Below are 72,089 nucleotides of genomic sequence, written 5' to 3' on the forward strand. Positions count from 1 at the left end.
AATAAATCTGCATTATTCAGCAATAACATTTTAAAATTGTTGTCTAAAATAGTGTTTGCCATAACAAATCAAAATCAACAAAAATGGTCAAACTTTCCATTTCACTGCATTACACTACAGAGCAAAATAATTTAATATACAGAGTCAATCTCACTTTTTATTTCGTTTATCTAACTTTATAAATTCCATCCCTTTGTCCTTTCATTTAAAAAAAAATTCCATATGTTTATACACGTTTTGTGCCAGATTAATTAAAAAAAAAATATTTTGATTTCACCATCATTATTATTATTAAACATACTTTATTTTATATGTCACAACTGTGATATATTTATTTAGTAATTCACAATCAACATTCTCACCTACCAAAGTCTCAAGAAGAACATTGCCATGTATTTATCATTTGGCTTGAAACAATATGGAGATCTTGCATCTTATAGAGCTTTTGATGGGACATTCGAATCATCCTATTGTTCTTCAAAACAATTTGTAATTTATGTGTGTCGAAGTAGAGATGTGTGAGGAAGGGGGAAATGTAGAACAAACTTCCAAACCTTTTGCTCCTATCATAAAAAAAAATTATTATAAAAATTATTTATACATTTAAAAATCCACAATAGAAAATTATGAAACCACAGTATCATAATAAATTATAAACATCATGAAACCATTTGCTTTTACTGCAAATTATAATATAAATTATACATCCATAATTTATATAATATGGATGGATTAAAAAAAAAGGTTATATTAGATAGCTAGATTGCCAAAAGAGAGTTAGGCAAGAAATTGGGTTTTTGCAATTTTACGAAAGCACAGACTTCTTGTCTTCAATTTGAAAATTTGTTGAGTGAAATTTTGATTCTTTCATCCTCAATTTTTAAATTTGCGTTAATAGTTGCAATTTTTGCATGACAAAAATTGCAATTTTGAAATTCTTTTTCAAGCAAATATAGCTTATAAGATTTCAAAAAAATAAATAAAAATGTGTTTGTTGCAAGATTAACTTTCCATTTTTCTATTGAGTTAACTTAAAATATTCATAAAAAAGAAAATTTTAAAAACAAAAAGTAAAGGAAAATAAAAGTGCAACATTTAAGAATAACATTTTAAATTTGTAGTGTAAAAGTGTGTGTCCCAAGAGCAATGAAAATATCAAACTTTGTGCTTTGTTACATTATGTTGCTTGGACAAAGAGTTTTGTATACACAATCTCCTTATCCTTTCACTTTCAGAGAGAAGATGGTGTAGCTATATAGCAAGGCACAACATCATCAACAATAATCACAAGGAAAGCTTTGCCCTTATCACATGAGAAATTATTACTAAGATGGTTGGAATACCTCTTGTTTCATTTTAACCTTTTACACATTAATTTTATCTTTTCGTCTCATTTATTTAACTTTATAAAGCCCATCCCTCGTTCCTTTCATTAAAAAAAACCCATATACTCGTACACTATTTATCTAAGATTAATTATAAAAAAAATTAATTTTGATATTATTATTATTATTGTAATGAATTTTCTAGATATATCCCATCCATGTTGACTTGAAGATTGACGTTTCGAACTTGCAACTAAGGTTTATCATTAGGATAAAAATCAATTTTTATCGTGATGATGAACCTTAGTTTCAGGTTCGAAACATCGATCTTCAAGTCAACATGGATGGGATATATTCGGAAAATTCATTACAACGACCTACCGATCCCAGAAATCTAAAATCCGAAATTATTATTATTAAACATAATTTATTTATATGTCATGTTAATATATATTTATTTCAACATTATAGTACCACTTCGCAATTAGCATTCATAACCTTCCATAGTGATGCAAACCGGTCCAAGGGTCTGTAAATATTGACCTCCAGATGGCTCAAATATCGTGAGCTTGTGAGTTATGGGCCCATGATATTGGCTAATTCAACTTTTGTAGGAATGAAACTCATTCACCTCAAAAACCCAAAACATCACCACTATGGTACTAAGCAAAACCACATACATGAACCAACATCATCCTCTTGGTCGAATGAACCTAGGAAAAAAATCGTGAGTACCACTTTGAGGTGGGGGTTCATGCTACAGGTTTTTCCCACCATTTTTATTTCCTCCACAACTATCAACTAACTCAAGGACCGACTAAGCCAACTAGGTCCCACCCCGAAGTGGGATTGGGCTGGGCAGTTCCTTGTGATTTTTTTTTGGGTTCACTGGTTCCACCATTCTGCATTCCATCTAAGACTTGATGGTATTTTGACACTATCCCTCATTCTTTATACACCAATAGCCTCATATCCCTCACAATTGTTCTTAGCAAATCATGAAAACACTTTGGCGCGAACTTGGCACACATTTGGATGATCCATCTACTGTGACTATGGTCTCTACAAAAAATATTAATTCTCATGGTTCTTATTCCTTAAAAAAATGAATAACCTTGAACATGATAAAAATAGACACATATCCAAATGAAAACACAGGTCAAATAAATTTAAAGTGAAATTATTACACATATACCCTCGGGCTTGGGGGCTCTTGGCCTAATTTATTACAGTGGTATTGGTCGTGCCTAATTTTGTAGGATGTCCCTTTTAAAAGTAAAGAAAACAAACCCCAAAATAGAGACAATGAATCTCATCCTCTTGCCATGATAGCCTTCTAAGGGCTTCTAATATTTGTTTACATGAAAGAAAACAAGAGGAAATCATGTGTTCTTCATACACTTGCTAGATCGCTTCTTTTGGAAGCTTCTAGGAATCAAATTTGGTTTGGAGTGGGGTTTATGACCCTGCAACATACTCCCACGATAGAAAATATTCATGATCTCCTAATCATACACCTTCATTGTTGTTTTTTTCTCATAGCAATGTTAGTCTTCTTTCTCCCCATGTATCACTGAGCCTCTTCTCACACCCAACAGTGAGTTGCAACCAAGCCTCACTGACACATCACCAAGCTATGTCTTATGGCTCTATCTTTTGGTATCACAGGTTCACCTCCTATGGAATATCTCAAGCTTCCTCGGCTCCTCTCATTGTTTCATGTTGCTCACCTCTATTAATAATTATACCCACAACCATAGCTATGGAATTGTCACAAGTGTAGCTAGAATTTTTTTTCCTACATGAAATCTTTCTCTGATCTAATACCACATGATACAAACAAATGTAAGCGTCTGTAAATTTTGACTCAAGTCTCATTATTTTGGCTCAAATCTCACGAGCCTATGGGTTATGGGCGGCCCATGGTATTTGTTGTTTTAACTTCTGCAACAATGAAACTCTTTCACCTTAAAACCCAAAACCTTCACCATTTTGGTACATGACTGAACCACATACATATGTCAACAACATCCTCTTTGTCAAATGAACCTAGGCACAAGCTCGTGGGTCCCACCTTGAGTTGGAATTTATGGCACATAGTGTCTCCACCTACTAAACATTATAGGAATCTAGAACACACAATGTATCCACCCATTAAGAACTACCAGAATCGAGAGCACACAGTGTCTCCACCTATTAAAAACGACAAGAATCTAGAGCACATAGTGTCTTCACCTACCCTTTTCTTGGCTTCATTTCATGCTCCCCTATGTGCTCCCGCTCCCATGCATGTAAATCCTTCTTCCTGCTCTTTTACATTTTCCTCCGTCTGCAAAACTTAACTTTCTCTTTGTCTATCAGTCCGATTTTTCTTCCCATCTCTTATATTATGCATTTACTTCCTCAACACATTCCATTAGAATAGCGATACTATGAGATCATTTTCACTTAGGAAGTCTATACAAAAATTCATTGATTGCACTAACAGGCCATTTAATTTGTAGATATGTGATAAGATAAATTAAGTTGTTTGGGTTTAATCTCTTCCCAAGAATGCCTTGTGTTATGTACTTTGAATCTATGTCCTCTCTTATGACTTAGTCATTATTTGTATTTCCACATTATTTACATGAATTACAATTCATAGTCACATTTACAAGAGGCTAACAAAAAACATTTTCACATCCATGAGGTTAGAGCATCATCAAAAAAGGAAAAAATGCACTTAATTAGGGAATATAAATCTTATATAGCTCAAATTATATGAAAAAGTCCTCTAACCACGATGCTTGTTGAGTTTTTCACATACAAGTCGTATGCTAGACACATTGGATGATTTTGTGCATAGGAAATCGGTCTACGGGCTTTGACCATGCAAAGTCGAGGAAAAGGAGTTCTTTACTTTTAAAATAATATATTAGTAATAAAAATTTCCTTTTGAAATGTTTCTTGATGGTAAATGTTATACAAACGTTTTTTTATGTAAAAATAACATTCATGTATTTCTATGAATTTGAAAAAATAAGTTGGATTGCCTCTTTTCAAGTACATGTTACCTGAGTTGGCTACATTGTTTAGCTTTAAAGTGACAATATTGGTGGTTCAGGTTGCATAAACAAAAACATGCCAATATTTTCCTATAACCATCATTATCTCCCTTTTTTTATGAGGTTTTTAAATATGTCCCACATATTCACCATCGATGAAATTGGACACACTTTTGTAGTAGGCTCTCACTTTGTCTCTTGTGATATGTGTGTTTGTGCAAGTAATAATGAAAAAATATTGTTTTCTATTGTTTTATACATTTTATTTTTTATATATATCATAATTCTAAAATACATAGGTATTTTGTTTCCATATTACCTTTTATTCCCTCAAACATCTAGAAAATAAATTACATGGAACACAAATATAGATTGAAATATACACACTAAAAATATATTTGTTGATTATGTTAATATTCTCAAACCCACTCTTAATATTTGTTTTCATAATTTTAGAGCTCCTCTCTCTCTCTCTCTCTCTCTCGAATTCATAATATGTGTGTGTGTAAAAATAATAATAGATAAGGCTTGTTGGTTATTTTTAACTGTGGAAATTCATTTTCATTCTTAACACAACCATTTATTTTTGGGGTACAATGCACTTAGGAGTTCATCAATACCTCATTTAGGCCATTATTTAACCCTCTTCGATACATTTTTAGGGAAATATATGACCACTTATAATTCATTACTAGGTCTTCCCTACCATTTCCTATTATCACCTAATTTTGCCATTTGCTATTTTTTGTAGGTTACTTTTAGTTGGGGGTCACACCTCGGATGACATGTGGAGTGGTGGAGTGATAGATTTTGACATGTCGATGTATTGTTCATTTCCTTATCCCTAAGGTCCAATAATTTTCTTTATGAAGATAACCTACCTAACCACCTAATCCAATCACCTCCTTACCTTATCTATTGACTTTCAGTCTTATTTTGGAGTTTACATGGGTAGTTATTGCATTTAAGGGCTATTACATTAATTCTAACTTATTTTCAACACCACTTGTTTTAAATCTATCATTAGATATTTTCTAATTTAAAGTCTCTCAGTCCATTTTTTACTTATTAGCTATTCTATGAATACTAACTAGTTATTTGAGTGCATGCACCAAGGAACCCAACCTAACTAGAATAGTTGTTCTCTCTTGGATATTTTATTTATTGTATTCATGTTCAACATTGATATTATATTCTCAACGATTTTATTATTTCTTCTCTTCCTTTGTAATAGCGAGTCTAGTATGTTTTTCACACTTAAATCATGTGATTTTTCTTAAAATCTAAAATATATTTTATATTTTCAATGAAAACTAACATGCCACTATTAAAATAACATGAATTTTTTTTAATTATATAAATTTTCTATAAATAAAATATATACGTTCCACATGCTAATTTATTTCTCGTATATTATATTTTTATATAAAATTCTAATAAATTCTACATATACATAAACAAGAAAAATTATCCAACTTCTTGTAATCATTGATGATAAATTCAAACCAAATGCGAATGTCACTTTGACCTACTATATCAATATTGAAATAAACAATAACAAGAATACAAGTTGGATTAACTAATCTCTACATATTTTCCTTCAATTTCAGAAATGTGTATTAGAATTTCTAATTTATCCATAAACCCTAATTACTATGGTATAATTTGAATCTTATTAAAATAAAAATTTATATAACCATATTTTCATATTTTTTTAATTTATAATTAGAACATTTATCATAAATTAGTAATCAAACTAGCCTTCAAAATAGTCATCACTAAATGATATCTATCCATATAAATTAACTCATCACCATATCCTCTTATATCTATAAAACATATTTTTTATCACCCTATCCTCTTATATTTATAAAACATATTTTTTATTTAAATTATTATTAGTTAAGTTTACTTTATTTTTACCTTTTTAAGGAATATATTCTTGATTAACTCTCCCATATAAATAAAATAATTTACAACTCTTTTTCTAATATCCCTAACATCTATGGGATGTGTCCATCAACCTTGTGGAATTGTGAAATTAATTATATTACTATAAAGCTTTCACATATTTTTTATCACCATACTCTCTTATATCTATAAAACATATTTTTTATTTAAATTATTATTAGTTAATTTTATTTTATTTTTACTTTATAATAAATATATTCTTGATTAACTTTCCCATATAACTAAAATAATTTACAATACTCTTTTTCTGAACCATCCCTAACATCTATGCGATGTGTCCATCAACCTTCTGGAATTGTGAAATTTATTAAATTACTATAAAGCTTCCACATCAATTTAGATGATTAATTCAACCATAACATTTAAAACATGAACTCTTTGACAAGATTAATCATCGAGAACATTATCATTATTCAATGATCCTATGCAACGAGGTTTGCAAAAGACGACAACTCTCTGGCCTGCAGAAATAATTAAAATATCCTTAACCTGAGAATCGAAAGTGGCACCTTTACTGTAGACATTCTAAGCTAAAACCCGTCTTTGTTGTGGTTACCACTAACTGATAATGGATTCATAATGAAGTCAATAGTTCCTTATGAATTATGATTTGAAATCCATTGTCCTACCACTATTACATGTAGAGGGTTTTAAGATAATATTTGAGTTAATTGTCTTAATTTAAGACAAAAAGAAATTTGTGTATTGTCTTAAATATTGTCTCTAAGTCGGTGTGGAAAAATATAATGTCTCAAAAATTTGTCTCTATAAAGACAATATAGAACACATATTATTATTGTTTCTATAAATACAAGAATCATTGTCTATTAAGAGACAATTTGATTTGTCTCTCTAGACACAACTTCATTTGTGTCTCTTTAGAGACAATTACATTTTTGTCTTTTTAGAGACAATAGCTGAGATTAAAAACATATTGTCTCTATAGAGACAATATGTCCATAATTAAAACTATTGTCTCTCTAGGGACAATATAAAAAATTATTTAAAGAAAAATAAATAAAATCATAATTCAAACTATTGTCTCTCTAGAGACATTATAAAAAATTATTTAAAAATAAATAAATAAAATCATTTTGAATGTTCTTTCAAAGTAGTTTCACATTCAAAGTTCACAAATAGTACTCGTGTATGAGAGAAACCACCACAGAAATTCGTGTCTGATAGAAACCAACGCATATGGGTTATTAATATTACCTTTGTTTAGCAAGAGGGGATTCAATTCATTATTAAATTTACACCCAAGTTTTACTACTTCAAATGGGAGTCAGAAGTTTGGATTTAAGATGCTACCTTAGCTTTGATAAGCGTTCCATCTCCTAGTTTTACTATAGTTAAAGAAGAATCTATAGACTGTTGAATGGAAATAACTTTCGATTTAGACAATGCGAATCCTTATGCATAAATCAATCGAGAGCCCAATTAATGAAATGGCGATACCTTTATGTGTTCGACAGACAACATACCCACAAGAATATCCGTGCAGGCTTGATAGCCACAGTTATCAACTCTACAAGATTGTAGGAATTTCGTTGGTGGCAAGTATGGGTTAGTTTTATGCTTCAATCATGTTATCAAAAATATAGCTTCATCGCTCAATTTGACTACGCAGTATTATAGAGTGAGTATGATATCTAGAACTGGATTACACAGTATTATAGAGTGAGTATTCTTTCGCTTGAACGGTCTGTAATGGAATGTTTTTATGCCCGCCCAGTTTTTTGCTAAAGCAAGTATGGATCCTTCTATTTCATAAAACCAAAAAAAAAAATAGTGTACAATTTTACATGCAAGGAGTACAAGACCTCCAGGTCAGAACCTTATAGTTATACAAAGAAACCCGAACCCATGGAAAAACGAACAAAAATGCAATCTGGCTTCCAGAAAGCACGTGAACTAATCGGCAACACCGCTTTAGGAAAATCCCTGTTCATCTAAGCCATCCAATAAAAATCATTAAGATCGATGGTCGAGGAGGATATCACTCCGTCAAAAAGACCGAAGTATAATAGTCCTGCCCCCCAAGTTGCACGAACCACCGCAACCGTCGATCGTCATTGAATAAATCCAACGGATGATGTTGATATCGCACGGGATAAGAAGGGCCGACGTTAGTGAGCGGGGAAGAGCAGTTTTTGGAACCCTCTCCCTGCCACATGTTTGAGGGTGAGTGGCATCGCTGCGTTTTCATTAAAACCACTTTCCAACAGAAAGTTGTGCGATCATCTAGAAACCGCCTCGGGGGCGGTAAACCATGCCGAGACTCCAAAATCTTGAAGGTCCATTCGCCAGAAGAAACAGGGCTCTGTCTGCACTTGTGGATCTTCCTTGCTCGAACCTGGAACCCTGAATAGATGAGGGGTTTGTCACTGAACGAAGATCTGAGGGACTCATTTCGATCCCCACGATAAACAAAGAGCATCCTCTCGTTTGCTCTGGGAATATGAGCGACCAGACTAGGTATCTACCATGCCACAGAACTGTCTATCTGATAATGATGACACATGCAGATGTTGAAAGCAAAGGTTGAGTCAAATTGATCCCTGGTCCCAGGCTCTATCTTTAAACTCCAGCTTATCATTTTCTGCATGTTCCTAAACAACCTCCTTTAACCTGCTCTACGGTAGCTCATGCCAATTTGATGCCACTTTAATCTCTGTGTTATAACACCCTGGTTGGCAAGCAAATCAGCCACTTTGTTTGCCAACCTGCGGACATGCTTAAAGCCAACTGTATGGAGGCTTTGAAGGTGGTGTTGGATCCATTGAAATCCTTGATCATTGTTATTTTAACTTCTTTTTCAAAATATTTTTGATCATTGTTGAAAATTAATACTCTGAACAGACTCATCACAAATATTCTTTAACTGATCACTTATCAAAAGCTTATGAGGTTTCTTATGTAGCCCGTGAATTATTTTGATTTTAACTGAGGAAGACTCACTTATTACATTTGATAACAAAGGCATTAGCAATGGGTTCTACAGCAACCCACTTCCCTTTACTAAGTACTTGCAAACTGCTGACATCACCTTGCATTAGAACAGTGATGCCACCTGCGTCTGAATGGCTTCTTAAAGAAAGGGTAACATCTGGGTTTGGGCATGGTCGATAGTAATTTACAAGTAATAGCTATCTGTGTTCCCAAAAAGTATTATTCAAGTAATCAGAATGGAGTCCTAGAGCTTCGGAAATTGCAGCAAACAGCCCTAAATAGAGTGCCCTCACCTCCACAACGTACTTGCCTGCAATTTCTCTTTAACAAAAGCTTCAATATTATATTAAGAGAAATGAGTTATGGTTGCTACATTAATGGTTGACATAAGGTTTAATGGCTACCTATAGGCTGCAGGTTTTTTAGGCCAATAGTCGATGACTTCGTGTAATGGAAAACAAGGGTGTCTCAGATAGTCCCTGCAGTTAAGGTCTTCATCTTTGTGAATATTGAAGCTTGTAGCAAGCTAAGCCAGTTGCTTTGGATCCTCTGAATAGAGGCATGCACGATCTTCCATCGGCATTTTGAAGAATTCTTTGACGATTCCCATCATGTTTTTCATTACCCTCTCTGGTACCCCGTGGTTCACTATCTGATCATATCATGCAGCTTCAACCATATTAATGCTGAATTTGAATAGAATTTTTTTTAAGAATTAATGTTCATAATTGAGATTTTGGAAGTTTATTGAGAGATATTATGAGATTCAAAATTCAAATCTTCAAAACAGTTTATATCGCAATATCATGAGATTCAAAATTCAAAGCCTCATGAATCCAATCCCTTCCACAAAAAAAGTCATAACTTGGGACATTGGAGATTGAAGGTTGTACCTGGAAAAAGCCATCCTCCTGACATGCACGTTGGATTTGTTGTATGCCAGTGGTTCTGCTAGGGCCATCTAGGTGTTTAAGATCCACCACTAGAATGCTCTCGCAGAAATATACCTAAGACATGTTGGGTTGCTCTTGGGGAGGCAAAATATATTTGTTCTGCACCTCAACATTGTTTATTCCATTGCACAGTAGTTTCTCAACACCATTAGCATTGGTCTCAGTGTGAAGATACATTCTAGAGGGCATGCATCTTTCTTTCCTCTTGATGTTATTTTGAATACAATATTTTTTCCATATGGATATTGCATGACTTCTAATCGAAGTTAGAAATTGCAAGTTTGCATTGCAGAAATTGCAATATGTGGTGCCCGAATGGAAACAGAGGCTATACATAGTGTCAACCAATAGTTTTTACCATGGAAACATTGACAGTTGCAACAGAAAGTATCCCGGATGAAAACAATATTTCAAAGGGAGGATTTGGCCCGTATACAAGGTATTAGTGCTTACTTTATAATATCATTTATTCTGATAGTCTAATAGGTAAACTGTTCATTGTACAAGCTTTATGTAAACCAATTTCAGAGTTAAAATAAATCCTCAGACATAGCTATAATTTTCAGAGAAAGTTTTAACAAGCCATAATATATTACAAGCAACAATCATCGCAACTATCATTTCCCCCAATAGTACACAACGAAAGGCACTTGAGCATTCTTGAAATATTTGAAGAGTACAAAAAATTCTTGTGCAAAATGTGCAAGAGTATATAACAGAAAAAATTGTCTTAGCATATAAAAATAACTCTGTAATGGAGTTGAACTAAGATAGCTTAGCCAACTCCATCGATGAAAACATCTGCACAGTACCCAAATCACATATAGATAGATGTGATAATGTTATTCTAAGCCCCAAATACGAATCAAAATTAAATGTTGGAACTCAAGAGAAAACTCCAATTATACAAAACTAATTGAATCCACCAATCCCTAAATATGCAAAAGAATCTTAACAAAGCTATTCAAAAGCATCATCATCGTCATATGGAAGCGGTTGGGCTGTAGTTGCTACAAGTTCTGCCTCGTACCTAACAACATAAAAGATTGTAAGCCGAAGTTTCAATCTTTTAGAAATGGAACAAATTATTTCAATAAAAGTTAACAAAAAATAATAATAAAGTAGCATTCTACTTACTGCTGCTGGGTTGCAAGGTCTATCTGAACCTCGGGAGGAGCAAGAGCAGGTGACTCCACAAAATGAAGGTTTGGATCCCTATAAAAATAACCCATTATAGAATCAATGCAAATTTTTTATATAACATTCATATTAGGGAGCATCAAAAACTAGATTAAAGGCTCACCCTGAGAGCTTCTGTGCCAAGTACAGGAATGGATTCTCAAAGTTGTAGTTACTTTTTGCAGATATCTCATAATACTGAAGATTCTTCTTTCTATGAAAAGTAACTTGCTTAGCTTTCACTTGCCTATTCTTCACATCAACCTTGTTTCCACAAAGAAAAATAGGAATGTTCTCACACACCCTGAAATTCACAAAGATATTTAGCTAATTGGTTCAGGCAGTTGTGCCACCACACAATTAAGGAACCTTCATTTCTACTTAGAGATCCAACCCCTCTGCAAAAGAGATACCTGCAAAGATCTCTGTGCCACGTTGGGACATTCTTGTAAGTCAATTGTGCAGTAACATCAAACATGATAACTTCACATTGCCCATGAATACTACAACAAACAAAATCCCAATCAGTAAATAAGAAGGAAACAAATAAATAGAAGTGGAAAAACACGGAACCCTCACCAATTCAATCAGGAAAATGCCAATAGAAACAGGAAAAGCAAACCAGTATTGATCAAAACAACCAATAACAGAGTCTGTCTATAAATTCAAAATTAAACTAAATTAAAATTCAAATAAATATAAGTGGAAAAATACAGAACCCTCGCCAATTCAACGAGGAAAATGCCAACAGAAGTAGGAAAAGCAAACCATTATTGATCAAAACAACTGATAACATAGTCTGTCTATAAATTCAAAATTAAATTAAATTAAAATTCAAAATAAGGAGACATAAACGAGTAAAACAGAGTGTTGATAAAAAGGAACCAAAAAAGGGCTCATAGTTGCTCCATTTTCATTGATATTGAGGTTAAAAGGTGTTGCTACTAAGCCCACACTACATACATATCAACACGGGAAAATAGAATTGATAAGTCAAAAGTTCTCTTGGGATCGATCCAAGTTTAAATACATGTAGGACCTTTTTAAACAAAAAGTTGAAAAGGCACCCCAAAAGCTCAAATGTACAGTGCTCCAATCAGCAGGTGTCTACTACACCTGCAGAGGATGAAAAAAAACACTACTTTCATAAAGTCCGAAGAGACCTGATTTCAAGTGAAAATCAAAATCAGTCTGGCAAAATACAAAAATGGGAAAATAATCAAATTAATCATTGACATACCTTAACCACATTTTGTCATTAAACCTTACCTGACTGAGCTATAAAGTTGGGTCAGCATTTCATCCTTGGCTTTCTCAACTTGACAAAGCACCACAGCTTGCAAATCATCAAATCATCAATTCAAGTATCATGGGCTGAATAAACACTGATATTCTATATGGTTGTATTGTGTGCTCATCCACATGGATGTCTTACTTTGGGAACATTTGCAACAAGACTATTCAGAATAGCTTCCACATAACCACGGACTTCTTGAGCCATCATTCTGAGCTCCTCCTCTGGATCTACAAGCCTTCTTACCATGGTTTCCTAGATTAAAAACAAGAAAATCAAATTGAGGTTGAATATTAAGTTTGGAAATAATTTTTCTATTCTCATCGTTGTATATGGTCATGGTCTCCTAGGCTAAATGTGTATTGATTCTTAAATTATTTAATAGCAAACATTTTGATTATGTACATGTGCAACTTACGATGGAACTGTATGTGCTTCATTGCCTATATGCAAGTGTTTCAATACAAGATATAGTTGTTCACGATTATACTTTGGGTTACATAAAGTAGTCTTGGCCTCTGGCCAGCTAAATATTGCCTACCCTCTACCTTATATCTATTTAAGTTTTAACAGTGGAAATAGTTTGTCTTGAAGATCGAAGAAAAATCAAAGGATGTTAGTCCTAGCTGAAAGTAAAGACTAGCAATCTATTTTCATTTTCTGCTAAATAGTTCTCTACCAAAGAAACCAAATTTTTTGGTTACCTGTAATTATTCATAAGTTGAACAATTGTCAAGCAGCACAATGCCTACTTATCTGCAATATAATTATCCAGCAGAAAATAATGTGACTAGCATGCATTTGAATGCAATTTACCAATTTTTTAACCTTAAACAGTCATGTGAGTACTCGATAACATAAATAAAAAAATAAATATAACATGTCCTCCTACTGACACAAGATGTGAATTGATACTCTGTTTCAATTTCTGAGATGAGAGAATTACTTATGAGAATATTTAAGATATCTGCACATTTAGACTGAGGTGGAATTCATCAAATGTTTAAGTTCCCTCCCTCCCTTCAGAAAACCGAAACATCAATCATTTATCGGTCGCCCGAAGGATGAAAACATAGACCCACGGAAAAAAGAAGTAAAATATTGAACAATCTACCTGGCTAGTGGGTAGGTGAAGCAGATGATAATTACTACTGAAAACACTATAAGTCCCATCCATCTATTTGATTCCATGATCTCGATATGCCCATGCCCTATCCATTTTTTTCGGCCGGAAAAATAAATAAATAAATAAACACCTGAGAAAATAGAAAACCATTGGAATTAGATGTATGAAATCAAATATTGTTAATGATTAACATATAGCATCACAAAATAGATACGACAATGTCAGGTTTCTTGTACATTCCAATCATAAGGTGCTTTAGAATAACAATTTAACATCTGGTAGAGTAGATGAAATGAGAATACTATGAATTGAAATATCTACAAACAAGATCCATGAAACATTCTTCCTTCTCGTAGCATACCAAGAGCCATTCATGGATATGCTCATGATCCCATGATGTTTATCAACTACTATGATTCCTTCTAACATACATACCCCACTCTCAACACTTCTAATTAATGAATATGGTTGGTTAGGACTCTGTGAAATGAATCAAGACCAATTTCTCTAATTAATTTAGATGTAAGGTATCAATCTACACGTACCTGGTCATCTGGAAATAATATATTGATGTGCAAAGCAGCTCACAAATCACAACATATCTATTTCATGCCCTGTAAAAACTTTTAAACTCAACCACTGAGATAAAATAATGAAATTAAACAGCATTTTGAACTGTTAAAAATAGAAGGAACAAAGGCCAAGTACTATGTAATCCACACAGTCCACCAAGTGAAAAGGCTAGCTGGCTTTGAGCTGCATCTGTGGCTCTAGGAATATCAGTGACTATCCTGAGTGAGATCACCAATACAAAATCAAAAATTATTATTTATTCAACTTATTGACCATTATCTTAAAACAATTGTAAATAACCTAGTAGAATCCAACATAGTTCCATTTAATCTAACATAAGAATGTACAAATATATCTAATCTGTAAGAATATCAGTTCCATTTAATCTAACCTAAAGATAGTATAAATCTATCTAAACCTCGAAAATATCTATTGACACATCCTCCCCTGATGATGGACTCACTTGGTAGTCCGAAACGTTGGGTTCATAAAACTCTACAACAGGTCATTCCTCCTCTACCTAAAACTATCCTCACCTATATGGATTCATTATTTAAAAAAAATCTCGGTTCAAGAGTTTATCACCTTAGGTAAAAACAACTAAAAAAGTAAAACAATTAAAAAAACTAAAAAAGTAAAACAATTAAAAAAACTAAAAAAGTAAAACAAAACAAATTAACCTCACAAGCTAGAAGAGACTAATCTTAACTAAACCTAAAACCAAAAAAGTTTAGACCTAAAATGATTCATCTTAACTTCATGTTATCTTTAAGATGATGAAAAAAAAAAATTACTAAAACAAAAAATATTAACCTAGTAAACTAGAATACATTATTCTTCATCAAACCTATTAAAAAAGCATCTTAATATAGAAGAATATATCAACTTAAGCAAAAGACAAGAGAAAATAAATAAATAAACCATCTTAACCTAATACACTATGATATAAATTCCTTAACCATTAAAGTCCACAAAAATACATGATGTATTAAAGCCAAATGAAAATTAGAGTAGTTCCAACTGAGCTACGATCTATCCATCAACTAGCTGCAAACCTCAAAGAGATACCAAATTATAAGAAAAACTATGAATAAACTCCCATTACCAATACCAACCAGCATTATATCCATCTTTATCAATCTATTTTTAAGCTGGGTGCAAAGTTCACTGAGATACCAAATTTAAAGAACTACCAGACAAAGCATAAGAAATTGATAAATGAAAACAGCGCAGGCTAACTGGAAACATTGTAAGACATTGATCTATAAAAGCATAGCCAAATAAAAAGCAGGTACATGAGCCAGAGGTTTACTTTTTCATTTCAATCCAAAATAATAAAAACCATTTGCAAAACTGCTATGACAGAAAATAATTTTTGAACTGAATTGGACAGAAAAAACACATCTAAGGATGGCACATGCATTTTTCAGTAGATTTGCAGCAACCTCAGCTCAACCATATATTAACAACCAATTTGGACACTAAATTGGTGTCTTATCCCCCCTTGTTTGTCAGACAAGGGATCTCATCCACATAGCAATTTGACTGCTAAAGTATACCATACATGTTAGGGAACCTATCTACTTTTTGTACATTGACGAATCAACCAAATTTGAATCTGAATCTACTGAAAACTTCAAAATATGTATCATAAAAGTAGCCTAGCGTTTATTGTCCATTATCCAAAACTTCTTCAGAATCTTAATTGCTTACTTACCCGTGTTCGAGGACCAGCTCACCTCAACTCAGCCAAACCTCCAAGACCAAGAAATAATACATGTCAACTTCACTTGTCAGTTACTTATTGCACCATGGGATAGAGTTTTTTAAACTAACTGTTAGGACCAGGTAATCTACATACAACACAAATATAAGCATATCAAATTTATCATAATCAGACAAATAATAAAATTTAGGACCTACAACAGTCTTAGTGATGCCCATAATCTGTAAGTACTCATAAATCCATGAGTACCAAGCACAGGAGGCTACTTTAGCCCAGAAAGGGACTTCTTCAACTTGCACACATGGGTATCCCATCCTAACAAAGATATTATATTTGAACCCAAGCTGAAACAAAACCATGAATCACTCTTCCTGACACCTACATCTCTGACCTTGTCAAAATCCACTAAAGCATGCAGCAGCTCAAAACACTGTGCCAGTGTGCCCTTTAAGTACCTCGCATACCTCAGACCATGGAGCATATTTGCAGCAACCTCAGCTCAACCATATATTAGCAGCCAAGCTGGAGCCTAAATTTGTGTTTGAGGCCCCCTTGTTTGTGAGACAAGGGATCTCATGCACACAACAATTTGACCGCTAAATTCTACCAGACATGTTAGGGAACCTATATACTTTTTGTACGTTGACGAATCAACAAAATTTGAATCTTAATCTATTGATAACTTCAAAATATGTATCATAAAAGTAGCCTATGGTTTATTGTCCATTATCCAAAACTTCTTCAGAATCTCAATTGCTTACTTACCCCTATTCGAGGACCACCTCACCTCAACTCAGCCAAACCTCCAAGGCCAAGAAATAACACATGAGGTGTATGTCCTTCATGTCAACTTCACTTGCCAGTTTCTTCTTGCACCATGGGATAGAGTTTTTTTAACTAACTTTTAGGACCAGGTCATCTACATACAACACAAATATAAGCATATCAAATTGATCATAATCAAACAAATAATACAAGTTAGGACCTGCAACAGTCTTAGTGATGCCCATAATATGTAAGTACTCATAAAAAAAACAAAGTATCCTGAAAATTTGTTTTGTTGCACACATAATTAGTTTATGTTTGGACCCCCACAACCTAGTGGCCTCCTTAGAAGCTAAAGTGATGCACGTTCAAGTTATTAAAATTTAACACATAACAATCCTTTTTGTCCTCTTTTTGGGAGGTGCTACATTATTTGTGGGTGTGGAATGCTCATCACATTGAACACCCTCCTCATTATTTTTGTCTCCCATTCGTTGAAATTCAACAATGGTTTCCTGCCAAGGTTCAGGAATGACTATTGGATGATTTTGTGCAACAAGCAAATCATCATGTGCTTGTATCTCCTCTGCATGCTCACTCCTAGATGTTTCACCTGATTCCTAGACACAACACACTTTAACTTGTTATAATAACATTAAAACCTCCAATTGATTTATTTCATTATTAATATAATATTATAAAAAACTAACCTCAGATCCACAACCAGTAATAAATTTTTTCCCTCGATTTATCATGTGTTAGCGAAGACCTTGGGAACCATGTAATAAAGCATATTTTAGGTCTTCCTCTGAAGCTTCCTTTTGAAACTGGTGAACCTACATTAACAAAGATAATCATATCTATAAGGTAAAATAACTAATAAGATACAATTAACTCAACGTGACCATGGTTACTTTTCCTAAAATAGAAAATATAATAGATGGAAATATCACTTACCATACCACCATGAATACTATTATTCCACCGGAGCCTAATTTGTGAGATCCAATTTTTGACACCCTAGCTTGGGTTGCTTTTTTTATATCTCATAGGCATCTCTTAGCTCCTCCTTGTGCAAATGGTGTATAGTTTGGATTTCTAAGGACTTTCCTCTTAAACTTGGCATCTTTCATAAGTTCATCCCACGTCACTTGGTCTGTCATCCAAGCTGGACGTGGATACATCAAGTTTTTTGTCAACTTTGTCCTTAAATTGGACCTCTTTGAGTGCATGTATTTACTTGCAATCTGTAAAATAAGTTCCTTATCAAATCCAGGATTACCAAATGCTATTACTACATCTTTAAATAGTTCCTCTTTTTTGGCATTGGCTTGTTTCCTCCAATCCATTTGGATAGTATTTCCAAATAATTGTTCTGCACGACGAAAAACAAAGTGATAAAATTTCATCCTTGTTTCATCCTTCAAGACATTTCCTTCTGAAGTGAGCAAGATTGTAACTTCTTGCATTCCTTTTGTGGTCACTGATGATATTGTTGTAGTCTTGGGGATTGAGGAAGGTTCCCTTATAGATACATTAGGCACTGTACCTCTTACTTCCTGCATTTACATTGAAATTGTGGAACTATTAAGAACCCAACCAAAATATGAAACTATTTTTCATTTCTAAAATAATGATCCTAAACATAACAAATGAAATTATAAAAAAAATTAAATAATTTTACCTATTGATCTCTTGTAGGAGCTACACTCTCCAACAATGACATTTCCCATAACTCAATTTGTTCAATTATTTGTTGTCTGATTTGAACATTTGTAGGAATATCTGGTAGGAGCCTTAACATTCTTGTTTGTGAGTCTATAAGACTCCTCAAAGAAACTTGTTCTGGTCCTGGTGGGAGAATGCTGACTAAACCCACATTTGATGTAGAGGGCATGTTATGGGGTTCTGGTCTAGGTGTAGATGGCATAACATGACCCTCTATACCAACAGATTGTGTAAAGGGCATGTTGTGGGGTTCTGGTCAAGGTGTAGATGGCATAACATGACCCTCTATACCAACAGATTGTATACTTGTTGGAGTCACCCTAGAAACATCCTGCAAGGCATAAATATAAATAATAAGATGGAATAACAAATGAATAATGTTGAAATATGTAACTAGGTTCGGTCTTCATAATGACATATGTAATCACAATTCTATGTAATTTATGTAAAAAAAGGGAAAAGAAGATTATTTTTGTTATGACTGAGGCATGGGTTTCATGAACACATGAAGAAGCAAGTCCCATTATAGAATGACAATATCTTAGAAGACTCATTAAAATAAGGTCATGAAGGTGGCAAATGATCAATGAAATGTATAGTAAAGTTTCAAATAATCACGACAACCAAAATAATAATCAGTACAGATATGTGTCCATGAGGTATGTATAATAATATTATTTTAAAGGGTCCATCATAAGATGTAGTAGGGTTGAATTTATGGGTTTATATTTTAAAAAATACCCTAGTATCTAGAAACCTTAATCTTAAGGTATTTATTCCCTATGATTTGATTTCTAGGGCATGGGATAAACTCTAGAATGACATAAAGGGAAAAGAGTATGATCTAAGGTTTGAATTTAAGAAACCCTAAAAAGGCTTCTTGATTACATAAAAACCCTAAAAAAGTAACTTGACATCATGTTTTGGAATAATATATTGCTTGGGTTATGGATGGGGTGATCCATTTGAAGGCATGATGTAGCTCTTCGTAACACCTCATAAATCATGGAGTTGTTGTGCAAAAACTTTATTAAATATATTCCCTAGATTTCTCAACAAATAACATAATCAAACTCACATAAATAAATGGTTGAATCTTACATCTTGCATAACATTAGATATATATGGGGGCATTAATGATCCTTGCATGCCAACATTGGTTGTATTGAGGGGCATAAATGAATCCTACATGCCAACAAAATGCATGCTTAGTAAAAACACAAATATTAAAAAATATATATAGTGAAATAAGTTAACTAAATGCACAAAAATATTGATCAAGTTTTACCACTATCATTACCTTAGATGTTTTATAAGGTGTTATAGGGGTTGGAATGACTTTAGCGATTGCCTGCATTCCACAAACATAAATTAGCATAATATGATAAGGAATATAAGATAATTGAACATATAAAAGACAATATTCAAGCTTACCTCATGCATCATCATAGCAGTGTCTTGCCCTCGTGCATTTGTTAACATTTCCATAAAAGTAGTGAATATCATTGAATCCCCCATAGTAGCATCGGTAACACCCATGGGTACATTATTAAAAAAATACATAATAATATTGAAATAAGAAAACCTTGATAAAAAAAAGATAGGAAAATAGAATCAGTAACACCAAATATGTGTTGAGTGAGCATTGAAGATCTGTCCAACACTTTGAGGCAAGCTTATCAGAGTGTTCCAACAAGCGTTTAAGTAGTCACAAAAAAACTTTTGAAGTATCATTTTAAAGTTATTTCTAAAAACAAATCCAACCTCTAACTAAATCAACAACATAAATAATACAAATACCAAAAGCAACATAAATACCTAGTCTGCCATTTTGTATAGAATAATGTAATAGAAATCTACGAAGAAAAGTTTGTGGACACTAGTTAGGATCATTACGTAAATAAATGTTGAAATATATGACAACTTGTAAAACCATACAATTATTCTAAAATATGTTGGTTTAAACTTCTATGCCTGTAAGACTAATTTCATTGAGGAGTTCTCTGGATTATATTACAAAGGGTAATGCACTGTCTTAAATTGTTGTCGCATAATGCAAAGTAATCTCTGTAGAATATCTCCTTGCTGCCTATAAACATTACTTCACTATCTAATTGCAGCCACAATCAACTCCAAACCAGACCTTGCTTGCCTCAAAACCCCAGACCATACCTCAAGATGATTTTTTGCCACATAAAAACCTTAGGGGTGATTCGTTGCCACAAACAATCCCTTATAGGTGGTCCGCTGCCACAATTGATACCTCAGGGATGATCTATTGTCATCAACAGTGCCTCAGAGGTATCTTTCTATCTCAGAATTTCTTCATAGACATATTGCTACCACAGTGAAGCCTCAGATTTAATGTGCTGCTATAGATAATGCCTTAGAGATAGGCCAATCCCTAAAATAATGTCTCAGGGATGATTCGCTGCCCAGATAATACCTCAAGATAGTTTTCTACCACAGTTAGTGTCTGTTCGATCATTTATATAACAACATTCAGAAGTTGGATTCTCCTCTGAATATCTCAAAGACCCAAGCTACAAATATCATGGCTTGGTATTATACCTATGTGCAGATTTGTGGAGATTTGAGATATTCAGAGGAGAATCAATCATATTTCCATAACACCCCTCTAGAACCTATTTCATGCTAACGAATTAGAGTCTAGTGCCAAACACATGATCACATATCCAAGCAAAAGATCATCCCAGTGCATCTCCTAGAATGGTGGATATCAAGTGACTCAATGTGGCCATTTATTGCACAGAAGTTGAAAAATATAACAATGAGCCAATGGGGCATGCATTTTCATAAAAGGATGACCTCATTTCTCAAAACACACCCAAATGAAATTCCTGAGATCGCCCTTCCAGAAGACCAGCAGATAAACATCGCCCTAGCTCTGGCTGACAAAGGGTTGGTAGGACAATATATGGGATGCTGGCCCTCTAAAAAAACAACAAATGACTGGATCCAACGCAACTGGAGGCCCCAACTAGAAAATAATGTGATCTGCTATGTTGTCGGAAGAGGGTATTTCATTTTCTAGTTCACCTCCAAAGAATATCGAGACAGTTTTCAGAAACGGTTTGTATTTTATGGGAAATCAGGGTCTATATCTTAATAAGTCGACCCCCGACTTCGATCCCTCAATTGATACCCATAAAGAGGTCCTAGTCTGGGTTCGGCTTCCCAATCTTCTGATCCATTGTTGGAGCTATCACAACTTGCAGAAGATTAGAAATGGCCTAGGCCGTTTCATTGAGAAAGCAGATAACAAGGGCCAATATACCTGCGCAAGAATCTGCATGGAATTCAATCTGGAAGCTGGATTGCCCGAAGCGGTAAAACTTACAGTCAGAGAATGGCATCACTATCAAAAATTGGATTACGAGCAACTTCCTTTCAAATGCAGAACCTGTCACGAACATGGACACTTCCAACGAAATTGCCCAAAAGCTCGAACCAGGGACAAAGTGGACGAAGAAGGATGGAAAGAAATAAAAAAGGGCAAGGCAGTCCCAAAACCAACTGAGAAGAAAAATTCAGGGCCATTGGTGAAGCCCTGGCCTAAACCAAAAGCTAAAGAAGTTCCAAAAGAGGGTTCTTACTCTAAGGTAAAGACAGATGCCATTGGAACCCAAGAGGAACCAAAAGACCCTTCGAAGAAAGTGAAAGAAGCAGAGGCAAAGTCAACTCTTCCTCCATCAGAGGATGAAGAAGGGGAAAAAGAAGAAAACGAGGAGCGCATCAATCTGGGATTCGATTCTAAGGGAGATTCAGATAGATTGCATGTCACTCCTATCAAGTCGGCCAGGGGTCAAAAGTCTAAGAAGAAACAGAGAGAGGAACAAACTTATCTGGATGTTCTCTAAGGCTCTCAGAAAACTCTCAAACGAATGATGAATACTAGATCTAGGCGCAAGCATGGTCAGGCTCCAAAAGGAGCCACAACCTTCCAAGCCAGTAAATAGTGAAATACGTCTCCTGGAATTGCAGAGGGTTAGGTAGTAGGTTGAAAGAAGAAGCTCTGAAAGACATTGTAAGGATGTACTCGCCTGAAATCCTTCTCATCCAGCAGACAAAAGTGGAAGACATTCTACTCCTGCAAGAAAGCAAAGCATTTTGGCATAAAGGCCAAGGGAGATCAGTCAGTGCTAGAGGCGCCTCTAGAGGGATTGCCTCCTTTTGGGAAAGGTCCAAATATGATATGATTCATGAAGAATGTTGCCCCCATTGGCTACTCACTAAGCTCCTCCATAAAGAATCTGGCCACCAAGTAAGTATGTTCAATCTTTATGCTCCGGTTTTACCATCTGAGAAAAAAATTTGTTGGGACTCGCTCCAGTCCTATCTTTTCTTGCACAACCCAGAAAATAGTATTATTGCAAGTGATCTGAATGTTATGCTAGCTGCAGAAGAGAAAAAGGGGGGCTCCCTGGTCAGGGACCCAGCTAGAGAATGGGTTGAAGACCTCATTTTAGATTGGGAATTGGATGATATGACGCCCACATATGGGAAATTCACTTGGTCAAACAAAAGGATAGGCCCCGACCACATTGTTGCTCGTCTGGACAAATTTCTAGTCCAATCCTCCTTCTTGACTTGTGCTCTAATGGCCACCTCTAAAATTCTACCGAACTACACCTCTAACCATAAACCCATTCTTCTTGAGTTCTCCTTGAATGGAAATCTTGGCCCCATTCCCTTTAGATTCAGTTCTCTATGGATTCATCAAGAAGGATTCCAGGAGGTGGTCTCCGAGGCCTGGAACTGGCAAGTTCATGAAGGATCCCCTTTCTTTTTGTGGGAAGAAAAAATGAGGAGACTTAAAAGGGAGCTCAAGGAGTGGGCTAAAAGGTTGAAAACGCCCACCGCCAAAAGAAAGGAGATGCATGACAATTTAGCAGGCCATCAATTAACAATGGAGAATTCCGATGTAACTCAAATCCTTCTTCAAAAAGAAGTAGAGCTGCAAAAAGATCTTCATAGAGTAAGTAGGGATGAAGAAGAGTTCTGGAGACAGAAGTCCAGAAATCTTTGGTTACAGGTCGGAGACAAAAATACAAGCTACTTCCATAAGCAAGCTGAAGCATGCAAGCACTTCAAAACAGTAAATGAAATTCACTATCAAAACACTATGGTTAAAGATTTTGAAGGCATAAAGTGAGCAACCCACTTCTTCTTCAAAGATCTTTACTCTGCCTCAGAAGATCCTCCTATCGATTCTCAAACCTATTCGATTGATCTTATTCCTCACTGTGTTCAAGATTCTGACAATATTATGCTGACTGCTCCGATCAATATGAATGAGATTAAAGAAGCTTTGGATTACATGGATTCGGATAAAGCCTCGAGCCCTAATGGGTTCACTGTAAGGTTCTACCTGACTTGCTAGCCTACAATTAAAAAAGACCTTCTGAGAATGATCCATAAATCTCAGACCTGCACCAAGATTGGAGGCAGTACCAACTCAGCCTTCCTTGCCTTGATTTCGAAAGACAAAGGCACCACTGATTTCAGTAGATTCATGCCCATCTCTTTGTGTAATACAATTTATAAGCTAATTACAAAAATAATAGCCAACCATATTAAGAAAATTCTATCGGTCATCATCCCTGAAAACCAAGGAGGACTCATAAAAGGGAGAAATATTCTTGACAATATTGTGCTGGTGCAAGAAGAAATTCATTCAAGTTGTCATCGAAGAGAGAAAGGCATGGTGATTAAGCTAGATTTGACAAATGCTTTTGACAGGATGAGACATGATTTCCTATTTTCTGTGATGGAGAAATTTGGCTTCTCAAAAGTTCTCATAACTTGGGTGAAAGCTTGCATTGCCTCCCCTTGGATAGCGCCTCTGGTTAATGGTCATTCAACGGAATTTTTCCAGGCCTCGAGGGGGCTAAGACAAGGTTTCCCTTTGTCCCCACTTCTTTACGCCATTCAAGCTTCGGTGCTCAGCTTCCAGCTAGACTACTGTCAACAAATCCAAACTCTGCCAAGCCTGAGAGTGGCTCACAATGTTAAAGACATAAATCATGCCCAGTTTGATGATGATACATTATTGCTGGGAGTAGCTAGCATAAATTCTGCTAGAACGTTCAAGAAGGAGTTCGACATTTATAGGGAGGTTTCAGGGAGCAAGATTAACTATCTAAAAAGCACGATCTATGGCTGGAATTGCTCGATCAAATATTTGACAGACATAACAGGGCTATTAGAAATGGAAAAGAACCCTGACCTGGGAGTCATTTAAGTATCTTGGGATCCCAATCTTCAAATCAAATCCTAAGGTAGCTCACTGGATGCCCCTGCTAGACAAGCTAAAACTCAGAATACATGCTTGGGGAGCCTCATGGTTGAATAATTCCAGGAAGGTAATCCTTATGAAATCTGTTCTCATAAGTCTCCCAGTTTATTAGAACTCCGTTCTACTAGCCCCTAAAACCTTTATTAGTAAAGTGGATGGTCTCCTGAGAAGATTTCTACGGGAGGGAGGGAAAAATAATGAAATAAGGATCCATTTAGTTAATTGGGACATTATTAAGAAGCCATTCTTGGAAGGAGGTCTCCGAATGTGGGATCTCGCAGCCCAAAATCTTGCTCTGGGCTCCAATCTCCTTTGGAACATTGTTTCTATGAATCCTAGTTGGAGCAAGAGAGTTCTGTGGAAAAAATATTTTCATGGGAAGCATTTGAGGTGCTTGGACCAGCCTCCTCGAATTTCAAAAGGATCACCAGTTTTCAAACTCTGTCTCACAACTATGAAACTTTTTAGTCATAAGCTTTATTGGATCCCAGGTAATGGGAAAAAAAAATTTGCGAATATTTGATTCTTGGAGATCAACCCTTGAATCAGATGGCAGAACTAGAAAATATCAGAGCTTGGCTTCAGGCCAGCAATCTGAAAACCCTTTGGGACATCTCCAATTGGAAAAATGATGTAGAAATTCTATGGGATGGTTGGAATTTAGGGGAGATCCCTCATTGGTTGGATGGTGAAGCCAATTTAATGTTGGATTTTCTCCAAGGAAAATATCCCTTAAAGGCCTCTTCTAAGGACAAAAGAGGGTGGGGTTCTCTTTCAGGATCTTACTCAGTAGCAGAAGGTTACAAAAGTATGATGGCTATCCCTAGCGCCACCCTAGAGCCAACTCAATGGAAATTTATTTGGTATTTTCCTGCTCTCCCCAAAATTGACTTCTTTTGCTGCACTCTAGCACATAAAAGTATCCTCACTAGAGATAACCTGAGGAAGTGTGGAATGGAAGGTCCCTCGAGGTGCCCTCTTTGTGCATCAAATGAAGAAATAGCTAACCACCTATTCTTATTGTGCCCCTTTGCTCAAGAAGTTTGGAAGGGTGTCCTGATGTTAGGACCTGACAAGATAGAGCTTCCAGGAAATATTGAGGACCTGCGAAGAAACTGGGCCAAGTTATCCCCGTTCCGTCTCTCCAAAAAAATCCTTCTCAAGACTGGTTAGATGTGGATCCCCAAATTCACATGCTGGAAAGTGTGGTTGGAGAGCAACAACATAATATTTAGGGAGGAGATTTGTAACCCAGTCAGAATTATCACAAATATCAAAGCTCTGTTGGAGGAGGTCTGAGAAACCAAACCCACCATAAGAAACGACATGATTCTGGACAACGAGGAAGATCAATGGTTAAAAGAGCTTGTTCCAAATCATCAGAATAGATCCATTCCTCCTGCTAAAGCCCCTTCTCATTGGGAAATTTGCCTGGAAGAATAGGAATTCATCAAATGGAGATTTGCTTTGGATGATCACTGCCTATTCTTCGATGGGGCCTCTATAGGTAACCCAGGAAAGGCAGGTGGTGGGGGAGTTATCTTAAGCCTAGGTGGCTCAACTGAGTTGTTCTTTGCTTGGGGTCCGGGGCATGAAACAAACAACAGAGCAGAGGCTCTTGCTCTATGGCAGGGTCTAAATCTGGCTATCAAGAGGAATCTCCTCTCCATCTCAGTATTTGGAGACTCCAAATTAATTATACAGGCTATGAACTCTCAAAAGATCCCTTATCAGGTGCAGTTAGCCCCCATCCTCAAAAAAATCAGACTATTGTTGCCCAAGTTCCACAAAATATCCTTCTATCATGTTCTAAGGAAGTTAAACTCACAGACGGACTTGGCAGCCAACCTAGGCTCTCTCAGGAGCAGGAGATCTCTGTTAGTAAATGATGTTGAATCAAACTGCAACATTCCTTAATTTTGGAGTTGTTTGGGCCTCTGTTCCTTTGAGCATTTCGCTGATTCAGATTCTTGACCAAACCATTCTGATCTGGCTACTGTTAGGAAACGTGGACTCATCCACAAGGGAAAATTCAGAACACAACCGTGGCATTTTCAATCTATGTTCATCGTTGGAACTCACTACTGCGTCTGGGTAGGTGCCGGGGAGTTCATGAGGGCCTCTTCAAGGCCAATTTACGACTCTTGGCATTCTTGAACACTATATAACACTCCGCCAGACATTTCAAAAAGAAAACGCAGTGATTCTTGGGATGATCCCGCACTCCGGTGCGTTGGATCTCCTCTCTGCAAGCTAGGAAGCAGAGCTACGTCACGGAAAGAAAAAGTAGCGAAATTTCAAGGCACCATTGTGAAACCAAATCAAGTTCTTTTTCAAGCCTCTATCTGCATTCACAGTGTAACTCATTCAGCGGACTATTCAAAATCAAAATCTTCTTTCCCCGCCGACTGTAACAAGGAAATATAGGGTTTCAGTGTTAAAGTCCTTGGTAGCTGATTTGCAAAATTTTAAATAAAAACTAACCGTTTATATCAAAAAAAAAGAAAATGGAGAGTGGAGCGCTTAAAGTTTGACGCTGCTCTGCAACTGGCAGACCTTCACAGACTGCGTCGTTCTGCCATTAGCCTTCAGCCATAAGGCAGCTACAACATAATAAGGAATAGCTATCACACAATGGAATCCCCTCAGGGGGAGGACATGATGCCTCCCCCTACTGATACGGAAAACGACCTGTGACAGACTGAAAATGTCAAGATGGACCATCTAAAAGATACATCAACAGAGAATGAAAATACGCCAATGAATAACAACACAAATGAAGAACCAGGAGTGACGTCAAACACCTGCAAGCCAGTAGCAGTTGACAGACCCAAAATCGAGCTCCCAAGTCAGCGCATCAACACTTAGATCCAGTTTATGAGGGATCATGCTTTGATAGGAAAGATCCTAGGCCTTTGGCCAATGGAGAAAGCTTTGCACGACTGGATCGCAGCAAAATGGAAGCCAAAAGGGCATATAACACTGCAGTTAGGGCCTAAGGGCTTCTTTACTACCATTTTCAATTGTCTGGAGGACCAAAATAGGGTATTGGATGGAGGACCATATTTCTTCAACGCAGTAGGCCTCAGTGTGGTTGTGCCTTTATTCTCTCCCTCTAGAGTATTGGGACGAAGACTCTTTGCGACACATTGGGAATGGTTTAGTCAAATTCATCAAAGTGGTAGAGGAGACAAAGCTGAAGCAATACACCTCCTATGCGCAGATCTGTGTATACATGCACCTCAGCAAAGCTCTCCCGGATGCGGTAAGCCTCTACCATGATGATTATGAATGGTTACAAACAATAGATTATGAGCATGTACCATTCCGCTGTCGAAAATGCCACACCCTAGGCCATTTATTCCGAGATTGTCACTCCAATATGAAATCCACGACCACCCCTTCAATGGACAAATCTGACCTAGATGGGTTCACAAAAGTTCCCAATCGCAAAAAGACCCATAAAAATCCCTCTACCCCAATCAAAAAACTTGTCACCAGCACCTCCTTGCCTTCAACAAGCAACAACTTTGAAATCCTACTCTAGTCAAAGGTTCATATTTTAGATAATCGGAAACAACCTGAAGCCATTCCTAAGACTTCCACCCATTCTGCTCCATCAAGCTCAAAGAAAGCCCTCACTTCTAAGCAACCCACGAACACCAAAACGCCCTCTCCCAGTAACATGCAGAAAAGGACTACTCAAGGTATGGAGGTAGATAGCACTCAGATGCACCTCACGATTGTACATGATTCAGAGGCAGAGCAGGAAATAGTACAGCACATGGAAGAGGAACCAAAGAGCTTCGACATCAGAGATCTAGATATACTGGGACTTGAACAGGCTTGTAAGAAAAAGGAATATGACAAAATTCCTGAGCGACAGCTAGAGAACTTAGAAGTAATTCTCTCAAGAGCACAGAAGCAAAGATCATTAGGTGTCCAAATTGGTAGTCAGTGGGATGGAAGAAATATCTTCAAAGACAACAAGAAATGAGGACGGAAAACCAATCATCAGAGAACCATCCACATAGGGGAGATGCTGGTGGAATCTGGAAGATACTCCAAGCTCACCAAATACTATAATCCCCTTCCCAATCATGAATCATGAAGCTCATCTCATGGAACATGAGAGGGCTCAACAGCCCGGGGAAGGGACGATTGATAAAGAACATGCTACAACAGGAAAAGCCTCAAATTCTCTTCTTGCAAGAGACTGAGTGTAATTCCACAATGTTGGATCAGATCCTTGCCAAAGCATGGCTAGGAAGCAAAGAAGTGGCGATGGAAGACATGGGAGCCTCAGGAGGGCTAGTCATCGTTTGGGATGATAGAGCTATAACACTTACCAACATACATGCCAGTAAGCACTTTATTCAGGCCAAGTTTCATTTAACAGGGAAAAATGTTCATGAACACTAAACTAATGTCTACTTCCCCCCAGGAGGCAACAAACAAAGTAGACACACTGAACACCCTAACGCAGATCAACTCAGAAAGATCCCACCCACTTTGGATCACAGGAGGGGACTTCAACATGATTACAAGATTGGAGGAAAAAAGAGGAGGACAGATCAAGCTGGATTGTGAAAGCACGCACTTCAAAAACTACATTCATAACAACAGGCTTATAGATATGGAATTCAACAATGGAGTTTATACTTGGAACAACAAGCGTGCAGATGCCCACCAAATTGCATCTCGGTTAGACAGATTCCTAATCTCTGATAATGCAATACATCTTGGCGGGGATCTCTTGGCCTCTATATTGCCACTCTCTGGCTCAGACCATTGGCCTATTAGGCTTCACTGGCAAAGACTGGGAGAAAATGTTCGCAGGCCCTTTCACTTTGAAGCCTTTTGGCTAAATCACCCCGATTTTCATAACCTGATAATAGAGACATGGAGAAATTTTACACCACCAGAAGGCACAAAAATGTACAAGCTCTAATGTCGACCTTTTGATCGTTCACGAGATTTTGAACTGGAGCTCTTGTGCCCCTGCAACCTTGCCTCCTGTGGCCCTCCGCAGGCCTCCCACCTGGCAGCCCCTGCTGTTGGGCCTCCAGTCTTCCTCCTCGGCACCCCCGTAGTCGCGCTCTACCCTCCTCCTCTGGCCAGTGCTACTACTGGCTCCCTTCTGGCCTTTACATGGCTGGGATCGAGCCCTCCCAGATGCAAGACAATGAAGACCAAGTTGAGATCTTCGCCTCTCTCATTTATGAAAATGATACCATCCGAAGCAAACCTACAGCTTCAAATTTCATCAAGAAACTAGCTGACATCCCAGAAATCTCCCTTCTCCCTAGTCTCCCAAGGCAGTGATCTCTCTAGCAGAGAGAGGTCTGGTTGGACAATTTACACGCCTGTGGCCCTCTCGCAGAGCTATACAGAAATGCGTGGAGCGCAACAGGAATGCAAACATCCAAGGAAAAATCGCAATAAGATTCTGTGGAAGGGGTTACTACACATTCCTCTTTGAAACCAAAGAAGACCAGAATCTCATCTTCAGAAATGGTCCCTACTTCATGGATTCGAGAGGTCTCTATTTGAACAGATAGTCCCTTGACTTCGACCTAGAAATGGATATATCTAATGCAGTCCCGGTTTGGGTTCACTTGCCCCATCTCCCTCTTCATTGATGGGAGATGAATCGATCAAATCCGTTGGGAACGCTATCGGAAAATACATCGACAGATGCGAACCAAGGGACAACATGCATGCATGTGCAAGGATTTGTGTTGAAGTCGACTTAGGAAAGGGCCTTTCGGAAGCAATCAAGATCAAAGTGGACCAATGGACCCATATTAACCAGCTAGACTATGAACAAATCCCGTTCAAATGTAAGGTATGCCATGAATATGGTCATTTTTCTAATAGGTGTAGTAAACTAAAAGAAAATGAAATGAATGAAAATGATGAAGCTAGTGAAGACACATGGGAACAAGTCAAAAAAAAGAAAGCAAACCCCAAACAGTCTGGCCCAAAACCAAAGCCTCCCCCAGAAATCCAAGCTGCATCCTTCTCCCCCCCCTCCCATCTTGACTCAACCATAACCCTCTAGATCAAACCCCTTCAAATCTTTTGGAGGAAGAAGAACCCTCATCCCCCCACTCTCCTCCTGATCCCCAGGAGCCTCCTCTCCCTGAAAGCCAACGCCAAGACACTATCGAATCCTCATTGCCTCTTACTATTTCCTCTCAACCTCTTCTTGATCCTCCCCTCAACAGAATCACCAAAAGCTCATCTAAAGATCACGGGGGTTCTAGTGAAACCTCCAAGAAACCTGGCCCAGGCAGGAAATCTGCTAAGCAACACAGGGATGAGAACGCACAAAAGGACATAGCAATGGGAACACAGACACCCATAGAAACTTATATCCTGGGGCAGCATGACAAAAAATCAATCAACAAGGACCAATGGGGGCAAGCACCTCCACGCATACCACATATCCAATGATAAAAATATTATCTTGGAACATTAGGGGACTTGGGCACCCCTCTAAGGTAGCAGCCCTAAGGGAACTTATCATTTATGAGAAGCCAAGAATTATTATGTTACAAGAAACAAAACAAAACCACAAGGAAATGAATAAAGTCATTGAGCGAAAAAGACAGTATAGAGGAAGCATTAGTGAGGCATGAGGAGCCTGAGGAGGAATAACAACAATTTGGAATCAAGGTATATGGAACTCGCCTCTCTAAAGGACCACTTAAGCAATAGTATATATGCAAAGGATGTACATTACAAAAGTACATAAAATCCACATTCCATGATCAGGACAACAAAGCACATGCAATCCTAGAAAGGATCCACTATGATGTTTATGGACCTTTCTCGACAACCTACACTGTCAGACACAAATATCTTGTCACCTTTATTGATGACTTCTCATGGAAGTGTTGGATCTTCTTCATGTGGAATAAAGATGAGACATTCTCTGAGTTCATAGAATTCAAGACACTAGTTGAAAATGAAGCTAGCAAGAAGGTGAAGGCTCTGTTGTAGAGGCTGCAACACCCTCCAAAATTTTGGCCTGCACTTAAATTTTAGAGCCTACTATGGATATTGTGATCAATCGTTACTTAGTCACTTATTGGTAAGTTGATGATCTCAAGCTCCCCTTTTCGATCTTAAGAGTCGTTTATGCTTTTATCTTTACATAGAATGTGTCATCTTTGGGCATGGGGGTAATCGCTTGTCATGCAAAGGGAGGTTTGTTTTGCTTCAAGGGGAAATATTCATGAGAATGAGACATGTTTAACACTCATTTCACACACTCTTACACAAGTTTCGCATTTATCCTCCCAAAGTCTATAATCGAAGCCGCACTTGCTGCAAGCTGGCACAAAGGTTGTTGCATTAAGTGAAGTATGTGTTATATATTCTAGATGGTCTATGTTGTATCGATAAGTTTTCAAGTGCGTGATCGTAGTGAAGTTTTATCACTATTCACATAAGTTCCACTGATCCCACACTTAGCTAAATTTCGGAGTTTCCTTAGCAACCTAGCCTCATCCAACTTTCCTGAACTACACACTTCACATATGTAACCCTCAAGCTTTTCTGTTGCTTGTTCGAACCGTGTAATGTGTAGAAATACCAACCTCCCTTACCATTCAAAAATGCGCAGTGATTTCCTCCAGTGTCCTTCCCTCAGCCAGAACCCACTGTCTCCAAAAACTGTGCAGTTTTGTCCCTTGACTACCGAGTCTGCCTTGCAGCCTGAAATTGCATAGATTTGTCCTCCCAGGGCCTCGTCCCAAGTAGGGCCACGAAGAAAGATGACATGATAGATGACTCTCAAGGAGCTAAGGAGAAAAATAAGCAGACCTAGAAACCCAAGGTATGATAGAATATTAGGACCGCATGAAGACTCCATCTGATGCATAAGCCTTTGGAGGCTAGGTATGGAAAGCAAAGCATGTATTTTGAAATACACCTCTTAATGTAGCTTAAAAGTTTTCTTATCATTGTCGTATCATTCTGTCTTCAATGACATTCATGGTTGCAAGAACTGAAATTCATTCCATGTGTTTGATCTACGTGTCTTGCTCCCTTTCACTTGTTTATTACATAGCTTAGATGATGAAGAGTATTACAACTTGTTTATTTAAGCTACTGAGGTTGTGACCAACATGATCTTATGACTAACCAGGCACGATGCAAGGCATACTAAGTGGGATGAAAGATGTTTGATGATATGTATGTAGTCAGTACACTCCTCTGCATTACTCCTTTGCATTAATCCTTGCTTTGTATCTTGCATGTACCCTCACCGCTTGTCAGATTTGGCTACTTGCTGCCAATAGTCTCTTAGCTCTTTCCTGACAAAGCAGGTGAAGGAATTTCCTTCAACCTGATTTCTTCAAGGCTCTTCATAGAAATTATAGAGCTAAGAGAAGGAGATGTGGAATCTCACTATCAAACTCTTGAAAATACTTTGTGTGTTCGAATATATCCAAACAATTAAGCTACCACTTAACAACATTGTCAATCTTGGAAGACTCAAGAATGATCACATCTCTAGATATTACAAACTTCTTATTCACTTCATCATAGAGATGGTATGCTTTGGAGGTATGAGTACCCAAGGAAGATACGTTTGTGATTCCTTGCACTGAGTTTTTTTATCTATTCCTTAGGTATGAAGGCATAATATGAGGAACCAAAAACCCTGGGATGCCTCACCGAAGGAATGTGGCCATACCACATTTCATAGGCAGTCTTGTTTCTAATAGCAAGAGTTGGAAACCTATTATTTATATACACAACACATAGAACCACATCAACCTAAAACCTTATGAACTTAACATGTGAACTATGCCAAGTTCATAGTGAAAGTAATACATTCCAATGAACTATGTGTTGAAAAATGCAGCAAGAAATTCTCAATTTGATTTTTCCTTGATTAAATTGAAAAAATTAAAATTTCCACATCAACAGACAACTTGGATGATGTTAACTTGTGTGACATGGCTTGTGTCACCTAGTTTACTCAAAAAATTCGAGTTGGAGGAGTTAGAGTTCAGTTCTGCATATGCAATTGCTAACTTGTGGCAATAAAGGTGAATTATCTCAGGTTGTTATCAGTTAAACTAGTTATAACTTTTGGAGGAACTAGTGGAAGGTCATCTAAGCAGTGGGACTTCAGTCAAACTCAGTGATCATCTACTTAACTAATCAATCAACCCAAAATAGTTGAGGCATAAAGAGAAGTCAAGTCCCCTAAAATTGGTGGAGATTCGAAGGTAGTTTTAATTTCTTGTAGCTCACACAGTTGCAAGAACTTGTTATAACCATAGTGGAGGAGGTAGCTTGATTAGGAGCTTCTTGTGAAATTAGAGAGCGAATGGTTGTTGGTAGCATTAATATCCTACCAGCAATTTGTTTTTCACCGCACTTCAATGTTTTGGGCATGGTTTTTGAGGGTGGATATTTTTTTAATGCGCTTTGGTCATGCACGTCCTCACTAAGTATCTTGGGAGGTCTGTAATAGTTCCTTGCATGCATATCCTCACTAAATATCTTTTGGGATGTATGTACTAGGTCCTTGTAAATTTCTGTTTTCCAAGGCTTAACTACTTATGATCTTAGGTGCTCACAACGATTCGACAGTTTATGGCACTTTCCAAATCACCATTCCTGAAAGGATCCAACAAAATGACTTCAGAGGAAGATGAGAAGGGAAAACTCTTATTGGAACTAGCCTAGAACTAGTGGAATTGGTTGGTCCCAATGGTTTTATAGTTGTACTAGTCTAGTTTGGTGGTTCAGATTGGCTAAGGTTGGTCTTGTATTGAACTGACCTTAAAACACCAAATTCACTAGTTCTCTAATAAACTGACCAATTCTAAAGAATGTAGTGCAACATAACTAATGACCACCAAATAATATTTTTTTAATAAAAAAATACTGAAAAGGAAAAAAAAATTATTAACTCGAGGGCCCTACAAAACCTAACCCTGGTAATTAATGGTAATATTTAATTTTTAAAGTTAAAGTAAAATTTGACATTCTCCTTATCTTTCCTTTTTAAAAAGGAAAGATAAGGATAATGTCAGCTTTTACTTAAATTTTTAATATTAACATTAATTGTTTCGAGTTGTTTTAGAGTGGTTCCAACTTCATTCAAATTTGAGAAAGTCAAATTTTAGATCCCATTCAAAACTTAGTGGTTATTGTTTGAATCGCTTCTTTATAATCAGTCCTAGACTTTGACTTTCAATTCTTCAGGTGCAGTTATTGCATAATCATATTCCTCGTGAGACTTTGTAGCAGAAGTTGATCTTTAATCCATTGCAAGCACTTGACCTAGCATAGGAAACCATCAGCTACCCCTCTCAAGATGGTCCCATAGCCCCTCAAGAGCTATCCATCAAGAGCTATATAATACAAAAGAACCACTAGCATATGTAGTGTTGATTTCGGTTGTCACCGGTTCATATGGTGTTACATATTCTCCCTCGTAGGTATGGGCACCCACGAGATCATCAAATAAATCGGCCCTCTCATCCCATTCATGGATTTCCTGTCAATCACCACATCTCAACATGCAATCAATGCATTAGTTATAATCATAGTATCAGAGAAATAGTCCAGATGCCAACACTTTCATTTCATCCTAATAACATAAAGTGATTGTTATCACAACATTTTGAATAGTAAAGATCTACATACTCTTGAATGTCATAAAATTTGCATGCAATTACCCCATGTTGCACATCATAAAATACTCTCATAAGTTATAACATCAACATATCAACATCAAGGTGTTGATGCCTCGAAAATCGCTGCAACAACATCGGGGATAACCACCCGGTCCAGACCTTAGTACAGCTCCTTTTCCGTTTGGAATAGTGGCTCCGACTGGGGATAATGGGACCAGTTTCCCAGAAGTAGATAAATGGGATGGATGGATGATTATAAACTACACTAGCGATGACCAAATAACTAAAACTATCAGCAAGAATATAATAACTATGATCTATCCCGGGGACTTATTGAGCTTTAAAGTGTAGCGTTTGATGGTCTATGTCTAGAGACAGGCATATAGATGACTCCATCTTTAAGGCATAGATATTAATTCATTCAAGATTGTTGTGCCTAAATAGTTAAACAAAGCGATTAAAAGAAAATTACCACACTTTATCATTTATATCATTGTCACATGCATGATTGAAAGGAAAGTCACATCGTAAAACATCCAATAGTGGAATGAATAAAGATCTGCTGTTACAGCGCATGCATATAATCAACAATAGCAAGAATAATCACATAACAATTGATATAAAAGGAATGAGTTCAGACATAGATAGAAATACCATATGAGCTGCTTGACACTCCCAAATATCAATTGCTATTTGTAGTTCTTCCTTCAACGCAAAAACATCCTCAACAACGACAATAGTGCACAATTGCATAAAGAAGCTTCCTTGTTAAATTAAGAACAATTGGCCCAGTTTCATAAAAAAATATTGACTGAAGCACAATAGTGCAAACTTCAGTCTATTAAGTCTGTTACAAAACTTTACGACCCTTTCCAAAACAACGAAAGGGTCTATAAATACTAAACTAATATAAATATCTAATAAACATAAATCTTACATAATTGGCATCAATAAATATTGATCCTATTTCCTGGAGTGATCTGGCAATCGACGACATGATTCATCAGGTAGGCTGCTTGCCTTTAAACCTGAGATGACTTGTCGCAACCATTGGCTCTACTTCAGGTGGTTTGTTGAGAAGCGAACTGAGCTGGGCAGCATAGGTGGCATCCTGAATGTTGGGAATTATACACCCGATTGCATCTGTTAAACACTTAAGGGCGGCTCTCTGTGTATGCGGCTTAATCAGGAAAAGCCAATATGCATCGAAGGTCAAACTGTTAACCCCAACAATTAATCTCCCCTTTTCCTCCAAGTCAAGATAACACGTTTGCTCCAACATGTTTTTTGTTGTTATCTTTCCAGGCGTACATTGGGAGATCATATTCGCTAAATAGAGAGTGTTGTTAACCAGATCAACTAGGTTGCTAGAGGTTGATTTACACCTTGAAGCTGCCCTTTCTGCTTTCATCACCTGAGTGTGCCATTCTGTAAAAAGTATGTCTTTATATGTTTCTGAAATCTTGGGAAAATTTGCTTCTCTCCCTTGATCAGAATCTTGCCAGTCAAGATATCCACTTATGATCTCTTCGGCCTGGTCTAACTCATTCCTAGCCTTCTCTACCTGCTGATTAATGGATGTAGTTAACTCACACAATGGCTCTGCCTCAGTGAGTTGTTGACAAAGGAGCCTAATTTGTGATATAAATGCAATGTTTCTTAGTGATGCTTCCTTTCTGAGCTCATCCACTTGTGGAGCGCCTTTGATTATTTCAGGCTATGATGACAATTGAGCGATTTGCTCATCTTTCGTTTTCATCATTTGCTCATTTGCTGCTCTCAATTGTGCCAATGCTTCCGACAATTCCTTTTGTTTCTGGATTGCATTTTGGTCAATCCTTTGCCTTTCTTCCTGCAATTGCTGGGTTGATTGATCATTCATTTGCTGTTGTGCCAGCAACTGATCCTTTGCTTGCGCTGCCTTCTGCTTTGTCTCGGTCAATTCTGCCTGTAGTGCAAAAATTTCTTGGTCCTTAGTCTTCAGTAGAAGACTTACCTCCTATGCCTTGTCGATTGTTGCTGCAGAATAGGCTCCTGCATACTGTGACAGCTTTGTTAGGTCATCGAAGGGGTCCAATTCCTCCTTCCATACTACATTACCCGTGACTGTTTGCTCTGGAAAGATAGAAGGTTGATCAGTCCTTCGTCTTTTCCTTGATCGCTTTACAACTGCTCTATGCCTTGGGCTATAGAAAACATCCAGGGGAGGAATATCTTCTACCTAAAGAATGATTTGGTCGGAGGGGTCCTCTGGTATTACTTCAACATCCTTAGAAATGGGTGGGCGGTTGGTTCCACTTAGAACCGGAGGTGAAGTGATGTCCTGCGTATCATTTGTCTTGGAAGTGTCCCCATCTTTTGAACATTCCAATCCACTGATGATGGAATGAAACTGCTACCATTCCTGAAATAGTTTGGGGTCTATGGTAGTGTCCACATTGACATCGGTGGTGGTCTGTTTGTCCTTTTCGGCTTGGGACTCTTCCCGTTCTTTTTCCTGCTCTTTCTTCTGTTGCTCCTCTTGTTCCCTCCGTTGCCTTTCCTCATGTTCTTTCTTTAGCTGTTCCTCTTTCTCTTTCCTCTGCTGCTCTTCGTGTGCTCTCTTCTGCCGTTCTTCTTTTTCTTTTCTCTGCCTTTCCTCCTGTTCCTTTTTATGATCCTTTGTTACCACATGAGGTTCTTTTGATTTTTTCCGAACAGGCCCGCTTGATGATGTCGCTGGGGTTGTTGCTAATAAATCTAGAGGCAGAGTTTGCAACCTCTGTTCTCTAAGCTTATTAAACTCAGTCAGCCCTTCATCATTATATTTCAATCGAGCAAGTTCTTTAGCTTGACCTATTGTTTCGGCTGCAACGAATAGGTCGTCAAACCAATTTTCTTTGTGCTCGAATTTTGTTAATTTGGCCTGTTCTAGCGCATTGTAGGCAACTTTGCTTGGATCATATGGCCTGTTTGGGATAGTAACCAGAGTTAAATATTGAAGCTTTGTGGCTTCCTTCTCTGCATGTTTGATATCATGCAGAGTATAGACACCACACCTGAAGGGAAAAGAGGGCCAGCCCCTCTTCTTTTCTTTCTTGAGAGTTTGTGTAACACTCTCAGCCGTAATCTGATAGGCGATTTCTCTTGCTAGCAGCTTATCTGGTATATATAGAGGAAGAACATGTGGGTTGGCTTGGCTGCCGAAAACTCTTATGTAGGTAAATCTCTCCTCCCCAAACCAACTTGCTACCGCTGTTATATCAAACGAAGCTTGATATGAAATCTTGGGAATGGGTTTGTCAAAAATAGAATAGTGAATAGGCACCATAAAGCCATTGCAGACTTGGTACAGATGGTGCTTGTAAGAGGTCTTCCATAGTTTCTGATGGTATATGTGGATGGCCGTGGGATCTTGTGGCGTCCACCTCCAGCCGAGAACGGGGAATTCAGAATTGAAACATAGTGTATCTAAGATATATGCACTGTAATAAAATGGGGGAATTTTCCTTTCTGTGACGATAGTCTGATGCCTAAAGTCACGCACAGCTTGTGCTAATTTGTCAGAAAGGATGGTGGCCCAATCCATAATTATACCATTTACAGCTGCCTCTATTAGAGGAACCATCTCTATGGTAAAATTAAAAGAAGCATGCAATCCCCATAATCTACACATCATTATCCCCGCATAGCAATAAGGAGAAGCCAGAGAGTCGACCGAGTACTTACCCGAAGATTCGTGCTTGTGTTTGGCTGGATTTTGTCTCCAATCCCAGATGGGTTTGGATTCAACTTCATTTTCATTTGCAAACTTTTCCAGGAATGCTTTATTATATATCTTCTTCGGCTCGGGCAAATGATACATTTTTCTTAGATCATCCGGCCTGAACGATCCGAAGATTCTCCCATCTCTAGTGTTGAAAGTTCTGTCCAAAATTGGGATTTCTTGAATCGCCCACCGCACTACATCTGTGTATGGTAGAATTTGCTCCCTAGCCGCTATTCTGTGAAGGAAAGAGTCGGCTAAATCTTTGAGAGTACAATCAGACTTGCGAGTAGGATCCGCAGTAGCTTCTATTACTGTCTTTTCTGGTTGTTCGGCTTCAATCAAATTGTAAGTGCCTTGCCAAGTGACTCTGGTGAGGCCCGTGCATGTAGTATCAGAAATTAAGCCCTTCTTCTTGTCCACAAGAGCTTGACCTGCTGCTGATGTAGTGGAGGCGCCTGCGGTCTTCTTTGATTTCTTCCCCATCTTGTTTGAGTTTTCTCTTTCGGATGGATTCTGCACAGAGAGACAAATGTGCGTAATACAGAGACAGCAATGAAAACTTGCAAGTAATGAGAACATATGCATAGGTGAGTAATAAGGGATTAGTCTTTAAAAATAGGCGCGGACACAATCCATGGAAAGATTTTAAGAATTATGATCTCATTGATTGGCCGTTTAAAACCTGTCATCCCTTAAATGCCCATTATATCGTTATTCGGCTGAATGATTCACTTAAGCGTGCAGTGGGCGTTTTGGCGGTTGAGTGCAGGTAAATGACTGCTTAACCGATCAAGCTTTAAATATGAATGAATTGCGATATCCCATCACTTAACGGCTTTTTATTGAAAACTGCGCTTTATCGCATCGCGTCGGGGGAATGAGGATTATAAAGTGCACATATAGTGTATCGCCGATCGCCGATAGCGATATCGGATCACATCGGGGGTATGACCTGTGCACCTTAATGATGTGCATTGGATATTACCGATTTCCGACTGCTGATTGCATCGCATCGGGGGAAAAGCTTTGAGCATATTAAGACTTAAGTAAAGATTACCGCTGATATCCAATCGCCGATTTCGCATCGCATCGGGGCTAATGGCATGGGGCACTTTTAAAATGTGCATGAAGTTTTGCCGATCGCCGATTGCGATATCGCATCGGCGGAAATCAATGTGTCGTTTATTTATGTTTCTTATGTCATTGCGATATGTGATCTTGCGATCGCTTTATCGCAATGACAAAGATTTGCCTTATTTCTTTAAATTGGTTTTTCAAAAAGGGTTTTATAAAATGAGTTCATTTGATTATCGGACCTCTTTTGAACAATAAAAGTATTGATACCAATTAAACTTTAAAGGGACCCATTTCATACGTTAATATTTATAAATAAAGATGATATGAAATGGGGGGTTGTTGTAGAGCACAACAATTGGCGATTCGCTGGAAGAACCAGTTATCTCTGGAAATGATAGAAACACTTAAGCTTTTTCAAAAAATAGAGTTTCAATCAAAAGGGGAAAATTCTAATATAACTAGATTTCTATATATTCTGAGAAAAATGAAACTATTTTGTTGACTTCCTCTTTTTTAAGAAAATAAATACATTCTAAGTTTAAAATAGGCCTTTATTGGTTTATAATGATAAAATAGAATATCTTTCCAAATCAGCTTTTATAATGAACTCCTCTGTCATAGGTAGAGCCTCTGCTGCCAGCAAACATCTATAGTTTCGACAGGGATACCTTTTAACCATGTGATTGTCCATTGTCCCATCCAATTAAGAGTGTGATTAACAGAATGAATTCAAAATATGTTTTCATATTTTGTACTTCATTTCCTTTTCTGTTGTTGATAAGATAAAAAGCCATTGTCCTGGTTTGGTGGCCAGCTATTGACAATGCCATTCACTGGTAGTAGTCTAACTGAACAAGCTGGCTCGTGATGAGACCCCTTGTCTTGTAATTTCAAGCCATTACCCTGTTTTGGTTTGCAGTATTGGTAATGTCAGATAAACTATTTCCCTATGAACATGGTAAGCAGGCTTGTAATAAGACCTCTTATCTTTAATATCTTATATTTTAGAATTACACTCTGAATAATCATAAACTTTAGTGAATGGGGTGAACAAATTTCTCCTTAAGAGTAAATGGATGACAGGGTAAGAGTTGAAGATGCTGAAATTGGATTGATTTCTATCTTGATATTGATAACCTTTTGAGACCAATTTTGAAAACAGAAAATGATTTACAATATTTCTATGCTTTGAGAGGAGTTGACAAAACTTGAACTGTGGTTTCAGAATACAATGATATCTAATTTCCTAGAAATTATCCTTTTTTGGTTAAAAGTTCTATTATTTAAAAGCAAATGTTCATACTGGTTCTGTGGGATAAATTTTTCAAACACGGCAAAAGGTCAATGGGAGATATCTCACAACCTTATTTTCTAAAAATCCTACAAACTATAAAATCCTACTGAAATGAAAGGAGAAGGGGTTACCTCCTCAGTTAAAGAATTTCTTCAAGATAAGGCCATTAACGGGGAGAGAATCTCTCAAACCTGATAAATCTTGCAATATAAAGGTTAAATGGCCTATCTTTTCACATATCTGAAATGGTCCAAGCCACAACTTCTGGAACTTGGAGTGTTTACCCTTGTCCTCATGGGCTTTGTCCCATTTCAGAACTAAATCACCGACTTGGAATTGTTTTGAACCGGATGAGACTGAATCAAAAGCTGCTTTGATGACTTGCTGATGTTTGGCATGGATAACCTTGGCTTTTTCTCTTTCCTCTTCTAATTTTAGAATTTGGTACTGTCTAAACTGAATGGAAGAGGAAAGTCTTTCCTCAATAAACTGTACTAGGGCTAAAGAAGGAATAACAAGATTTGTGGGTAGGATTGCTTCTTTTCCATATACAAGATTAAACGAAGAAGTTCCAATAGAAGCTTTCAGTGTTATCCTATCAGCCCATAATGCAAACACTAAGGATTTGTGCCAATTTCTCTGATTTTGTTCGATAGTTCGCTTAATGATTTTAATCAGATTCTTATTAGTAGACTCCGCTAAACCATTACCTTGAGGATAGTAATTAGCGGAATATTTTAACTTAAATCCTCTTTTAATAGCGAAATCAAACATAGCATTGCCTGAAAAGTAAGATGCATTATCAAAAACAAGAGCAGTTGGAACACCAAACCTGGTAATAATGAATTGATCTATGAATTCAATGATTGCTTCAGAATTTGTTGTTTTTAAACGGATTGCCTCAACCCACTTAGTAAAATAATCGGTAGCAGTAAGGATATACTTATGCTGTTTGGAAGATGGTGGAGTAATCCCCCCAATGATGTCCAACCCCATTGCTCAAATGGTTGTTCAATGTTGATTGGTTGCAGAGGGAAAGTTGATTTACGTTGTCTTCCACTAGCAGTTTGACAATTGATACATTTCCTTACATACTCGTGGGAATCTTTAAACAAAGTAGGCCAATAGTAACCAGCATGAATAATTTTGTGAGCTGTTGTGTCAGCTCCGAAATGTCCTCCTGCTGGTCCATCATGTAACTCCTGCAAAACCTTTTGGGCTTCAGGTTTCTCAAGGCATCTTAACAAGATAGAATCATAATTCTGCCTAAAAAGCACGTCATCAATAATTGTAAAATTCTTCGCTTTTAACCTAATGGCCCTTTTGTTTTTGTAAGACAAATTTGGAGGTGCATAACCATTCTTTAAATAAAATATTAAATCTGCATATTGAGATCCAGAATCAGTAACACTTATCTGATTGATTTCTTGAGTTTGATCTGTATCGCTTGATTCTGGAATGTTGGATGCTCCTGCCAATATCCTGCAAAAACCTTGACCCCTAACAATCTTTGCTGGCCTAATTTCTAAGTCATACTCTTGAAGCGCTGTGACCCAATTTGCTCTTTTTTCACCCAGCTCTTTTTGGATTAATAGTTGCCTAACTGCCGGGAAAGGAACTATCACTTTTGTATGGGTTTTCAAAAGGAAGGGTCTATAATGTTTGACTGCTTTAAATACAGCAAAGGCTTGTTTTTCTACGTCGGAGTAATTTAATTCAGCACCCTGAAGATTTGAGCTGAAGAACGAAATGGGTGCTTCCAAATTGTGTTCATTTAGTTGCGTGAGTACTGCAGCATAAGATACGTCGGATGCAATTGTATACAATGTAAAATGATTAGAAAAATTTGGAGTATTCAAGGCTGGGGCATTGATTATTGATTGTTTGATTATATCAAAAGCTTTCTTTTCTGCTGATCCCCACTTGAAGACTGAATTCTTCTTGATCATTGTTTGAAGTGGTAATATAATTTGAGAAAAATCAGGAACAAATCTTTTAACAAAATTGATCTGGCCTAAAAATGACTGCATCGACTTTTTATTGTGTGGGAAAGGGATTTCAGAGATTTCTTTGATCCGATCAAGGTCGATATAAATGCCATCTTTGGATACAATAAAACCTAAGAGTTTTCCTTGATCAAGCTTTTTTGGGTTAAGAGAAATACCACATCTTTTGCAACGCTGAAAGATTTGATTTAGATCATGCAAATGATTATACCTCTTCTTAGAGAATACAGTAATATCGTCTAGATAGACGACTACTGTTCTATTAATCAACCCTCTAAAGGCTATATCCATAGCTCTTTGGAATGTCGCTCCTGCATTTATAAGTCCGAAAGGCATTTTTTGATACGCATATGTTCCCCATTTTGTCCTGAATGTGGTTTTAAGTTGGTCATCAGGATGAACCAGAACTTGGTTATATCCTGAGAATCCATCAAGAAAAGACATCAATTCAGAGCCTGCTACTGATTGGAGTAATTGCTCCATAGTAGGTAATGGGAAGTTGTCTTTCAAGCTCGCTTTGTTTAAATTTCTGAAATCAATACAAATTCGAATGTCACCATTTTTCTTTCTGACTGGCACCATATTAGAGACCCAGTTTGAGTTTCGGAGAGGAAAAATAATTTCGGCTTTCAAGAGTTTGTTAAGTTCCGACTTTATCTGGCTCTCTAAATTTGGATATATTTTTCTTAACTTAAGGGTAGAACTTTGGAGCTTTGCATTAATTACATGTTTAAACCTGTCTTTGATATCATAAAGATCTTTGAGCTTTACCACTGGTTTAGGAATTGAATTTTCCTGAGGTGTTTCTTTCATTTGTAGATCGTGGTAATTTTCCTCAATAATTTGATCGTCATAGGACTTTTCAGAAGTTAGAAATTGTAAAATATCTTCATCATGGTTAAATACTCTCCAATTAGTAACATTGTCGGGAATTGAAGGCCTAAAAAGTAATTCTACGGAAAATTTATCAGGGCTGTAGTCTTCAGAAGGTAGAAGCTTGGAAGCTACATTGGCTAGTAGGTCGGCTGCCGAGTTTTGCGACCTAGGAATGGAGGAAATGTTAAATGCTGAAAAGTGTGAGGTAAGATCCTGTACTAGCGATTGATAATGCTTGAGGTGATTTGAAAGACAATGAATTGCATTCCTCACCTGTTTAACAATAATTTCAGAATCGCCGAATACTTTTAAATATTGCACCTTACGGCCGATTGCTTTATATAATCCCTGGACTAAAGCTTCATATTCGACTGTGTTGTTAGTGCATTCAAATTCTAACCTACAAGATAGCATTGTATTTTCTCCTTGTGGATTAACAAAAATGCAACCTGCTCCTGAGCCCTCGCTGGACTTAGAGCCGCCAAAATATAAAGACCAAAATAAAGAGGTATTAACAAAAGTATTTACATTTTCCTCAGCATCATTAAAACATCTAGACTTATCAGTTTGTGAAAAATTTTCAATCTGAGATGTAAAATGATTGACTGAAAAAGGAGATGGTTGGGCAACAAAGTTGCCAAAGAATGACTCTGACGAATAATTCCCCAAAATGTTGTTGTTGAACGCTACAGGTTGGTTTTCTTGCTCAAATTCAGTAATTGTGTGGGTCATGTGTTTCTCTCGATCGATCCTTATTTGATTTGGCTTGCCCTTATAGGGAAGCCACATATGTGACCAATCTGTGGAAATATACCCATGCAATTTTTCGGACCAATCCCTACTCAAAATTAAACCGTAAAATTCAGGTATATCGGCTATTAGGATGTCAATTCTCTGTACAACCCTGGGATCAGCAGACAACCTGATAGTTACGGAATTAATTTCTCCCACAACCTGCACTTTGGTCCTGTCCAACTGTACAATATGAATAGTAGAATTCTGGGGTTCAATGTTCAGTTTAGAGCAAACTGAAGCTGGCATTATGTTAGATGATGCCCCTGAGTCAATTAAACAATTGTACAGGTTTCTGTTATAAATCTCATAGGTCAGCAGGAAGGGTGGAGTATGAGAATTCGTTCTATCTCCAATTAGAACTGAATTGGTAGCTTCAACCATACCTGGAGGAGGTTGGCCAGAATCATTAGCAGCTTTTGCACTGGGAAGAGGTGTAGAGGGAACGACATTCAATTCTTTAAGAAGTAATTTTTGCTGATGCTTTAATTTACTAAGTTCAAACATAGTTATGTTTGCTTTAGTTTTCTTCATGTCATCAACAATGTTATATTCCATTGAATCGAATACCACTAATGTTTTGGATGTTGAAGGAGAATTAGAAGTTGCAGGCTGGTTTTGGGGAACTACTACAGGTGATTTCTTTGGAGGAACTTTTTCCTTTGTTGTGGTAGCACCTGCACTCCTTTTCTTTGAAGTTGCCTGGGCAGGTTCAGAAGTACTTTTACTTCTTTTAGTAACCGGAAAGGCTTCTTCTTCATTATCGGTATAAGAGTTGGGGAGTATAAAATCCCACATTCTGTGGCATTCAGCTACTTCTTCTTCATCATCAGTTTGTGAGGTTGCTTCCTCTTCCTCTTCTTCTTGCTCTGAATCTGCGTTAGATATGACATTCGGTGGCTTTGTTTCAGTTTTCTTATAAGTCCTAAATGGTCTTTTGTTTGAGGTTTTGGCCACCTGCTTCTTTATTTCAACCATTTCGTTAGACAAAGTTTTCAGGACCTTTTGCAAACCCTCCATGTCGTATGGGTATTTTGGGGTTTTCTTCTTGGAATCCTCTTTAAATGAGACTTTTTTGGCTTTTCTGTCTTCCAAAGCAGCTTTCTTCTCTAGAGCATTGATGCGCTTTTCCACACCAAGTGCTTCTCTCATGTTTTCAGCTAAGGTAGGTTTCCCAGCCCTGTCTACAAAAATGGCTATATTGGCAGGTAGGATGGTAATATACCATTCGCTTCGAATTTGTTCACTTGGTTTGGAAGCTGTAGGGATTTTATTTAGGAGTTTATTAAATCTAGCGTTAAATTCCTTTATTGGTTCCCTATGCTCTATTCTCAGATTAGAGAGGTCGTTTATTAAAGTAGCTAGGGACCTATCATATCAATATTTGGTAAGAAACTGCTCTTGGCAAGTGTTCCAACTAGTAATGGAACCAGAGGGTAGAGAAAAATACCAGGATCCTGCTGATCCTTGCAAGGTGTAAGGGAAGAGTCTAACAACAACATCTTTTTCTGTCACTCCTTTCAAGTTAACTGCTAACATAAAATTATTAATGTGTTCTTCAGCCTGGGTCCTGTCATCTGGGTTAAATTTAGGTAGCCATTTTTCAGGAGCATCTGGTAAAGGATGCAATGGTGCAGGCATGTTGACTGCACCTGGCCTGTTCCATGGATCTACCATTATAATAGCAACAGTGGTTGATACTACTGTTGGAATTCCAGATGTCTGGGAAGGAACTAATGCTGAGGAGTGAGCAGGTTGGGATGTTGAGGCTTCTAATCCCTGGTGAATGACAATATGTAATGGGGAAGTGGATGGTTGACTTTGCAGAGGGGAAGATGCAATGGAGGATGTGGATGAAATCTCTCCACTATCAGATCCTTCAGTAATTTTCTTCGCCTTTTTCCTTCTGGGTAAAGGGAACTCGGTAGGTTCAATACCGAGTTTTTTGCTCTGAAGTCTGGTGAGAGGATGAGTTAAATTGAACTGCGAAGTCGCACTGCTTTGTGATACCTCAGATTTCTATGGTGAAATCGAGAAGCTCTGAAGTTTGTGGATAAGAGACTGGACTTCAGGTGATTCAAGACTTAATTGTTCTGGAGTATGATGAGTTTGAGCAGTGGTAGTTGATTCCCCTTCTCCTTGTTTGGATATCGGCGAACCAGTATGTAAATGGGAAGATCGAGGGGATATGGAGGGAGAATTACTCTTAGAATGGCTTATAGGTTTTGACTTATGTGCCATTCACAGTTGATGGCCCTCCTTCTAGCGCCAAAATGTTGATGCCTCACAAATCGCTGCAACAACATCGGGGATAACCACCCGATCTGGACCTTAGTACATCTCCTTTTCCGTTTGGAATAGTGGCTCCGACTGGGGATAATGGGACCAGTTTCCCAGAAGTAGATAAATGGGATGGATGGATGATTATAAACTACGCTAGCGACGAGCGAATAACTAAAACTATCAGCAAGAATATAATAACTATGATCTATCCCGGGGACTTATTGAGCTTTAAAGTGTAGCGTTTGATGGTCTGTGTCTAGAGACAGGCATATAGATGACTCCATCTTTAAGGCATAGATATTAATTCATTCAAGATTGTTGTGCCTAAATAGTTAAACAAAGCGATTAAAACAAAATTACCACACTTTATCATTTATATCATTGTCACATGCATGATTGAAAGGAAAGGCACATCGTAAAACATCCAATAGTGGAATGAATAAAGATCTGCTGTTACAGCGCATGCATATAATCAACAATAGCAAGAATAATCACATAACAATTCATATAAAAGGAATGAATTCAGACATAGATAGAAATACCATATGAGCTGCTTGACACTCCCAAATATCAATCGCTATTTGTAGTTCTTCCTTCAACGCAAAAACATCCTCAACAACGACAATAGTGCACAATTGCATAAAGAAGCTTCCTTGTTAAATTAAGAACAATTGGCCCAGTTTCATAAAAGAATATTGACTGAAGCACAATAGTGCAAACTTCAGTCTATTAAGTCTGTTACAAAACTTTACGACCCTTTCCAAAACAACGAAAGGGTCTATAAATACTAAACTAATCTAAATATCTAATAAACAGAAATCCTACATAATTGGCATCAATAAATATTGATCCTATTTCCTGGAGCGATCTGGCAATCGGCGACATGATTCATCAGGTAGGCTGCTTGCCTTTAAACCTGAGCTGACTTGTCGCAAGCATTGGCTCTACTTCAGGTGGTTTGTTGAGAAGCGAACTGAGCTGGGCAGCATAGGTGGCATCCTGAATGTCGGGAATTATACACCCGATTGCATCTGTTAAACACTTAAGGGCGGCTCTCTGTGTGTGCGGCTTAATCAGGAAAAGCCAATATGCATCGAAGGTCAAACTGTTAACCCCAGCGATTAATCTCCCCTTTTCCTCCAAGTCAGGATAACACGTTTGCTCCAACATGTTTGTTGTTGTTATCTTTCCAGGCGTACATTGGGAGATCATATTCGATAAATAGAGAGTGTTGTTAACCAGATCAACTGGGTTGTTGGAGGTTGATTTACACCTTGAAGCTGCCCTTTCTGCTTTCATCACCTGAGTGTGCCATTCTGTAAAAAGTATGTCTTTATATGTTTCTGAAATCTTGGGCAAATTTGCTTCTCTCCCTTGATCAGAATCTTGCCAGTCAAGATATCCACTTATGATCCCTTCGGCCTGGTCTAACTCATTCCTCGCCTTCTCTACCTGCTGATTAATAGATGTAGTTAACTCACACAATGGCTCTGCCTCAGTGAGTTGTTGACAAAGGAGCCAAATTTGTGATATCAATGCATTGTTTATTAGTGATGCTTCCTTTCTGAACTCATCCACCTGTGGAGCGCCTTTGATTATTTCAGGCTGCGATGACAATTGAGAAATTTGCTCATCTTTCGTTTTCATCATTTGCTCATTTGCTGCTCTCAATTGTGCCAATGCTTCCGACAATTCCTTTTGTTTCTGGATTGCATTTTGGTCAATCCTTTGCCTTTCTTCCTGCAATTGCTGGGTTAATTGCTCATTCATTTGCTGTTGTGTCAGCAACTGATCCTCTGCTTGCGCTGCCTTCTGCTTTGTCTCGGTCAATTCTGCCTGTAGTGCAAAAATTTCTTGGTCCTTAGTCTTCAGTAGAAGACTTACCTCCAATGCCTTGTTGATTGTTGCTGCGGAATAGGCTCCTGCATACTGTGATAGCTTTGTTAGGTCATCGGAGGGGTCCAATTCCTCCTTCCATACTACATTACCCGTGACTGTTTGCTCTGGAAAGATAGAAGGTTGATCAGTCCTTCGTCTTTTCCTTGATCGCTTTACAACTGCTCTATGCCTTGGGCCATAGAAAACATCCAAGGGAGGAATATCTTCTACCTGAAGAATGATTTCGTCGGAGGGGTCCTTTGGTATTACTTCAACATCCTTAGAAATGGGTGGGCCGCTGGTTCCACTTAGAACCGGAGGTGAAGTGATGTCCTGCGTATCATTTGTCTTGGAAGTGTCCCCATCTTTTGAACATTCCAATCCACTGATGATGGAATGAAACTGCTGCCATTCCTGGAATAGTTTGGGGTCTATGGTAGTGTCCACATTGACATCGGTGGTGGTCTATTTCTCCTTTTCGGCTTGGGACTCTTCCCGTTCTTTTTCCTGCTCTTTCTTCTGTTGCTCCTCTTGTTCCCTCCGTTGCCTTTCCTCATGTTCTTTCTTTAGCTGTTCCTCTTTCTCTTTCCTCTGTTGCTCCTCGTGTGCTCTCTTCTGCCGTTCTTCTTTTTCTTTTCTCTGCCTTTCCTCCTGTTCCTTTTTATGATCCTTTGTTACTACCGGAGGTTCTTTTGATTGTTGCCGAACAGGCCCGCTTGATGATGTCGCCGGGGTTGTTGCTAATAAATCTAGAGGCAGAGTTTGCAACCTCTGTTCTCTAAGCTTATTGAACTCAGTCAGCCCTTCATCATTATATTTCAATCAAGCAAGTTCTTTAGCTTGACCTATTGTTTCGGCTGCAACGAATAGGTCGTCAAACCAATCTTCTTTGTGCTCGAATTTTGTTAATTTGGCCTGTTCTAGCGCATTGTAGGCAACTTTGCTTGGATCATATGGCCTGTTTGGGATAGTCGCCAGAGTTAAAGATTGAAGCTTTATGGCTTCCTTCTCTGCATGTTTGAGATCATGCAGAGTATAGACACCACACCTGAAGGGAAAAGAGGGCAAACCCCTCTTCTTTTCATTCTTGAGAGTTTGTGTAACACTCTCAGCCGTAATCTTATAGGCGATTTCTCTTGCTAGCAGCTTATCTGGTATATATAGAGGAAGAACATGTGGGTTGGCTTGGCTGCCGAAAACTCTTATGTAGGTAAATCTCTCCTCCTCAAACCAACTTGCTACCGCTGTTATATCAAACGAAGCTTGATATGAAATCTTGGGAATGGGTTTGTCAAAAATAGAATAGTGAATAGGCACCATAAAGTCATTGTAGACTTGGTACAGATGGTGCTTGTAAGAGGTCTTCCATAGTTTCTGATGGTATATGTGGATGGCCGTGGGATCTTGTGGCGTCCACCTCCAGCTGAGCACGGGGAATTCAGAATTGAAACATAGTGTATCTAAGATATATGCACTGTAATAAAATGGGGGAATTTTCCTTTCTGTGACGATAGTCTGATGTCTAAAGTCACGCACAACTTGTGCTAATTTTTCAGAAAGGATGGTGGCCCAATCCATAATTATACCGTTTACAGCTGCCTCTATTAGAGGAACCATCTCTATGGTAAAATTAGCAGAGTCATACAATCCCCATAATCTACACATCATTATCCCCGCATAGCAATAAGGAGAAGCCAGAGAGTCGACTGAGTACTTACCCGAAGATTCGTGCTTGTGTTTGGCTGGATTTTGTCTCTAATCCCGGATGGGTTCAGATTCAACTTCATTTTCATTTGCAAACTTCTCCAGGAATGCTTTATTATATATCTTCTTCGGCTCGGGCAAATGATACATTTGCCTTAGATCATCCGGCCTGAACGATCCGAAGATTCTCCCATCTCTAGTGTTGAAAGTTCTGTCCAAAATTGGGATTTCTTGAATCACCCACCGCACTACATCTGTGTATGGTAGAATTTGCTCCCTAGCCGCTATTCTGTGAAGGAAAGAGTCGGCTAAATCTTTGAGAGTACAATCAGACTTGCGAGTAGGATCCACAGTAGCTTCTATTACTGTCTTTTCTGGTTGTTCGGCTTCAATCAAATTGTAAGTGCCTTGCCAAGTGACTCTGGTGAGGCCCGTGCATGTAGTATCAGAAATTAAGCCCTTCTTCTTGTCTACAAGAGCTTGACCTGCTGCTGATGTAGTGGAGGCGCCTGCGGTCTTCTTTGATTTCTTCCCCATCTTGTTTGAGTTTTCTCTTTCGGATGGATTCTGCACAGAGAGACAAATGTGCGTAATACAGAGACAACAATGAAAACTTGCAAGTAATGAGAACATATGCATAGGTGAGTAATAAGGGATTAGTCTTTAAAAATAGGCGCGGACACAATCCATGGAAAGATTTTAAGAATTATGATCTCATTGATTGGCCGTTTAAAACCTGTCATCCCTTAAATGCCCATTATATCGTTATTCGACTGAATGATTCACTTAAGCGTGCAGTGGGCGTTTTGGCGGTTGAGTGCAGGTAAATGACTGCTTAACCAATCAAGCTTTAAATATGAATGAATTGCGATATCCCATCACTTAACGGCTTTTTATTGAAAACTGCGCTTTATCGCATCGCGTCGGGGGAATGAGGATTATAAAGTGCACATATAGTGTATCGCCGATAGCGATATCGGATCGCATCGGGGGTATGACCTGTGCGCCTTAATGATGTGCATTGGATATTGCCGATTGCCAACTGCCGATTGCATCGCATCGGGGGAAAAGCTTTGAGCATATTAAGACTTAAGTAAAGATTATCGCCGATACCCAATCACGGATTTCGCATCGCATCGGGGCTAATGGCATGGGACGCTTTTAAAATGTGCATGAAGTTTTTCCGATCGCCAATTGCGATATCGCATCGGCGGAAATGAATGTGTCGTTTATTTATATTTCTTATGTCATTGCGATATGCAATCTTGCGATCGCTTTATCGCAATGACAAAGATTTGCCTTATTTCTTTAAATGGGTTTTTCAAAAAGTGTTTTATAAAATGAGTTCATTTGATTATCGGACCTCTTTTGAACAATAAAAGTATTGATACCAATTAAACTTTAAAGGGACCCATTTCATACGTTAATATTTATAAATAAAGATGATATGAAATGGGGGGTTGTTGTAGAGCACAACACAAGGATATATCATGACATCTCATAATAAATGAAACACATGTCAATTTACATCATGATCCCTATGCATATCATATCCATCATGAGAATTCAACATCATTATCATAACAAATAAATAAATAAGCACCACATATACATCATTAACCTCTCATTAGAACTATATACATTTACCACATACCATCATATCACGAAACATCGTTAATATGAGAATCATCTAAATACTTATCAAATATAGAACAACAATACACTATAAGCATTCTTATCATGAATTAATTTCATTTACTTGTATAAACAGTTCAACATCCCTCTAGGATCTATGTGAGGATGTGGTCCAACCCTGAACATCATTATGTTATCCCATGAGTACTATTAGTGTCATGTTTTCATCAAGGTACCAATTACTTTTTCAATATACATTTCTTGTTCTTTCTATTAGGAAGTTAACCATTACATCATAGATATACTCATCTAAGTACATCATTAAATTTCAAATGAGTCTCATCATCTTGAGCCTTAACCTCTTGTCGAATATTCTTCCTTCCCCAAGGACATTTGAATCAAATTCAATGTTAAGATATTATCGTTTGTACAATCATTTAAATCATCAATATCATGTTAAAATTCCATGATCACTATACATATTGTGCTTATCCAAATGGAACATATACATGAGGTCATCCTTATTTAAGTCTTAGGTTATGCTTAATCCACCTGCATGAAGGCTTAATCCATTATTTGCTTCCATTGTAGCCCAGTAGGTCAAGATACTTGGCTCTTACTAGAGCAGCTTGGGTACAAGTCCCCACAATTGAAATGATGTGCTTGTTGTCCCCTAGTGATTTATCCATCACTTGCATTATTTTCATTGTGAATCTTCGCTTATCTCAACAAGTTCCCACTTGATATCTTTTATCATAGATTCATCCATCTTCAATTTAGACTAGGGATTCTTCCACCTTAATTTTCACTCGTTAAATCTTTAGTTTATAGTTTGAAATGCTTGGAACCACTACCACCATTACCATCCATGAATGATTTCGTATGCCTAATATGTTTGACAATAAATTCTTTATCGATAATCAATTTACACTCAAATTTCTTATCAACTCAAAATACCACACACACAGTATATTAAAAATAATAATAATATAAATATTCACACTTCCAATAAATAATAAAGTAAAATAACAACTTATCAATTTCAACATAATATTTTAATATTAAATAAAAAAATTCAATTTTTATTACTCATTTCAACATAATACTTTAATAATAATTAAACAAATTTAAGCCCTATTATCTAATTTATTAAATGACTAAATCCACATTATATAAATTCCTTCTCATTCCTTAAAACTTGGTGAGTCATTTTTATACTATACTTAATACATGTTTTATATAATATAAAATAACACTTATTATATATATATATATATATATATATATATATATATATATATATATATATATATATATATATATATATATAAACCTTTACTTATAATTTTAAAATTTAATTTAAATATATTTTCATAATACCACATCCTATAAATCCTATTTTTTCTAATAAAAAATTATAGTCATCCATAAATATTAATTATAACCTCAACCCATTATATACTTTATGTTAACGAGTTATATGAATTACATGGTGTCCATTATATTGTTTTAATATTAATGTATATGTATATTATCACTTCTGTTAAATATAAGCACTAATTTTAATAACCTTAATGCATTAAGGTTAACACATGCAACCTATTAAGTTTTTTTCTTTAAAAACTCGTCTTGCCTTAAAGCAACCTCTCCGTCTCTCGTCTTTCACATTCTCCCGTGTGCCCGACACTTTTTTTCTTTCTGCCTTATTATCATATATCTCTTAATGACATCAGCGTTGTGATGTTTATTACTTGTATCGTTCTACGTGGAGAATTCACCAATATGGCAGATAAATAATTTGGAATTTAGCAAATTGGCAGGGTTTATAAGACAACAATTTTTTTTTATCACTAGTTTTGTCTCTCTTATTTACTTTTTCTTAGCGAATTCCAATAAGTGGTTTTGTTGAGTCTATTTTTGATGCTCACGGTGGTTTTGATTCAGCTTTTGGAAGTACTCTGGACTTTGACTAAATCGCATTTTGGGGCTCGTCTTAGCATTAACATCATGCATATGATGCTTCTGAGGTTTCGTCGATCTTGAGGATGCGACAATGTTCACCGTTGATTGCTTTAAGCATATGGAGGAGGATTAACTAGATTTTCCTTCATAAGTGAATATTTTCCACTAATGCAACCAATGTTTTCGCCAATGTAATAAACAGAACACTCCAAGAGAGGGTATAAGGATTATTTCCACGTAGAAAATCTTAGTCAGCACAATATGAATTATGTAATTCCCCAACGCCACAACCTAAACAATGAGTGACGATACATAGCAAAACATGTATTGCAATAAAATTTATTATGAAAGCGTCAGCTCCCTAGGAAAATGTCATATAGAAGTAGGATAAAGCATTTAATGTTGACGTTTCCTTATCTGCATTGGATTTTGGAAAACCTACAGTCAAGGCGTTTGGATTTCTTTTCTGGCCTCTAAAGCAGTTACGAGGCAAATGAGCCCCTGGCCTTGCCAGACATCTGGTTAAGACCACAATCTCATGATGTACTGTCATAACCCCATTTCTCAAGAATAAATTATATATATAGTCATAAGGTTTTACATACCCGGGATTACCCTTTGGAATTATATATACAATTTCCTATGATTCATTTACCTTATGTCACTTTATGCACGTCAATTGTCATACGGGTATGGTTTAAGGGATTGGTGTACTGCTTTTTAACTTTAATAAAAATCTTTGTAATATGGTTTGGATGCATGTTAACCACGCGGCAATGGTTCCGGGGGTAACTTTACATTTTCCATTTAGCCATCACGTGGCAACCCTTATCCATTACTGTGAGAATTATCTCCTGCTCTACTTCGTACTATACGAGGCCGGCGGGCTAACCAATATTTTTGCCTTGCATCAACGGTGGAGGGCACACTTCGTAATCCAATGGTGGCAGATCGTCTCCGCGGGCTTCCACCTAAGCTAACGCTTGCCTTGGGTGATGGGATCATTTTTTTGGGAACTTTCTCTGCAGCTTTGCTCTGGTTCAGTCCATGCGTTCCGTCTCGAAGAGCATAGCTTGCAGACCCTGTTCAAATGCCGGAGGATTCATTTCCAAACCCTTCAGGTAGATAACCGCACAATGTCTTGTTCATTATGTAACATTTTGGCTATGCATTCTTTTCAATTTACTGATAAACTTCTTGATTATGCTCATGCATCATGCGTCTGCAGGGTTATTCGGTAATGGGGTCCTCCTACAGCACTGGAACGAGTGTTGTTCATTCGTTGGCTGGAGTTTTCTTTAGTGGTAATTGTCATGGCAAGCACGAGGATAAATTCCTTGAGTTCTTGCTTTACTGCGGTTTGCATTACTTCTATTGTTGTCTAACATGTGCTATTCGGGTTGTTCCTTGTACAGATTAGGCACCCATTCCTCACATGGCCTAAAGACTAAGGAAAACCCTACCCCCATTCTATTCCGAGTTCCAGGTATGGGGAATCCTACCGGCCACGGCTATGCCTTTTTTGCTTCAGAGTTTTTCTTGTGTTTAGAGGAGGGTAACCCTCGAGGTCACCTTTATTTTTGATTGAACTAGGGTGGGGAGGGTTATTTGCTCCCTCCAGGCTCCCGTTACCATGGACATGACAAATGTAATTTTAGACTCTTGAATTTGGATGTCCGACTACAATTCCTTTGCTCGGACAATTGTAACTATATATATATTTTAACGCACACCTGTGCTTATTTTGCTCATGGCATATTAGACTCCTTGTTTACTGGACTATAATTTATTGTGAGGGTATACTGCTTTTAACGATAGGATATTTTTTCCTCGTTTGTGCTTGTTTAAAGGTTACCGCACCATGGTCTTTCTGTATAGGAATTTGTACTCGTTTTTGTTTTATGAGTTCATAGTATTGCACAACTTTTATCTATGTCACGTTTTTTGTTTGGTTTAGCTGCACATTCCTATACAGTTTATATGATGTTTTATGTAATTGACTGAAGAGGGTCTTATCCCCTAAGCTTACAACCTCCCTTGTTGAGAGGGTCCGAACCCTGCCCCTCAATTACAATGTTCTTTTGAATTAATTCCTGATTGCTTCCAGGTTATTAATACTTGTATGCTGGAAAGAGTTAAAACGCGGACAAGATAATAACCCTACCAACCTGCTATTCCATTCTATTCCAAACCCAGTTTTCCTTTTTGGGTGTTCCATTTGGCTTAGATAATGTCCACAGAGTGGGTCTCCAGCTGCGCCACTCTGCTTTCTGGCCTTCCTTATTATAGAGGAAATGCTCTACCACATCTTAACACAACCTGCAATAATCTCTGCCTTAGATTAGGGTCGATACAGTTTGCGGCAAGCAGATGTTGTTTTATTTATTTTTTTCTAATTATATACACCTATGTCTCTTAAAGAAAGGGGCTCGGCCCAAAGGCTGCAAGCCATTACTAAGTAATGCTGGTTTTGAGTTGATTCCATTGACTCATCTAATTTCGAGTCTGCCTAAGCATTTATTTGTTTCCTTCTTATTTACTGATTGGGATTTTGTTTGTTGCAGCATTCATGGGAAATGTGAAGTTATCATGTTTGATGTTACTGCACGATTGACTTACAAGAATGTCCCAACGTGGCACAAAGATCTTTGCAGGTATCTCTTTTAGAGAGGGGTTGGATCTCTAAGTAGAAATGAAGGTTCCTTAATTGTGTGGTGGCACAACTACCTGAACCGATTAGCTAAATATCTTTGTGAATTTCAGGGTGTGTGAGAACATTCCTATTGTTCTTTGTGGAAACAAGTTTGATGTGAAGAATATGCAAGTGAAAGCTAAGCAAGTTACTTTTCATAGAAAGAAGAATATTTAGTACTATGAGATATCTGCAAAAAGTAACTACAACTTTGAGAAGCCATTCCTGTACTTGGCACAGAAGCTCTCAAGGTGAGCCTTTAATCTAGTTTCTGATGCTCCCTAATATGAATGTTATATTAAAAAATTGCATTGATTCTATAATGGGTTATTTTTATAGGGATCCAAACCTTCATTTTGTGGAGTCACTTGCTCCTGCTCCTCTTGAGGTTCAAATAGACCTTGCAACCCAGTAGCAGTAAGTAGAATGATACTTTCTTATTATTTTTTGTTAACTTTTATTGAAATAATTTGTTCCATTTCTAAAAGATTGAAACTTTGGCTTACAATCTTTTATGTTGTTAGGTACGAGGTAGAACTTGTAGCAGTTGTGGCCCAACCCCTTCTAGATGATGATGATGATGCTTTTGAATAGCTTTGTTAAGATGCTTTTGCATGTTTAGGGATTGGCGGATTAAATTAGTTTTGTATCATTGGAGTTTGCTCTTGAGTTCCGACATTTAATTCTGATTTGTATTTGTGGCTTAGAATAGCATTATCACATCTCTCTATATGTGATTTGGGTACTGTGCAGATGTTTTCATCGGTGGAGTTGGCTAAGCTATCTTAGTTCAACTCCATTACAGAGCTATTTTTATATGCTAAGACAGTTTTTTCCGTTATATACTCTTTCACATTTTGCACAATAACTTTTTGTACTCTTCAAATATTTCAAGAATGCTCAAGTTCCTTTCATTGTGTACTGTTGGGGGAAATGCTAGTTGCGATGATTGTTGCTTGTAATATATTATGCCTTGTTAAAACTTTCTCTAAAAATGCTAGCTATGTCTGAGGATTTATTTTAACTCTAAAATTGGTTTACATACTTGATAACTATGGCTATCAAGCCTGCCAGGTTATTCTTGTGGGTATGTTCTCTGTTGAACACATAAAGGTATCACCATTTCATTAATTGGGCTCTCGATTGATTTCTGCATAAAGATTCGCATTGTCTAAATCTAAAGTCATTTCCATTCAATAGTCTACAGATTCTTTTTTAACTATAGTAAAACTGGGAGATGGAAATCTTATCAAAGCTAAGGTAGCATCTTAAATCCAAACTTCTGACTCCCATTTGAAGTAGATATTAAAGCTTTATAAGATGGCATGCTGTTGAAACGTTGACAGTAATTAAATATGCTGGCTGGACATTGCATTTATATATGGGTAGCCATGTTAAGCTCATGTCATATATCCCGCTGCAATTTTTTTTTTTTAATATATACATATACATAGCTATATAATTACCAAAAAATAGACGTGCTTTATAAGGTTGACGATCCTGTATCATGTGTACATAATTGTCAACACATGAGTTATTCTCTATACGATTCACAGGTCTACAATTCCTATTCTTATGTACGCTCACATAATGGCTCACTTTAAAACTTGCATGAAACAAGTCCTATTGTTGTACAACTACCCAACCGCTTGGATAGGACTGCGATGATTCCCACGCAGTTCTTCATGACTCGAACTTGTTAGCAATTGACACGATCTCCACTCGATGATTCGTGTAATCCCCCAGGGCTATGAAATTAGCGATGTTGTGGTTTTTGTGTTGTTTGATACACATTGATTTGGGTTAACATTAATTGAGCATTAACTTGTTTGTCCCACCCCGGGTACGTGGCGTGGGCAGTCTCCAGCTGCCACCTCAGGATCCTTCATGTATCGATGGCTACGAGACGAGAGAGGCGATCCTACGGCTGCCATGGATGCTTGCCGACTTACACTACTCTTGGCGCCGGGTTGTAGTCCCATTCTTCTGCGGGAAGACCTGGAACTTGTTCTGCCTCCTGCCTCAGCTGAGGGCTTGACAGTCTCGGCTCTATGGTTTGGTTGCAAAGAACATGTGCGCGAGGTTTCGGAACCTAATCCCACCACTAGAATTTATCAACCAGGTAATTATTTGACAGTTTCCTTTCGTAGTTCGTTGATTTACAATCATCTGATTTGCAGATAGAAACATCATATACAGGATAAGTATTTACAATTCTTTAACCATAGAGTTTTTCTCGCACGTAGGTACCCCCACTCCTTCTGTCTGGGTTACGGATGGCATTGGACGTAGTGGTGAGCGGATAACCATCCTGGCTTCCATTGGTATGATGAAATTCCACTTGCTTTTGTTTGTAGGAATGGGATCTAGACCTGGTCTATAGGCTATTGCACCTGATTTGTGTCTACCACTTGCCAGAGCTCGTGGATAGGTGGCCTGATTTAGGGTTCTGGTGAAGTTATCCCCGAGAGGGCTTTTGTTGTTTTAGTTAAATGAATATGAGGCTTCGTTCCTCATGGTTTGCTTTCTCTGAGCTGCGCTGGCTGTGCATGTTGTTCTGATTGTTTACTTATACCAGGTCTGCCTGGAATTAACTTATGTCCCTGGGCGGCTTCTCCATTTTCATGGCCCAGCTTTTGACAATGTAATATGTATTGTGTGCTCCATTTATTTGTATACTAGACTTGGAACTGAACATGAAAACTTTTGTTGAAATCTTGAACATGTATTATGGCTTTACTGAAATGATTTATCGCTCATATTCTAGTTCTATTTGATTGTTTAGATTTGTTTTCAACTCCCTAAATTTGTGGCTCTGTACAACAGTATATATATATATATATATATATATATATATATATATATATAGCTATATATATATAGCTATATATATATATATATATATATATATATATATATATATATATATATTTATTCAGTTTCCAATTTTACGTTTCATCCTGAAGAATTGATTTTCGGTGTTAATTATGTCATTTGTTGTGCTTTATGCTTAATCCAACTAGATGTATTTACTGTTTTTAATCAGTTTGGGGGTTTGGCCCCACATGAGGGTTTTCGAGGGTTACAACCCTGCCACTCACAACCACTGTAACCTATATTCTAGTTACCATGTATCTGTGCGACCAAGACCCAAGACCCTCTGCCCATGAGTTCAACACTCTCCTAGACCCAACGGTTTCTAATGTTGGTGCATGTAGTGTAAACCACAGAACTGGGACCTCACCCATTCCTGGTAGTGGAGATTTCCCTTTTTCGTTTGGAGGAATTGTTCCACTAGAATTCTGAATTAAGCATCACTTATTTTGTAGGTAGAATGTTTACTACTCATCCTAATTTGCAAAGGATTTATCTTTTTGTTTTACTCCCCATTCCTGGGGCTTATACTCTCAAAGTCCACGAATTTCCAATCTAACACGTCTCACAAGGGTTCCAATGCTCAAGCTGTCAAACCCAGGGCAGATTCCATGAAGGAATCAACCTGACCTTCTTTCATTTTTTTTTTGTTGTTTCGAAACCTTAGTGCTTAACTCCATTTTCGTTCGTGGCAAGGAGCTTATAACATTCGATGAAACCTGTACTTCTATTAATTATTGCACTAAATCTTGCATGACTCGTTTGCTAATGGTGTTTAACAAGGACGCTGTAACAGTTCTTTTCCCAACATAACCTCTACTATATAGTCCCCCTGTATTTAGGAATAGTCCGACAACAGTTGTCAACTACAACCGCTCGGTAGCATCCATAGCACTCGCCCACCTTCGTGGAGGTTTCGATTATCACTGCTACTATGATTTTTTTTTTAAAACAAACATTTATTAAACAACAGGGGAATACATCCTATGTATGTTTTTTTTTTTTTTTTTTCAGTTATCACCACCTCAGTGGCAGCAGCAAGTTCTTGAGTTTTCTAACAGTAGTTGTTAATTCTATACAATACATTTACCTTTTTCTAATGTCCTTACAGAATTACTTATAAATGTTTACTCACTTACCTGAACTGTTGTAACTTACAAGTACTCCAGAGTTGGGCCTCCTCTATTTCTCCCGCTTCCAATATGCCACCCAACCTTGAGATTCATCCTCCAGGACCAAAATCTCCCCCCTAGCTCCCTTGCTGGACCATTGCCCTCAGCAAGTTGTTGCACCTTCGTGCGTGGCTATCTGGTCCTCACCAGACTTAACTTTTTTTTGTTTGTGTGTTTCTTTCCCTCTGCCTGTCCCTACAGCACAGAACCCCCTTCCTGCCTCCTTTCCTCTAGAAAAAACCCCGTTAGGAAAGCAGTTAGGGTATATCGGGACACACAGCAACCACCTTCTTGGGAAGTTGCCAGCTTTTCAAGAAACATTTTCTTTTTAAGAAAAAAGAACCACAGGAAATATTATTAAATCAAACAGATAATAATAGTCAATTCAGTTTACCAATTACCACAGTAAAATCAAATATTTACATTTATCCCAGGGCATCACAACTCACGTGGTCTTGGAGGAAAGCATTTTCTACTCTGTATTAATGCTGGTGTGATTTAGATTTTATAGGAGTGTTCCGACATCAATTGTCAGTCCTCACTTTTATATATTTATCACTTATATTCATGCCAATTGTAATGTATCCACGGTAAATCTACATAATAATTTTTTTTTTTAACTTTAATCACATCTAAGATACTATTGCATGCACCTTATTCGTAAAAAGGCTAACCCCATTAACACCTACACACGGAATTCACATTCACGAAGGTCATGGATTGGATATCTTGTCCTTATGTGAGCAAATAGGAAGTATCCCATGGGGGCAGAGCGTTATCTACTGGATTAATTGTTGGTTGCACTGGTTTGATACACCTGGCTCTAGGCATTTACTCCTACCGACGCTGTCACGTGATGGAGGTAAGGTTTTGGTATCCTCTGCTTCCACGCCCTCGGGTGTCTCCCCGCATCGACACTGGAAAAGAGGGAATGCCCATCCGAGGGCAGAGCTATCTCGGTGCACACCATACTCGATGAAACATACCATTGATGGTTCCAGATAAATTTCCCCCTCGGATCTGTTATAGTTCCCTCCTCCTTTGAGCACCGCATTCATACCAAACCTTCTCTGGTTAATGTATGGTCATGGTTCTCATGCCTGCTACTGATTCGGAGTGAGCTGGACTGAGCCTTTTACAGTGGCTACCTTGCGGTAAGGCTTAATGTGCTATCTATAAGGTTTATATGTTATGTTTTTATTATTATTATTTTCTATGCCCTTGCCATATTCAGACGTGTTATGAACAATCCGAAGTTTCTAACTTACCCTCGGCATATTTATGTTGTCTGTGGTGAGATATGAATGTCTCTTCCCAAAATACACTATGCACAGGCGCGGTGAATCTACCTATCTTCAGGGTCTTTCCTTCCCAGAGCTACAGCGAACAAGTGAGTTCACACCCGATTGTATCCGCTTACTATTCTTCAACATAAGTGTGTTACTACATGAATTGATGATTTAATCGCTCTGAGTATAGGGTTCTATTGGTTTTTTTATTTTTTTACTCTTCTGAGTTTAATGACAGATAGATTCGGCCCTCTAGCCCAGACCCCTTATGGATTCTCCTCTTGGTTACTGTACAGGGGTTTTGGCAGGGTTTAAGCCTGACAAGTCAGCCCGACCAATGCAAGGATTGGGAGTCCTTTGTGCTATTTGGCTGTGAACTGATAACTCAGTTTTCTTTTGTTGAATTTGTCAGGCCTTCGAGCTCACTGATGCATGCATTTATGTAATTTATTTCCACAGTTATCAAACTATGCGGGTTGTATCCTCAATCTATTTTATTGTGACTTCCTACAGTTTTCCCAGGTTGTCTGAGTACAATTTGTAATTTCATGCTTTTGTTCTTCTATGGAGGGTTAGGGTCTTTATGAGTCGAGCTCGGCTGGTTTGAAGAGGTGAGCGCCTCCCTTGCGGCACCTAACTGTATGGCTTAATCACTCTTTTTCATTTACCCTGGTTAGGGTTCATGAACTGTGGAGGGAGTCACTTATAATCATGACAATTTTTTTCCATAATTTTATCTGAATATATATACTACTTTGCATAATGCTCAATTTGCCTGTTTGTTTTCTTATCACCATTATACAGTAAGATGCTTACCGCATGTTAATTACAATTTTTATGCCTTATTGTTTTAAGTATTTGGGCAAAGAATATTCATTTGACATCTCACTATAGGGTTATTGTTCACATGAGTCACAGGAGTACTACCTGAACTCGATTCCAGGCCCACACTTGTATGTATTCTTTGTTTTTCTTGTTCCCTTGTGGAGCCACGAATTCTGTATAACTACCTGGCTATGTTATATATATAAATATTTATGGTTACAGTGCCAGCTTAAAGATTCTTTTACCTGCATGCTAATAGGAATGTGTAACTCTGTTCCTGGAGCCGACATACCCTCACGGTTATGGCTTTGTTCCTTATTGTTTTTCTTTGAGACTGTCTATAATTTGGACTCTGTAAATGTTTCGGGTTCGAGTTTCCGGAAATGAGCTTTCTTGTTTTGCTACGTTTCACGGCTTATATAGGAATTGGACATAGAATAGATAATTGTTGAACTCTCTGATGATTTATGAAATATAATCATTTTCATTCCAATGACATTTTAGTTCCAAGAATTCTGTAATTATAATGAGTCTTTGCATTAACTGTTTTCCATTTTCCGTAATCTTTGAAAGGGTTTTCCCAGCAGCCCTCGCTCACACTTAACTTCCTGAACCATATGTATTTTTTTTAAGAGAAAATAAAAATGAAAGACAGAAATTAAATCTTGCCCTCCCTTTTATACCCTCGCACAGTCCAATTCCCTGTAGGAATTCTCTCACCCTCCTTTCATAATATAACAGGAAAGAGGAAAACTAAGAATAACCTTATAAAATTACCAAGTTAGTATCAATTCTAGGGATTACTTCGTACCTGAAATTCTTTTGGTTGAAATGTTGTTTATGGCTGACTCTCGAAACAAAGCACAGGGTCTGGAGTTCCTTGGATAGAATGTCGTCTTCTAACAGTCACCCAAAAATGGGTCTGTTGTCTGTCAAACCTCCCAACCATGAGATTCGTCCTTCAAGACCAGAATCTCCCCCATTGCTTCTTGCTAGACCTCAGTCTTGCGCAAGTTGCTCAAACAGCGAGCAGGGCTATCTAGTCATCACCAGACTTAGCCACTTTTTTTTTTCCTCGAGTCTCTTCTTCTGCCTGTCACTACAGCACAAAATTTTTCCTCCCTTCTCCCATTTTCACTGGAAACCCTCCAGTTAGGAAGGTAGTTAGGGTTTCTTCCTCAACAACCGTTTTTTTTCCCACCTCAAGAGGACAACTTCCTCCTTGAGGATTTACCTTCTTTCAGGAAACACTTTTACATTTTCACAATTCACCAAATTATATTTAACTTTTAATAAAATACAAATAACAAGTTCAGTTTGTTTCTACCACAGTAATTCAAATATTTACATCGTTTTTTTGGGGCATTACACCAATGCTGGGTAACTTTGGCTTTGAAGGAAATAGTTCTATGTTGTTTTATTGCTTAACCATCACATTTTATCTGCTGTTGGTTTGACATGTTTAATGCTCGAGCAATATTTTCCGAAGTGTTGCTTGTCTTCATGTCTATTGGAAGAAAACCACATCAGGGATGGAATGCTACATTGTGATGTTGGTAATTACTGGGGTGGAAATGTGAATGCTGGACTGAGCGCTCCACAAACACAACTTGTTATTATTTAATTGGTAGAGTAAACCTACAGATTTACAGGGGTGCCAGGTTTTGTTGGAACACAAAGTAAAACTTAGGCGCAAATTTAGTAATGAATTGAATCCCCTCTTGCTAAACAAAGGTAATACTAGCATTTGCACCACATGTTGCAAAAGAAACGCTGTAAGGCAATGGCATAAGAAACAATAACATAGAAGGAAAAAGTCAAAATTTTATGCAATTTTGTTTCTTTACTGGTGTTTATTTTTTATCATATGTTATTTTTCAGGAAAAAAATTCGGCTCCAACCCCCCATCCCAACGGGCCCAAGGGGTGAGGGTCGATTCCCAGAATCGACCCTTACACCCTGGGTCGACTGCGCTATGGTGGTGGGGGGTGGAGGGGGGTTGCACGTAGTTCAAGCAACAATAAAACATTGAATACATCATATATTATAGGCTAATGTGTTTGGTCATATATTTGTCCCAATTTCATTCTCTCCTTGAAATTTTTTTTGGGATGTCTTTGCAAAATTAATAAAATGATATGGTTTTGAGTAAGAAAAATATTTTTTATAAATAATAAAATTTATTATAATTAAAAATGATGAAATATTATAATTAAATAGTTTTTTTATTAATTTGCCATTACAATAAATTGGTATTCATAATTAATAATCATTTATTTACGCATTTGTTGATTTATCATTATTAAAATAAAATAATAATAATGTATGAATTGAATAATGTTATGAGAATCTTCTTTATTTTAAAGTGTAATCAAATAATTTGAAAAAAAAAATGAAAAGAAAATAATTTTGTGAATTTAAAATTTGATATTATAATAAAATTGATTCTCTTAATACCAAGAATCTTGTTCGATAACTTCCCACTTTATCGTTAGAAGAGTTTAGATTTCTTAAAAATTAATGAACGAAACACATGATTATGGGTGTATGGATTATTATTAGTATTAAATTAAGCATAGTTATCAAGTTCAAATTCGGATTAAAAACTAATATGGGAAATTATTTGGGAGTATACATCTTATAAATATTCAATTTTTTTTTGTTTGGAAGTGGAAAAAAAACACAAATTCTTCAACATCGATCTATAGTACTTAAAATGTTATAACCATTTTTAATTTAAAATAGTCATAAAAAAAATATTGACAAAAATAATATATGAAATTTGTTATTATTACATGATCGACAAAAATATAATATAAAATTTGTTATTATTTACAATAACAAAATCTCTCCCTAAATGTCCACATATCCATAAATTTATTTCTCAAATATTAAATATAAATTCATATAAGAGTAAAACTATCTACAAAATTTAAAACCATTTTGAATATGATAAATTTATTTAACAATAATATCAACAAACATTTTTTTTTAAATATGATCTATTAAAAATAGATTTCTATTTTTAATAGTTAACGGGAAATATATTACGCATTATATAAGAAAATTAAGTTTTATCTATTTATTTGTTACAATGTGTGAGTTGGCGATTTTATGTCAGTGAAAGAATAATTAAATGTATAAATTTACATCATATGCTGAATGATAATAGCTATGGGAAGTTTGTATAACACCGTTTGTTAGCGTACTGCACCTATTTAGCTGTATTATATTCCCTAACCAAGGTGTGTGAACAGTAAGTGTGATAAGTGCACTCAGACTTCGGGCAGCCTCCCCGATTCCATTTCCGAAACGTGGATTTTCCATATGGGGAGTCATGCCTGCTGTACTGCAGCATTGAATTATATTAAGTTTTGAAAGGACATTGATATTCATGGGTTAGACACAGATTAGCTCCATAAGCAAAGATGTGATTGTTTTATTTTATTGTTTAAACTTTGGTTTTTATTGTATTGATTTATTTTAATATTTAAACGTTGGTTTTTATTGCTTTAACAGTCTAATATGAATGTCGTATTAACCCTTATTGGACTAGGTGAACCTCGCACCTCGAGGCTTGCTTATCCCTAGGTGTGCACCTCTGTTACCGCCACGCGGAGATGATCCAACGATGGCCTCATTCTACCTTCATCTGACGACTATGACCATTTTCAAAGGAGTTAGAGTCTTGGTTGGCGGGTCACTGCGCACAAGGTTCATTTCCTCAATTCCTCACTACGTATCGAGGCTCTACAACCTACTTGTCACATTGTGGTTTTCCTCTGGCAAGAGGAGCGTGAGGCCTCTGTTCGTTTGATACACCACGATCCCTCCACTCCTCCTCACTCCAGATACCACTTGAGTGCCAATTTGCGGTCCCTCATACATTGTCTTCCTGTATGGGGTTTCTTCAAATACCGCTTGTCACAAGTAATGGGGTTAGCGCAGTTCCCTTCATCGGTATCTGCTTATCTAGCTTTTTTTGTTCTTTTATTTATTTTTGGATATATCTCTAGTATCTAACTTGCAACCCTTCTTGCATCTTCAGGTTAGCAGGGCAACTACCAACTTTGTCGGCTCGGGCAGTCATCCGGTCAAGCTGCTTCTACACTCCCAGGGTGGCATCCATATGCATTTGTTTTGTTGTTACAGTTTGAGTGATTGACGGACCTCAGAAGCTATGGGCCTACGACAGTTTCATGGGAGAATTCTCTCCAATCCTTTTGACTTATATCTAGTTAATTCTTTTGCTGCGATTTGGCTTTTTTTAACCCTACAGCTCCACACACATGGAGTCTGATGAGGGTTTGTACTGGAACTGTATGAGGTTGAATATATTAAGGACTTTTATGCCCTTTGGTCATAATTGAATGAATACCTATATTGTTTGAGTGATAGTGCCACTATTTTTCACAAGGGTTGTTCAGATGTGTATATATGTTTCCTAATTTCATAAACTATGTTGCTGGGTAAAGCCACCGGTTGCTTGGTAAATTCATAGAGGACGAATGGTGTTCTGCTACCACCTTAGGATGGTATTGTGTGATGACTAGTATCTAACTTGCAACCCTTCTTGCATCTTCAGGTTAGCATGGCCACCACCAACTTCGCCAGCTCGGGCAGTCATTCGGTCAAGCTGCTTATACACTCCCAGGGTGGCATCCATATGGATTTGTTTTGTTGTTACAGTTCGAGTGATTGAGGCCTTCATAAGCTATGGGCCTGTGTTGATTTTAGGGGAGAATTCTCTCCAATCCTTTTGACTTGTATCTAGTTAATTCTTTTGCTGCGCTTTGTTTTTTTTCTAACCCTACAGCTCCACACACATGGTGTTTGATGAGGATTTGTACTAGAATTGTCTGAGGTCAAATGTATTAAGGACTTTTATGCCCTTTGGTCATAATTGAATGAACACTTGAATTGTTGAGTGATAGTGCCACTATTTGTCACAAGGGTTGTTCAGATGTGTATATATGTTTCCTAATTTCATAAATTATGTTGCTAGGTAAAACCGCCGGTTGCTTGGTAAATTCATAAAGGATGAATGGAATTCTGCTACCACCTTAGGATGGTATTGTGTGATGGCTAGTATCTAACTTGCAACCCTTCTTGCATCTTCAGGTTAGCAAGGCGACCACCAACTTCGCCGGCTCGGCCAGTCATCCGATCAAGCTGCTTCTACACTCCCAGGGTGGCATGTGTATGGATTTGATTTGTTGTTACAGTTCGAGTGATTGACAGCCTTCAAAAGCTATGGGCTTGTGTTGGTTTCATGGGAGAATTCTCTCCAATCCTTTTGACTTATATCTAGTTAATTCTTTTGTTGCGCTTTGTTTTTTTTTTTAACCCTACAACTCCACACACATGGTGTCTGATGAGGGTTTGTACTGGAACTGTCTGAGGTCGAATATATTAAGGAATTTTATGCCCTTTGGTCATAATTGAATGAATACCTATATTGTTTGAGTGATAGTGCCACTATTTTTCACAAGGGTTGTTCAAATATGTATATATGTTTCCTAATTTCATAAATTATGTTGTTGGGTAAAGCCATCGGTTGCTTGGTAAATTCATAGAGGATGAATGGCATTCTGCTACCACCTTAGGATGGTATTATGTGATGGTATTGTGTAACAACTTCCTTTAGACTATTTCTTTCTCTCTTGGGTTTCCATTTGATGGCATTTTTTCCCTTGCTATTACGGTCAAGTCTGCTAACCCTCTGTCTTGATACATCTGGCTTGACTTGAGACAGTTCACCCATGTTTCCCCATTCAAGGTAACAACTACCTTCCCTAACTATTATGCTTTCAACACTGTTTTCATTTAGTGGTCATTAAAGGACTCAACCTTGAATTGCGGGTTGCTGCCATGAGTCGCACCCTCGCCAGATGTGGGTTTGACCTCCAGTTTGGATCCATTCCCAGTAGATACTCTGCTTGCAATGGAATTAAGACTGTTGGCATTATGACACAGGTTTGGCTCGATGACATAAGTGTTATCCTTTATGGCAACTCACTCAAATAGCAGATCACAAGTTCAAGCTCTCAAAATAGTAGAAAATAAGATACCCGTAGGTTCCTGTTCACAAAGCCGCGGACATACGCAAGTGCGCCGAACAAAAGCTGCGGACATGTACGCAGGTGCTCTGAACAAAAAGTGCAGATGTAAAGTAAACACACATTCATTCAAAGAAAAGCACGCACATGGGAAATCTTATGGTTGGTCCATGGTATTTAGTCCGACATTTTTGATCCTATGGTTTTGGTCCATGGTGTTTGCATCTAAAGTATTGAACCCAGGTTTTGGGTCCCTAGTATTGGATCTCTATGGTTTTGGACCATGGTTTGAGTAAGGCCTAGAGTATAAAAAGGAAAGGAGATCATTTGGTTGGAGCAACTAATGTGTTGAATATCTTGAGATGAGCAAGATCTAAAATACTGGTGATCGGTTGGTGAGTTACAGCTGGACCTGAATGAAGGAGAAATGTAAGCATTACAAGACGGATCTACTGATGGGTCTAGATCTCTTTGGCGCATGATAAGATCTGTAAATCTGATAATCTGGGGTATAAGTGAAGTCCGATAAATTATCTATACCCGCAAGCTCGACATAGCGCAGGCACAGATACTCGCAGGCTCGACACAGCTCAAGCGCGAATACCCGCAGGCTCGACATGACGCAGGCATAGATACCCGCAGGCTCGACACAGCGCAAGCGTGGATACCCGCAGGTTCGACACAGCGGAGGTGTGGATACCCGTAGGTCAAAGAACTGAACACTGCAGACGTACGCAGGTTTCTATTGGTGAAGTTGCAGACTTTTTCTTGAAATATGTTTTAGCTTCTTTTGTCTGTTACTGCAGTGTTCAGGGTTCTGAATTGGTGTGTGGTTATTGGCACTTGCTTTGAGCATTTATTGATTCAGTATTTGTACAAGGAAGTTGGTTGATTGCAGATCTATTTGATGTTTGATTGATATTCATGGATCCAGTTTGAAAATTTGTGAAACGTGGTCCGTGGAAGAAAAGAGAAGTCTTCTGTAGGTCAGCACCTACATACTAGTACCTCAGCTAGTACAAGAGCTAAGGGGGTTGTAGCTCCCTTCCAGAAGAGTCTAGAAAACGAGAGAAGGTTGTAGCCTTGTGCAGGTTGAAGCATGTGTAATGGTATAAGACTGCACCATTACAAAATCATTGTAAAAGGAAATTTCTAATTGAAAGAAGATAGAGACATATTGCAGCAGGTGGTTTTCACCCACATTGGGTTTCCACCTTATATCTTGTGTTCTTTTGTGTGACTGTTTGCTCTACTTTTATGTTCCTTCTTACTGTTATATGGTTCAGACACACAAATTAATGATCAACATCTGAAGCATAAATTAAATTATAAGTCTGGAAGGTATACACAAGTTTCATTAGTGAGATCTGCCAATCTTTATATAAATTGAAAAGGAATTTGATAATACTGATTCACCCCACCCCCCTCTCAGTATTATTTTCAACAATTGGTATTAGAGCAGGTCCTTCAGGAAAAGCTTGATCGCTTGAAGGAAGATCTATCATCATGAGAAACTACGAAAAAGAAGCATCTACCAGGCCACCGATTTTTGATGGGAGCAACTGCGTCTATTGGAAGGTAAGAATCACTACTTATCTTCAATCTCTTGGTACAGAAGTCTGGGATATTGTGGAAACTGGATACACATTTCCATCAGCAACTCCTACAGATGCAGCTCGTATGAAGCAGTATGAAACAAATGCAAAAGTTGTCAATACTCTATTAGGAAGTCTATCTCAATCAGAATTCGTCAAGGTTATGCAGCTCAAAAGTGCAAAAGAAATATGGGACAAGATAGTTCTGAGCTATGAAGGAGATGAACAGGTAAAATGAGAAAAATTACAAACTCTTAGAATTCAATATGAAAGTCTCAGAATGCATAATGATGAAAGTGTGGCTAGCTATTTCCTACATATAGATGAGATCATAAATTGTATGAAAAACTTGGGTGATGAAATAAAATAAGTTGTTTTGGTTGAAAAAGTTCTAAGATCTTTGTCTCCTAAGTTTGATTCAAAAGTTTCTGCCATAGAAGAAAAGCAGAATCTACAAAGCCTTAGCATGTCACAGCTGCACGGAATTCTATCTGCTTACGAGATGAGAAAAGGAGGACCATCACACAGGAGAGAAGATGCATTCAAGGCTTCAGGAAAAGGAGATTACTATGAGGCAGGACATGTGTCAGAAGAAGAGGAAGAATCAAATTTTGTCAAGAACCTTCAACAGGGAACTGGAATATTCAGAGGTAAGCTACCTTTCAAATGCTTTGCTTGTGGAAGAGTCGGTCATTATGCT

At 37.5% G+C, this 72,089-nt stretch overlaps 1 protein-coding gene and 1 pseudogene across 1 annotated transcript; one reads left to right on the forward strand and one right to left on the reverse strand.

The window, feature by feature from the left end:
* Positions 1–11,208: 11,208 nt before the first annotated feature.
* LOC149235539 (GTP-binding nuclear protein Ran1B-like) lies at positions 11,209–12,970 on the reverse strand. Its single transcript, XM_089368587.1, has 6 exons — positions 12,850–12,970; positions 12,697–12,763; positions 11,841–11,930; positions 11,552–11,731; positions 11,386–11,463; positions 11,209–11,278 (listed from the first exon to the last, which is right to left on the reverse strand). The coding sequence occupies exons 1-6, from the start codon at positions 12,968–12,970 to the stop codon at positions 11,209–11,211; spliced, it is 606 nt and encodes a 201-aa protein (XP_089224713.1).
* A 170-nt stretch (positions 12,971–13,140) lies between these two features.
* On the forward strand, positions 13,141–58,169 carry LOC149235540 (GTP-binding nuclear protein Ran1B-like; annotated as a pseudogene).
* The last annotated feature ends 13,920 nt before the right edge of the window (positions 58,170–72,089 follow it).

Source organism: Pinus tabuliformis, chromosome 8 (assembly GCF_031772625.1).
Source record: "Pinus tabuliformis cultivar Carrire ecotype Pingquan chromosome 8, CPIR1, whole genome shotgun sequence".
In the NCBI taxonomy this organism is placed as follows: domain Eukaryota; kingdom Viridiplantae; phylum Streptophyta; class Pinopsida; order Pinales; family Pinaceae; genus Pinus; species Pinus tabuliformis.

Coding starts and splice junctions, on each gene's coding strand:
- LOC149235539 (XM_089368587.1), bottom strand. CDS start 12,970: ATGGTAAGAAGGCTTGTAGATCCAGAGGAGGAGCTCAGAATGATGGCT. Junction 12,764..12,849: donor TCCCAAAGTAAGACATCCAT/GTGGATGAGCAC, acceptor ATGATTTGCAAG/CTGTGGTGCTTTGTCAAGTT. Junction 11,279..11,385: donor GACCTTGCAACCCAGCAGCA/GTAAGTAGAATG, acceptor TTATGTTGTTAG/GTACGAGGCAGAACTTGTAG.